Source organism: Corvus hawaiiensis, chromosome 27 (assembly GCF_020740725.1).
Source record: "Corvus hawaiiensis isolate bCorHaw1 chromosome 27, bCorHaw1.pri.cur, whole genome shotgun sequence".
NCBI classification, from domain to species: Eukaryota; Metazoa; Chordata; class Aves; order Passeriformes; family Corvidae; genus Corvus; species Corvus hawaiiensis.
The window spans coordinates 1,470,577-1,541,381 of record NC_063239.1 but is presented as its reverse complement, the minus strand read 5'-3'; the positions used below and the strand labels follow the sequence as shown (position 1 = coordinate 1,541,381).

The following is a 70,805-nucleotide window of genomic DNA, read 5'->3' as shown; positions in this document are numbered from 1 at the left end:
TAGGGACGGGAATGCAAAGGGACAGAACAAGCAGCAAAACCCTCACAGCGTCACAGCATCATGGAATCGTTAAGGTTGGAAAAGGTTTTTGGGATTGCGGAGTTCGGCCATCAACCATGTCCCCAAGGGCCACACCCCCACATCTTTTGAGCACTTCCAGGGATGGGGACCCCCACCACTTCCGTGGGCAACTCCACCGCTTCCCACAGCCTTCAGCAAAAGTCCTCACCCTCCCCTCTTTGCAGGGCTGCGATCCCAGAGATTTGGGATAAGAACTGTCCCTGTATCCAAGACTTTCTCCCAGCCTGGCAGAGCCATCAGCTCCTCCTGCAGATCCAGCAAACCCTCGGCTCCTACAGCTCCCACCATGGGACAGGAGGACCAAGCTGGAACATTTGTAAAGCCTGAAATAACGGAAAAGCTTCCAAATCAGCTACAATTTCAACTTCCCAGCCATCCAATATTTACCACAGAGCCTTCAAATGTCACTCTGAGTGGAACGAACGGGGCTGGAGAGGAAGAAGCTTTGGGATAATCAGCACAGCTCAGGCAGTGACCTATGAATCACTTTGCAGGAAGTCCATCCTCCTTCCCAAGAAAAACGTGCATTGAAGCAGCTGAACAGGAGGTTGGTTGTCCAGGCTGGATCAGAATGAACGGAATAATGAATTGGAATAGTGAATGTCCAAGGATTTCATCAGGAATTCAAGCCAGAGAGTCCCCTGTACGTGTCAACGTGAAGGGAGCTTTGACGGGAAGTTGGGAGTGAGGAAGCGAAGCAGGACCGGGGCAGCAAAATTCTGTGGATGAGTCTGAAATGGTCTGTGCAGTCAGAGATTCCAAAGGAGGGTGTTTGAACCCACTGAACACCCACCAATCCAACCCCCAGCACCCACCAATCCAGCCCCCAGCACCTAAAAATCCAACCCCCAGCACCCAAAAATCCAACCCCCAGCACCCACCAATCCAACACCCAGCACCCAAAAATCCAACCCCCAGCACCCACCAATCCAACACCCAGCACCCAAAAATCCAACATCCAACACCCACCAATCCAACACCCAACACCCACCAATCCAACACCCACCACCCACCAATCCAACACCCAGCACCCAAAAATCCAACACCCAGCACCCAAAAATCCAACATCCAACACCCACCAATCCAACACCCGACACCCGCCAATCCAACACCCACCAATCCAACACCCAACACCCACCAATCCAACACCCACAAATCCAACACCCAACACCCACCAATCCAACACTCAGCACCTAAAAATCCAACACTCAGCACCCAAAAATCCAACACTCAGCACTCACCAATCCAACACCCAACACCCACCAATCCAACACCCAGCACTCACAAATCCAACACCCAACACCCACCAATCCAGAACCCACAAATCCAACACCCACCAATCCAACACCCAGCACCCACCAATCCAACACCCACCAATCTAACACCCAGCACCCAAAAATCCAACACCCAGCACTCACCAATCCAACACCCACAAATCCAACACTCAGCACTCACCAATCCAACACCCAACACTCACCGATCCAACATCCAGCACCCACCAATCCAACACCCAGCACCCACCAATCCAACCCAGCACTGCCACTGCCACAACAACGTTTGGCCCTGTTTTTCCACCTGACTGATTCCGCACCCGCAGACTCTGTCCCCTCTCAAATTTTGTTGTCCTCCCCCTCCGTCGCCTGAGTTAACAGAATTTGAGGCTCTTTGAAAGCATTGGGTTGGGACTGGGAGGACCTGGTTGTCACCCCAGTTACACACGGATTTTTGGGCAAACCACTTCCCCCTCCTCTGCCTGGTTTTCCATTTGTGGACCGGAACTAACAATTCTTGCTCTGTCCCACTCCTTCCCTGGCCCGTTTAGGCTCCTTGGAGAAGATTCAGGCTCTTGCAAAATGTTTATGCAGGGCTTGGCAGGAGGGAGCCAAGGTTTAGCCTGGGACCTATAGAATACCCCAGCAGCAGTGCCCAGCTGGATGTCCTGCAGGCGCTGTTGGGAAATCACTGATATCCAAGTTAGAGTTCAATTTCTTTAAAAACTGGGATCAGCTCAGCCTTCAGGTTTCCTCCTGTGATTCCTGACATAATTCGTATCATCCTGACCGTGACATATTATATGTGGCCATGTGTGTGCCCTGCACATCCCTCCAGGGAATGCTCCGTGCCCTGTGCCCTTCCAGCGGTTGGCATGGGTTGGGAGGCCAGGCAGAGCTGCTGAGTCATGGCCATTCCAACGGGATAATCCTGATGCTCACACGTTGCTTTTCCTCAGTTTTCCACCACTTGTGATGCAGATTTTGATGATCTAAAAGGCCATTTCTCCCCTCGGATGTCCCTGATCCTCTGACATTTAAACAAAAGGCAATCATCCCACGGCTTCTGCTGGGAAGAGCTGGAATCTTGCCAATCACAATATTCCCCTCCTCTTTCCACTGACGCGGGAACGATGGCCTGGGTGCCTCAAAGGAAGGGATGAGCAGGGCAAACCCTCGGTGCTGAGGGTTTAAACTGAGCTTTAGCTTCAGGCAGAGGCTGGCACAGGAGTGGTGGAGTTGCTTCACCTACAGCTTGTGGCTCACAACCATTAGAGCTGTTTAAATAATTCATTAAAAATTAAAAGTCCTAATGGGAACCACTCAGCTGGACAAAATCCCCTTCCTGAACAAGGCCAGAAAAGCAGGGTCTGATTTACAACAAACTGTATTTAAACACCTGAATATGCAAGAGCTGCACTGGGAGGGTGTTAAAATAAAATAACCCCCAAACAGGAACGTTCAAACATCAGAACACTCAAACTCACCCACGGAAGGAGAAGGTGAAGAGCTCCCCAAATCACTTGAGCAAATTTCTCAGTGCCCACCTCTGTGTCTCACCTCGGAAGAGGAAAGAAATCCCAGCTCTCAAACTCTCCAGTTTCCTTCTGCTTTTGCACACTCTCACCAGCAGTGCCACCAAGAGCTTGCTGATGTCCCCAGACGTCAGTGCTGGGGCATGAGGTGGTGGAGACAGACTCCATAAATCTGATTTCTCGTGGAATGGATGGGGATTCATGGGATTCATGCACGGGTTCAGCTCAGCCTGGTGCTTGGGGACACAGATTAAGGGTGGGCTTGGCCACCCAAGTGTTGGGTTAATGGTTGGACTCAATGATCTTAAAGGTCTTTTCCAATCTAAATCATTCCATGATCCTGTAACTGCTCTCCCTCCCTGGAGGACTCTCCTCCCTTATCCCAAGGGATCCGCACTGCCAGTGATTAATTCCATTCCGAATTTTCATCTGTCCGACGGAGAACAAAGGACGTGGCGGGGCCCTCGCAGAAAGGAAGGAATACATTGTCATCATCCAACAATCAGGGATAATGGGAAAGGTCAGGAAAACACACAAAAGGCCAAGATTTCAGCTGGTGGAAGCAACAGTGCTCCACTGGTGACGCTGGGTCAGAAACTTTGACTGCGCGAGGTGCTTTTACCCATCGGAAGCCTTGGAGCACAACTTGCAGAGGAACAATTTGGGAATAGGAAAAAAAAAAAAAAGGAAAACAAATCCCAAAGTCCAGCCAAATGAAGCAGATCCGTTCCTTTCACGGCTTTCTGCGCTGCATTCCCCAGCCTCCAGCTGATGAAATTCCCTTTCAATACGTTCCTGTTTCCCTCTTCATTGCACAACTGCTTCAAAGCCTCGCAAATTCCAAGGAGCGCCAGGGCTACTGCCTAGAATTCCTTATCCCAGAGTCTGGCAGCACCAAACCGACAGTTCCAGATGGCCCAGCCGTTCCCTTCAGCTGGGTGCTGGGAGGCCTTAAGGGAGATCCTTACAATCCTATGGATTGCAAAAGGCAAATCCCTGGGGTTTCCTTGGCACCTCAAGCAGCACGTTGGATGGGACAAGGGGAAACGGCCATGGGAGCTTCAGGTTGGATACCAGGGAATATTTCTTCACTGGAAGAGTGGCCAAGCTTTGGAACAGGATCCCCAGGGAAGTGGCAGAGTCACCACCCCGGGAAGTGTTCCAAAAATGAGCAGTTGTGGCAATTCGTGATTAGTGGGAATGGTGGGAATGCTTGGATTTGACGATCTTGGAGGACTTTTACAAGCTTAATGATTTTATACTTCTATGGAGACCTCAATAATCCCTCTTGGAGATCTTTTCCACCCTTAATAATTCTTTAATTTTATGGAGACATCAATGGCCCCTCTTCTCTTCCTTCTTCTTTCCCTGTGGGATCCCTCAGGCTCAGCCATCAATGCCCTCACCCTGCTTTTCAAGGCTTGGCATCTCCATTCAGGGAAACCCAAATCTTGGGACATTTCATCTTCCAAACCCTTCCCAGTCCCTTCCTCCACCCCCTCCACTGAGAGTGGAAACACACAGAAATGTGTGAGGGCAAAGATACGAAGGAGAAAGGCCTGGAGAAGTTGGCTCTGGATGCACAGAGAATCCTTGTCTCCAGGACTGTCAGCAGGAGCACGCTCTCATTATTAATATTTGATGCTGGATATTTTTCCAGGCCAAATCGCAGCTTTCAAAGTTCTTCCCTGGGATGAATTTGTCCCCTTTTATTTCTTGCATAACCAGGCCTCCAAAAAGCTTCCCAAAGGTTGAGTGTGAGGCAGCCTGTGCCACTTACACGCATGGGATATTCCCTTTCCATGAGTCATGGAGCAGATGTGCCTCGTCATGCGATGCCTGCAGTGGCACTGGAAAGGGAAAGAAAAGTAACTCATCCCTTGGAATCAGAGAATTCCAGGGAGAATTCGCACAGCCAGGCACTGGATTGATCTGCTTATCCTTTGTGGTTAAAATCGCAGAGGCAGAAATGAAATCACCAGCGAGCCTGGTAAAGTGCAGCTGGCCCTTCCAAGTTAGAGATCATCTGGAAATCCCTGGAAAAAAAGCTAAAATGTCTCTTTTCCTAAAAACTTCTTCTGATGGGAGGTATTTCATAGGATCTTGGAATGGTTTGGGTGAGAAAGGACCTTAAAAGTCACCCAGTGCCACCCCTGCCATGGGCAGGGACACCTCCCACTGTCCCAGGCTGCTCCAAGCCTCATCCAGCCTGGCCTTGGGCACTGCCAGGGATCCAGGGGCAGCCACAGCTGCTCTGGGAATTCCAGCCCAGCCCCTCCCACCCTCACAGGGAAGGATTTCTCCCTAATATCCCATCTGAACCTCTTTGTCAGGGGGAAGCCATTCCCCCGTGTCCTGGCGCTCCAGGCCCTTGGAAATTTTCTCTATTTCAGTTCTCCTTTCCAGTCCTGGAAATCATTCTGGGAGGTGGGAAGTTGAATTCAGGTGTTTCTTTCCCAGGGTGCTGGGCCACTGTGGGAGGAGTCCCAGAAGCATCGACCCCACAATGTTTCTAAAAGGGATGAGTTTTGTCAAGCCCCAAAGCCGTTTGTTGGCAGCTGCTCCAGGGCCGCCTCGCACTCACCTTTCACACTTCCCTGAGAGCTGTCCCCACGTGTCCCTGCATCCCTCCAGCCTTCTCCAGGCTGAGCTTAGGGAGGGATGGCTGCGATTCCTGGCAGAAAGGGAAATGAGAAACAGCTCCTGGTTAGTCTGGAGCAGTTGTTCAAATCCATAACGGAAACCAGGACAGGGAACGTCTCAATTTGCAGGCACTGCGGAGTGGAGGCAGCCGGATATTCCCTGTGGTTGGATATTCCCTGTGGCTGTTGGATATTCCCTGTGGTTGGATATTCCCTGTGGTTGGATATTCCCTGTGATTGTTGGATATTCCCTGTGGTTGGATATTCCCTGTGGCTGTTGGATATTCCCTGTGGCTGGATATTCCCTGTGATTGGATATTCCCTGTGATTGTTGGATACTCCCTGTGATTGTTGGACATTCCCTGTGGTTGGATATTCCCTGTGGTTGGATATTCCCTGCAGTTGGGGGTTTCCCTGTGGTTGGATATTCCCTGTGATTGTTGGATATTCCCTGTGATTGTTGGACATTCCCTGTGGTTGGATATTCCCTGCAGTTTTTGGATATTCCCTGCAGTTGGACATTCCCTGTGGTTGGATATTCCCTGCCATTGTTGGATATTCCCTGTGGTTGAATATTCCCTGTGGTTGGATATTCCCTGCAGTTGGGGGTTTCCCTGTGGTTGGATATTCCCTGTGGTTGTTGGATATTCCCTGTGGTTGGATATTCCCTGTGGTTGGATATTCCCTGCAGTTGTTGGATATTCCCTGCAGTTGTTGGACATTCCCTGTGGTTGGATATTTCCCTGCTCAAGACAAGTGTTGGTGCTACTATTTCAAACTGAGGGGTTGAAAAGCTGATTCCATTTCCACTGAGGGGAAAAAGCCAGGAGTTATAATAAACTTAGTACAGGTCTAAACAGATCTGTACATTTTAAACTCTGTTTTTCCCCCTCTTTCCTTTCAAACGATCATTGCATGAGCTGCTGGGGTGTTTGTTTGTCCCAGAGAAGAAAGTGGGCGTTGAACTCATGAAGGAGTAAAGGAACTGTCAGAGATCATTTATGGAAGTCTCCCTTTCTTTCTCCACCCCAATATTTGTCCCTTTCCCATCACAGCAAAAGCAAATCGAGCACCTCTGCACTGGGATTTAATGGCCAAGCACAGGGCAGGATCCAGTGATGCCTTTTCCTGGTCTTAAAATCAAGAGTCAAACATGGTTAGAAGGGGAAAAGGGGTTTTACCTCAGTATTTATTTAAGGATCTGTAGGTGCACCACGCCCAGATGGAACGCGCTGAAATGCACCCCGCAATGCCCACCCCGATAGATCGGGGGTATCATTATAGGTGTTACTAATTAGCACATCTATCAACGATTCCCCAGTGAGAGGCTAGAGTGAGACCCCCTCCCCAAGGACCCCTCCTCTGGATGGTTCTATCTCAGTTCACAAAATGTGTTCTGGAGGGGACCTTGGGGTCCGGGGCTTCTGGGATGTTCGGTCTCCTAATTTAACAAATGAGTCTAGGAATGTAGGCTAAAAACCACCAAGAATACAAAAGCTGTGAAAAGGTATATAAAAGGGGTAAAAAGAAAAGGCAAAAAATCATCCTGGCATCACCAACAACGTGGTGCAAGGCAGGAAGGAGCCCCAGCTTTACTCCTGTGCCATCAGTTCTGGATGTTCTGTCCCTCCCTACCCAGCTGAAGCAGCTCCCAGCCCAATTAAAGCCAGATAAGTGCAAGATGTCGGTGACAGACTCCCAGAATCACAGATTAGGCTGGAGAAGACCTCTGAGATCATCAGTCCAGAGGTCCTATCCCACTTAACTCCAGACCCATGAAAGCTTATCTCGTTATTCCAAACAAGCAGGGTAATTAGAGCGTCCATCTCCTTATCAGCTGCAGGTGAAAATTCACCTTTAGTAGTTTTTAACTCAATAACCCCAAATCTTTGATGAGCTCCAGCGCCCGGCTGCTCTGCTGGCCTAAGCCACCATCACATCAGCAGCTCTTCTGGGGAGAATTTGTTCCAGATTCCCTTAATTAGCTTCTTCCTGCCCACTAACGAAGCTCCAATCACGCCTGCCTGGCACGGGAGAATGGCAGGCCCGTGGCTGTTCTGTGTCACCGCCGACATCCCGCTCCATCCTCCCCACAGCATCCTGATAATGCCCCGGCTCATTCCTTATTCCAGGGTGTAATTTAAGGATAAATTGAAACCCCAGACATTAAACTCCAGTGCAGATGGTGCTGCTGGGGATAATTACCAGGTGTAGCAGAGCTGCAGGACCACGGAGCTGCCTGGAGCAAGAACCTCTGATGAGTGATGTGTGAGGGAGACTCTGCTCACAAGGGCTGGGAGCTGGCAGAGAGCACAAATCCCAGAGAAATGACCCTCCCAGCCCAGGAAAACAGGGATTCTTCTCTTTCCAGAGGCAACAGCAAGGCCCTCAGAGCTCCAGGAGCGGCCCCACCGCATCCTCCAGGGGGATATCAAGGCAGGCACTGCTCGTGCCCCGAGCTCCCAAGGACGGCTGGCTCAGCACAACAACTTCACCCGATGCTGGCAGCCAGGGGCTGGAATCTGGAGGCTGCTGGGGCTCCAAGCGCAGCCACAAGAAGAGTTTCCCAATGGGAAGCCACTCCTGGGAAAGAGCTGCATTAACGAGCCTGCAGCTCGTTAACGGTGTGACTTCATCTCAGCAGCCTGGTGCCTGTCCCATGTCATGCCCACCTCAGTGACCCTGTCTGGTGACCACTGCCTTCCGTCACAGGGGCCGGATTTGTCCTGGGAGCCCTTGGAGACATTTATAAACAATCTTAAAGTGGCAGAAGTGTGTTTTGAATAGCTTGGGGTTCTGCAAATTCCGGAATATCGTGGTGGTAAATAATTCTCTCTTCATGTTTGTTTACAGAGCCGGACTTCAAAGCGACTCGCAATTGACTTCACTCAACTTTCCAGCAACCAGGAAAATGATGGATCAGCATCCTGGTCCCTGCTCAGCTTGGCTGGGGAGGGCAGCAAAATGCCCCAGGCTGGCCCAGCTCTGCCCCAGGAATTCCCTGGCAGCACAGCTCAGGTTGTTTTAACCACATGCCCAGGACCTGTGAGCAGGAGCAAAGGTCCTGCTGGCCATGGGGTGATTCAGGCTGAGTTAAGCCCACACGGTTTGGTTCTGGACCGTGTCCCTTTTAAAAATAGGAGAGAGTTACAAAACAACCATGACAGAAGCTTCTTTCCCTCCCATCCCCGCTCCCGGGATGAATAATCCTGTGGAAGAGGAGTGGGCGAAGCATTACAAGCTGACGTTTCTGCCGGCCCTGATTATAAACAACAACAGGACACAAATGTAAGAGCTCTTGGTTCATTTTTCCCATTAAAAAACCACTCGGTATTTCAAAGGAATCTGCCAGGGAAAGGCTTGTTTGAAAGTTCCACGGACGGAGCTACAAACCAGCTCCTTTACAACTCATCTCTGTAAATGGTGGGTGGTGGTGGTGGGAAGGCGACGGAGGAGGAAGGGCAGAGGTTGTTTTCTCTCTGGTTTTGCTCTCTGTGCTGCACATCCCAGGCTCTGGAGCGGTGGCTTTCGTCCTGACGCCCGGGTTCCTTCCATCAGCTGTGCCGGGAGCACTGGGAAAGGCTCCCAAGGATCCCCAGATGGATCCAGCGCTGCTGGGCCAGGGGGTATCAGGCCCTGCTATGGATCTGTGTGAATTTGCTGTTGAAGAGAGGAAAACCCTCATTAACCTCAGTAACGCTCTGGGAATGTTCAATCCAAAGGGAGGTGAAGGGATAGAAGTGGATATTTATTTGTTTTAGGCTTTTGTAAAATGCCTATGGTAAAACAAACATCTGGATTGTGGAAAGGAAGGAGCCAGACACTGACTGAAGTGGGCTGGAGACACCAACCACTCTCACATCCCACAGGAAAACGGGCCAAGGAAAATCTGATCCACAAACAACAATTACCAAAGGCCAGGGGTTAAAATGACCGAAACAGGCTGATCCCTTTGGGAAGACACACGCCTGGAGCTCCATTACACGGCAGTTTGGAATATGCCGTGGCATGTGGAGCCTCTCAAATGGACAACATCCGTATCCTGAATCCAGGGGCAGGGACATTAAAGGGGTTTGGCAGAATTCCCGTAACTCTTTGTATCCCCCATAATGTAACCTAAACATTCCCGGTCCTGCAACAGGAAAGGCTCTGCCAGCTGCTTTGATGTGACCACGAGGAAACTCCTTGGACATCAAACCTGCAATGAGGTGTTGCAGGACATGGAAGAGGATGTTCTGCAGGAACTCGGGAACTCGAGATCCGCCGGGAATCTGCTGCCGTTGATCTGTGGTAGAGATTCCGATTCCAAGTGGAGCTGTTCCAAGCTCCGTGTCTCCAGGCTGGGATGTTCATCCCAGACAACACAAGGTTTCCTTTTCCCTTCTCCTCTTGATAATGGATTCTGCATCCAGGAGGAACTGGGAGTTTAACCAACCGTATCCCAAATCCTGGCTAATCCCATTCTCTAATTACCGGGCAATGGGAAAAGTCAGAGAGAACTCGAGGTTCCAAAATCAAACCAGGCTCAGAAATCAAACAAGGATTAAGACCAAGGTTATGGAAACGGTCCAGGTCTCATTCATTCCCTGCCAACAGAGCAGCCTCCGCTTTGGGGGTGCCATCATTGCCTTTGCCACAGAGGAATCCTGAAGGATTGACCCCACACCTCACTCCTTAAAAACGGGGATGGGTGGATCAGGGAATCCTGGAATGGTTTGGGTTGGAGGGACCTCAAAGCTCATCCCTGCCATGGGCAGGGACACCTCCCACTGTCCCAGGCTGCTCCAGCCTGGCCTTGGGCACTTCCAGGGATCCAGGGGCAGCCCCAGCTGCTCTGGGAATTCCAGGCCAGCTCCTCCCCACCTCACAGGGTTACAAATGTTAAAGGCTCTGGCTGGGCCCAGGAGCAGCCTCAGAGAGAAGGAGGATCCAGAACAAGTCAGACAATCCCAGAGGAGTGTGGACAGGGATTTGGGGTCTGCAGTGCATTCATTGTTACAAAATCAGTTCACAGATTTCCCTTTACCCTGGAATCCATTGAAATACTCAGGTCTTTTAGCAAGTACCTGTGAAAACATTCTGCACCTCAGCGAGGAAAGCCAAGGCTGCAGGAAATCTAAAAGAAACAAGAGAGCGAGACAACATCTCCCAGACTTTGCCCTGAATTTTTTTAGAAATCAGCTGTGGTTTTTTAGAAATGGAGGAAAAAAGAGACAAAGAATCCATTTCAGCACTTAGCTGTGATCCTGTGAGACGTAACAGGGCTGGAATGAATCCGATAAACACAAGGCACAACTCCCTGTGCACAGGTAAGGACGTGGAGAGACATCTCCAGTTCTCCAGGACACCAAATCCTCCCTCCAGCATCCAAGGAAAGATTCAAACAAGACCTAAAATGAAATTTAATGCCTGAAACTCCTGGAGCCACTGAGGGCCTGACACCCAACACCTCCAGCCCTTCAGTGACCGAGCCCACGGTGCCACAAATGAGCAAATGATCCCAACAAGGTGCAGAGATTTTCCCCAAATCCGGAGATTTGACCCCCCTGTCATGCCCGGAGTGTGTTTTGGGGCTGCCCAGGGTCAGAGGCAGACAAATGCTTTGTTCTCTTGTGATTTGGGGTTATTTTTAGAGCCCTGGGCTCCTTTTAGTTTGAATTAAATGTCACTGGTAATTAGCTAAGAGAGAGTCAGCTGTGGGGCAGCACATGAGCGAGCACACGTTGGATGAATGGAAAGATTTCTCCTTTTTCAGGGACTGCTTTCTTTAAGGTCAACTTTTTGTGCTCCCGTTGTAGGAGAGGAGCTTTGAAACATAAATTAATGTTGTGATTTTTCTTCTCTGCTCCTCATTCCACATCCCTAAGGAAGAAACAGATGCGAAGTGGATGTAAAAACAATCACAATCACTCCACAGCAAAGCTCTTTTTTTAACCTCCAGTAAATGTTTTGAAAGCTCCAGAGCTGAACAGCTCCAAAATCCAATTTACAACTTCCCTTCCTCCCAGCCAAAGGAAGCGGGGAATTCTTTAAAAGCTCCATTTCACAGAATATTTCAGCTCGTCACAGGACAAACGACAGGAGGTGATTTTGAGTGGAAATTATCTCAGCCCGATTTTGTATTGTAATCACACGGAGAAGTGATGTGTAAAAGGTTAAAAACTGAGGAGGAGAATGTTAAAAATAGAAATATTCATCCCATGACCTGAACACATCCTTCCATAAGTCATTAAGGCTCATAAACACATTGCTGGAAGCACTGCCAGGTAAGAATTGCCTTAATATTTAAAATTAATGAGCAATTGTCAGCATTTCTTTCTAGCCCTCAGTGATTGATCTCACCAAGCTCTGGATAACAAATACACACTGGAAGCATTGAGGATCACAAAAGTATGGCATGAACTGCATTTTTAAAGTCAAAATACAAATGTTAAAGGTTTTAATAAAATGTTAAAGGTTCTAATAAAATGTTAAAGGTTTTAATGCAAATGTGAAAGGTTTTAATGCAAATGTGAAAGGTTTTAATGCAAACGTTAAAGGCTTTAAAGGCTCTGGCTGGGCCCGGGAGCAGCCTCAGAGGGAAGGAGGATGCAGAACAAGTCAGACAGTCCCAGAGAGGAGTTTGGACAGGCAGTTTGGGGTCTGCAGTGCATTTATTATTGCAAAACCAGTTCACAGATTTCCACACAGCCCTTTACGCTGGAATACTCAGAACTTTCAGCGAGTACCTGTAAAAACATTCTGCACCTCAGTGCTGGAAACTTAAACAAGAGAGAGAGGGAACATCTCCCAGACTCTGTCCCAGCTCCACATCTGCGACACTTCCTCTGCCACCAGCCACAGCCACTGCCATCAGATGAAGTTTTACAGCCGCTCCAATAAATGCTGGACAACTTTTACTGTCTCTCTTTAGGATCTGTGAGAGATCACAGCGAGCAGAGCCCACAACTGGGCCCTCCACACTCAGTGAGGGCCCTGTGGAGGTCTTTTCATTGAAGATATTCCACCAGAATTCTGTACCAGGGATGTTTTAGCCCATCCTAAAGAGTCCAGAGCTGCCCTGAGGATGGTTTATCCCCTGGGAGTGCTGCTGGGTTGAGGGGAATTGGTATCTAGGCTGTCTGGAGAGCAGAACTTGCACAGGGTGCTGAGGGAATATTGTTTGGCTCCAGCTGATGCCCTGGGATGGTGTTTTTTGGGGTTAACACGGTGTTAAATTGTTAGGCCTAAACACAGCCCAGTGGAGCAGGAGGATCTCCCATAGATCCTTTCCCTGGAGGCCAGAGCTCCAAAAGGACTCTGTTGGAGTTACAGCTGCCCAGGAGACCCCAATGGAGCAAGTGAGGGGAGAGGACAGGTCTGGGACTCCCTGGTGCCCTCGCAGAGCCCTTTTAAACAAGAACCCAAGTTTCAGCTTTTCTCTCACCCACAGGGATCAAAAATAATCTCATCCTTTGGATATTGAGAACTTTTGGAAGAGTAACAGAGAAACCGATTCCTTTCCATGGATTTCGACCTTCCGGGCCCGTGGGCCTTTGAAGGAGAGTCTGGTTTCATAATTAGAGCTGGGTTTAATTCCTTTGTGGGACTACACCTGGTGACACCTTCCTCTGAACCTCTGCACCCTGGAAGAGGGAGGATTAGCACTTCCTTGTGGAATCTCCTGTGTCCAACCCTGCAAGCCGAGCTTCCAAACCACCAAAGCTGCGCTTTCGCCAGGATTTTTAAAAGCAAGGGAATATTTATAAACCTGCATTAGGTGACTCAGATTCACAAAGATTAAAGAGAGAGATTAAAACCTTGCAAGCACAAAGCTCTTAAATAGAATCAGAGAATCAGAGAATCAGAGAATCCCAGAATGAGAAAATCCCAGAATGAGAGAATCCCAGAATGGTTTAGGTTGGAAGGGACCTTAAAAATCATCCCATCCCACCCCCTACCATGGGCAGGGACACCTTGCACCATCCCAGGTTGCTCCAAACCCTGTCCAGCCTGGCCTTGGACACTTCCAGCATCATAATAAACATTATCCCACCATTTTCGAAGGAATTGGGATGTGCTGCTGCTTTTTGCAGAGAACGACCCAAGTTTCAAACCCTCCTCAGTTTCAGGAAAGGAAACCATTCCGAAATATCCTCATTTTTCCTGAAAGAAGGTGGATTCACGCAATTTTTAACAGCAATCACCACTTGGCAATCAGAAATAACTTCAGATGATGTTAAAAAGCCCATTAATCTCATTCCTGAAACGCCTGACTGGAGCAGTTTCCTGGCAGGGCACGCAGCAAGCCTGACACACACGTTTACTGTAAAGCTGGGCCTGCTCTAGGCCTAATCTAAAACTGATGGGCAGGATTATTTTTAGTTTAACCTTGGTATTTGGCTAAAAGGAATGCAAATGTCATTGCTGAAGGAGAAAGGGGGGGAAAAAAGAGAGACAGAAATAACAACTGGGTGCGAAATGAAAGCCGAGCGCTGAGGGTGACCCCAGCAATGAGACACACACAGGTAACTGATTTTTAGGGGCTGATGTCACAGAAGGGACATTTTTGGCTGTCCCAGGGTGAAGCTTTAGCTCAGGTGATGCTCCAGCAGCCCAGACAGGAATCACCACGTTCAAACCAAACTCCATTTTCTCCATGTGGATTTGAAATCTGCTCCCACAGTGCTTTATTTGCTTTATTTGCTTTATTTGCTTTATTTGCTTTATTTCCCTCCTCGCTCCCACCCAGACCTTCCCCTGTGGTGGGAGCTCATTTCACTTCCACGAGGGAAAGCAGCAACAGCAAATTCATGCCCTGGAATGGTGTGACCAGAGAGGCTGATCCCAGTAGCAGCCGGGATATTTGGGAATTATAATTCCCTGCGTTGATTTGGGGTTTTTTTTCACTTTTCTTGCTTCTTATGGATTAATGGAACAGCTGCCCCATCCCTGGAAGTGTCCAAGGCCAGTTCCAACCACAGGGAATATCCAACAATGGCAGGGAATATCCAACTGCAGGGAATATCCAACCACAGGGAATATCCAACAACCACAGGGAATATCCAACAGCCACAGGGAATATCCAACCACCGGGAATATCCAACAATCACAGGGATTATCCAGCCACAGGGAATATCCAACAGCCACAGGGAATATCCAACCACAGGGAATATCCAACCACAGGGAATATCCAACAACCACAGGGAATATCCAACAATCACAGGGAATATCCAACCACAGGGAATATCCAACAGCCACAGGGAATATCCAACCACAGGGAATATCCAACAGCCACAGGGAATATCCAACCACAGGGAATATCCAGCCACAGGGAATATCCAACAACCACAGGGAATATCCAACCGCCACAGGGAATATCCAACCACAGGGAATATCCAACCACAGGGAATATCCAGCCACAGGGAATATCCAACAGCCACAGGGAATATCCAACCACAGGGAATATCCAACCACAGGGAATATCCAACAGCCACAGGGAATATCCAACCACAGGGAATATCCGGCTGCCTCCACTCCGCAGTGCCTGCAAATTGAGACGTTCCCTGTCCTGGTTTCCGTTATGGATTTGAACAACTGCTCCAGACTAACCAGGAGCTGTTTCTCATTTCCCTTTCTGCCAGGAATCGCAGCCATCCCTCCCTAAGCTCAGCCTGGAGAAGGCTGGAGGGATGCAGGGACACGTGGGGACAGCTCTCAGGGAAGTGTGAAAGGTGAGTGCGAGGCGGCCCTGGAGCAGCTGCCAACAAACGGCTTTGGGGCTTGACAAAACTCATCCCTTTTAGAAACATTGTGGGGTCGATGCTTCTGGGACTCCTCCCACAGTGGCCCAGCACCCTGGGAAAGAAACACCTGAATTCAACTTCCCACCTCCCAGAATGATTTCCAGGACTGGAAAGGAGAACTGAAATAGAGAAAATTTCCAAGGGCCTGGAGCGCCAGGACACGGGGGAATGGCTTCCCCCTGACAAAGAGGTTCAGATGGGATATTAGGGAGAAATCCTTCCCTGTGAGGGTGGGAGGGGCTGGGCTGGAATTCCCAGAGCAGCTGTGGCTGCCCCTGGATCCCTGGCAGTGCCCAAGGCCAGGCTGGATGGGGCTTGGAGCAGCCTGGGACAGTGGGAGGTGTCCCTGCCCATGGCAGGGGTGGAATGGGATGATCTTTAAGTTTCTTCCAATCTGAACAATTCCATGACCCCGCAATGATCCCCCCCATTGCTTTCTGCCTTCTGTGCTCATTTACCTGCCTTAACAGGATTTTAATTCCTGCTTTACACAGCCAGGTGTATCCTCGGAAATTCTCCTCCCTCCTTCCTTTTTATCCATCTGGAAGGAGCCACATCAACAACTCCAGTGTTTCATAGGGATTGAGGCAGATAAATCACATTAATGGGAATGTATTGACTCCGCTGCAGTTAAAGCTAGAGCAAAAGGCACACGGGCCACAGAAAACATGGAAAAATCAAATTTGAACTTGAACTTGGAATTCCACCTGACCAACTCTACACGGGACTCTTCCCACCTGGATTCCTCTGGTAGTCTCAGCCTAGAAAACTCTATGGAATTTGATAACCTTTAAATTATTAAAAGAAAAAGCTTTGATCTCTCATTAACATTCTGAGCTCACCACCCCCAGATTTCACCCAACACCCAAACCAAGCATTTTTTCCCTTAATTTTAAATGTCTCTCTCTCTTTTCTTTTTTCCAGGGGAACTTAATAAAAACCACGTTTTGTTGACTGAACAGAGAAGCCGAGTGTGTAAACAAAGGAGATTCTTGTGTGAAAGTCAATTTTGTCTGGCTTCTAGGAATTCCACAGGGATAAAATTAGAAAGACCTGGACCCAACCTCAGACTTGGGCTCGAGGGGAAAATCCTGCAGCCAGTGTTGGGAACAGCCAGCTTAGGATGGGAATAACAGCGAATTCCCAGATTCCTCAAGGATTCCAAGGTCTGGAGGTCACTCCCAAGGTAGATTTGCACCCAGGGATAAAATGGGAAGAACTTAAATGATTTTATAGCAATCCCAGAGCCACCAGGCAGGATGCTGCCAAGCCTGTGACCACAATTCACCCCAAGAACTCTGAACATTCCAATTAAACGAACTCCCTCCCTGTTAATTGCTCTAATTTTGATTCCTAATTGGAAGTATTTTGCTTTTCCATGGCATCAGCTGCACTGAACACGCTCTTCTCCTGCTGTTGGACCTGAGCTCTGTGCATCTCCCTCTTTTTCCATCCTTTTCCTTTGGTCTCTGCCTGTTTCCTTGACTTTTTCCCCTCCTTTTTGCTGCCTGTCTGGGATTGTATTTCCCTCTCCATTTTCCTCTCTGTCACTTCCCCCCAAACCTCCAGCAGCTGCATTTTTAAGGCTTTGGGCTTGGAAGAGCCCACATGGGCAGGAATGGAGCAGAGTTCTGTTTGGATTTGGTGATTCCACTGGAATCTACTGCTGATTTACGTGAGCTGATGATGGGATATGGGCAAGGAATTCCTCCCTGGGAGGGTGGGGAGGGGCTGGGATGGAATTCCCAGAGAAGCTGTGGCTGCCCCTGGATCCCCAGAAGTGCCCAAGGCCAGGCTGGACAGGGCTTGGAGCACCCTGGGATAGCGGAAAATGCCCCTGGGTGGAACTGGATGAATTGAAGGTCCCTTCCCACCCAAACCTGGGATTCCATGACCTGGCTGTTCATTTCCTGGTATTCATCCAGGAAATCCCTCCATTATGCTTTGAACCTTCCATTCCTTATTCCTCCCAACTCAGCTGCCTCTTCCAGGCTGGGAATAGCATGGACACAAGCCTCTGTTGTGTTTTTAACACCCCAAAACCCCTCGGAATGCTGGCTGTTAGAGCAAAGCGGGAATATCTGTGCTGGCTGGGAAGTGCTGGACAGAGACACAGAAAGGAGCTCCTGCTCCAGCTCTGCTGATAGGGGAGGGATGGGAGAGCCACCTCCAGATGTTTCCAGTGAATGGTTTTAATCTCCAGATCCAGCTCTGGATTCTCTCCTCCTTCCTCAATCCTCCTGCTCAGAAATTGCTACAAGTCCATACAAATTTTAGCAAAGGATTGGTTCTGGCTCTGGAAATGCTGAGTTTGGCCATTACTTTGACCAGAAGGAGGAGAGGGCCCTCCCCAGCCATGGATTCCTGCATCCGTAAGGCCCAAACTCTCTCTCCTCATTAATCCATCCCCTATCCACAGGCAGGAAGTTTCCTGCAAACAGGGAACCAAAGGAACAACCGCAATCAATGAAACCTCATTTGTGTGGGAGCGGAGCAGAGCCACTCCCAGCCTCAGCAGGGACTCAAGCAGACACTGGGATGTCTCTAAACTCTTAATTAGACCAGAAATTGCCCTCTTGAGCCCTGAACTCGAGTCCTTCTCCATCCCAGCTCTTTCCTAGTTCATGGAAGTGGTGCCCCCTCCCCGCTGGAGCTCCCCAGGTTACATTTTGTGCTGGACCATCCCCTCCACGAGCTACATTTGATCTCCATCCCCAGTTTGCTCTCCTGTGCATAAGGCCAGAGCTCTCCCCAGGTCATTTCATAATTTTGAATCCCAATTCCTCCCCTTCCCCTGGGAAAAATGCATTTTTTGCAATACCTATGTTGTAACTTTCTAGAGCACATGCTTCCAATTTGAGTGTGATTTTCCGAAGCTCCTAGCACGTAACCACAAAAGTTCCTCATTTCTTTCCCTTTTTATTCTCCATTTAATCCATCCTCTCTTTTGATGCTTTGGATCATCTTTCTATCTCACATCTCGGCCTCCAGTAGAAAAGCTTTTCGTTGTAGCCGTGTACTCAAACCCCACAGAGAAGTCCAACAATTAATCCGGGGGATTTAGGCAGAGCTCTTTCCTCTCCTTGCTGACTTCCCGTTTTCCACCTCCTCCCACTCCCAAATTCTAAAGCAGAGGAGAAGCTTCTGAAGAGCTTTACCAGTTTTAAATCCAAAAGGGAGAAAATCAACCAGAATTTAGCTGCTGTCACCAATTTTCTGAGTGACTTTGGCTGCGTTTTCTTCCCAGTCTCCCAACAGATGATGGGGGGGACCAGAAGCTTCTCTGCCTCCCCCTCATCACTGAAACATCTGAGATTCCCAGGAGCAAAGACCCTTTCAGCACATGGATGGATCCCCCACTTTGGAAGCACAAACCCCATTTCCAGCCAATTCCCTTCCCTGTGTAGCTACAACTCAAATCTCTTCTTCAGCTGTGACCAATTTAGGGCCAATTCTTGAGCTCTTGGGGCATTTTGCCATCAACCAAAAGTTGGCTTTCGTGTCCTTTATCATCCCCAGTTCTTCCATGGGGATGTTCCATAAAAAATTGGACATTGCACTGTCCAGTATCCAAGCCTGGGTTTCACTGGGAGAGCATCAAACCTGAAGCAAGGAGGGCTGAGCCTGGCTTTGTGCTCTAGAACTGCAATAAAGGAGTTATTTTAGGCCTGGACACACCTTGTTATTCCTTAAACTGGGAAAAAAGCCCAGCATGGCTCTCCAGCCGATGTCTTCTGGGATCCTGGCTCTGTAGAGTCAGGATAAAAATTAATCTTGGTCTTCTTGGTGCCTCCAGGAGACAGGACGTTCCCAGTCCCTCACACAGCAGTGCAAGTGTTTGCTTTTGCTTTGGGGGGAGGGAATGAAATCAGAAAAGAAGGGCAAACAAAGCCCAGAACAATGAAGCAAATGAATTACAGCACACTCTAGCTGGCTTCAAATAACAAACATGACCCCGCTCGTAGGAACACGATTCCCTCTCCAGTTTGTGTGTCCCTGTAAATCATAACAAGATGGAGACTCTTGGGCCTGGGATTTGCTATAAAACCTGTGCTCAGCTGCTCCCAGAGTTTGGGATGGGATTCCAGCACCGGCTGTCGTTCCCAGCTGAGGGATTTGAGCTTTTTTTGGGCCAGAAGGTGCCATTTCCCTGAAACTTTTTGGTCCAAAGCATTGTTTGGACAAACCAACCCGGCCAAAAGGTTCCCAAATGTCATCTCCTCTTACTCAAGCTCTTTCTTGTAAGGCTGCTCACTTTAGCTGCTCTCAGAGCAGAGGCTCAGCGTTAGGAGCTGTGACTCAGGCAGATGATTAATGACAAGAGAAGGACAGCACAGCACGGGTTTCACTCCACAGGGCAGTGCCAGGGGCCCGGGGGTGCAACCAGACCTCGCTGGAAAGTGTGGATTCCCCCTTCAGCAGCGCAGGAGTGGGTCTGGCACTGGTGGGGATGGCTGGAAGTACCTGCAGACCAACCCTGCCTGGTGTCACCCCAGAACAGCTCCCAGCAGGGAGGGGCTGCCTGAAAGCAAAATAAACGGGTTATATTTAGGAAAAAAGCACAACCAAACCATGCAGGGGGTTTAACAACCCTTTTTCTCCCTCCCAGGCACAGGGGAGGACTTCGGGGCTCACAAAAGCTTTAGCAAAGAGGGTTTACTCCAGGATCAAGTTACAAACAGGAGCAGCACAGGGGACCTGAGCACATTGTGGGGTCTGGCCTTCATGGAGATCCCCAAAGCACCCACATTTTCCGAAAAATTGTCTTAATGTCTTTTGGGAATGTTAAAAGAATAAATCAGTGGAGGAGTGCTGGTGCCAGAGTGGAATATAACGAGTGGAGATGGAGCTCCAAGGCAAAGCCACCACTTATGTGACCTCCCCTGGCTGGATCTGTAGGATTGTGGCATCTGGGGGAAGTTCCTTGCAGCCTGGAACCTTTTTAGTCACAGCAAAGGAGCCTCATCTACAGCAAATCACCCTTGGCCTCCACTGAATTGGTAAAACCTGGTTAATGCAGGGCTTTTCCTGGGCCAGCAGCAAGGCCTGGCTTTTACACAGCTCCCTTTGCTCCCTGGGGCTCCAGGTCCTGCCCGTGGCTCTGCTGGGGCTGTTGCTCCTGTCCCTGCTGCTTTGAGGGGAGGCCAAGGCTCACCAGAAACTCCTCGGTGTGGAGCTGGGCCAGGGAGGGTCAGGTTGGATTTTAGGGAAAGGTTCTTCCCCCAGAGGGTGTTGGGCACTGCTCCCCAGGGAATGGGCACAGCCCCGAGGCTGCTCCAGGAGCGTTGGGACAGCGCTGCCAGGGATGCCCAGGGTGGGATTTTGGGGTGTCTGTGCAGGATCAGTGATCCCAGTGGGTCCCTTCCAGCTCAGCACATTCCATGGTCCTGCCATGCCACGCATTCCATGAAATCCCGGCCCTCTGCTCCCAGAGTCCATCCTGCCCCCCACCCCAGAACCTGAGGGCAGAGCAGGAGGATCCATCTGGCCCCGTGCAGCGGGATTGAATCCTTGGCCACGCAGGGTTTGCTGGATTAGAGCACAGACGCAGGCAGGCCGTGCTTCAGAGCCCCATGACCTTTAAGGATGAGAAAAAATAAGAGGAAAAACGTGAACCCTGACAAATTCATAACTCCAGCACAGGCGAAAGGAATGTATTCCTTGCACATATGAAAAAACATTGCCCAGGACACGTCTATTTTCTTTTCCATCCCGTGGCTGTTCTGAATTATGTACAGAATATTCCCTCGTTGTTTGTTCTGGTGCATTTTTGTGTGTGGGGGTACTTTGGCCGTCCCAAATGAGTTCATTATCACTGATCAAATGGCTGAAACACCCTTTTTGTTTTGTCTCCCCAGCATCCCGTGGATGTGCTGTGTTCCTGGAGGAGCTGGGATGCGTTTTGCTGTTCTCCAGCATCATCCGTGAGAGGCACAAAAATCCCATTTTCCATCCAGCTTCAGGAAATATGGATTTGGAATTGAATCCCAGTGGCATTACTCAGGGAGATGGGAGGTTATAAATATTCCCTTAGGAAGGGAAGGATGAGATTTGCCAACTTCCAGCTCCAGCCACCTCTTTCATGGTGACAACAAACAGGAACGGGTCATTCCTCATGGTTATCCTGGCTGGGGGCTGATGGATGGATTGTCCCTTGGTGTTATCACTTTGGGATGCAGATAGAAGGGATCAGCTTTTGAGCTGGGAAAGGTCCCTCCATCCCAAAGCAAAAGCAAATGTGTGCCCAAGCTCTTGTCCAAGCGTGATCCCAAAGCAATGTCAGATGTCAGCAAGCAGCTCAAAAACTCACGGAATTCAGCAAATACCAACAAAAATAAATAACGATGGATTTCTTTTAATATGGAAAAGTTGTTCCCGGTGTTTCCAGTGAAGCTGAAAAAATCCCATCCTTTTGTGAAATATTCATAAAAAATGACAATAACAGAGTTTATTTTTAGCCTGTTGAAAGCTTTCCTTGCTTGGTACTTTCTTCATCCAGCAACAGCCACAAACCAAACTGAAGCTTTGTTTAGAGGGAAAAAATAAAAACAAGGCACAGGAGGAGATTCCCAGATCCCAGGCTGCTTTCCCTGCCTCTGGCACAGGCCTCCTGCCCCCACCCGGGACAGCGGGAGCTGTCCCTGCCCATGGCAGGGGTGGCACTGGATGGATTTAAGCTCCCTTCCAACCCAAACCATTCTGGGATTCCATGATGTGATTGTATAAAATATCCCTGGATGATCTTTTTTCCCTGGATTCTTTCAGGTAATCCCCTGGATAAGTCTGAATTCCCTGTATATGAAGCTCCATTGATGTATTTAAATGTTGCCATCGTTTTTTCCTCCTTTTCACCTCTGAACACTCGATGAAGACACTGAACACAAAGGTGAGCTTCCTCTTTCTTGAGAACAAAGTATTTGGCTCCCCCCTGTGGGCTCTGGAGTTGTGGGTTCCCCAAACATTGATTAAACAAGGCAGGAACAGCAGTGAATCCTGAATCCACCCTCCCGGGCAGAATCCGGGGCTCACTGAGCCCACAGAGATTTTTCTGAGCTCCAGGATTCCCAGGAATGCCACAGGAACGTGCTCATGGCATTGTGAGGACGAGGGGGATGTGCAGGAATGGGCCAAAGCACAGAAGTTTCACAGAATGACAGCAGTAGATTCCCTTCCCTTCCCTTCCCTTCCCTTCCCTTCCCTTCCCTTCCCTTCCCTTCCCTTCCCTTCCCTTCCCTTCCCTTCCCTTCCCTTCCCTTCCCTTCCCTTCCCTTCCCTTCCCTTCCCTTCCCTTCCCTTCCCTTCCCTTCCCTTCCCTTCCCTCTTCCCTTCCCTCTTCCCTTCCCTTTCCCCTTCCCCTTCCCCTTCCCCTTCCCCTTCCCTTTAAAAACCAGCAGCCGGAATTAATCCCGTTTTTCATACAGAACAACGGAGACATCCAATAATAATCAGGTTATAAGAGTGCAAATGCCTGAGCAGGGATCTCCTGCAGGTTCTCTTTGCTGAGATCACGTTCCCCTCGTCGAAGCCAGACCGGGGGAGGAGAGAACAGAGAAAACACAAAATGAAACCGTTCCTGCTCCAGGTGTGGCAGAGGCAGCGCCAGCTCTGGCTGGGAACTGAAGCTGTTTTGGGATCTCACCCCTTATTTATGGCATTTAGAACTCCCTGCCCTCGCCTGGCAGGTGCGGAAGGAGCAGAGGAACATCCCCGAGTGCAGCTCACCTGAGCGGGCTCTGGATGGCAGCAACAGACAGCGAGCAGCTCCGGGGGGGAATTCCCATCCCTGCCGAGAGCCGGGACAGGTACCCGGCACGGGGACAGTGCCAGGACAGGTACCAGGCACAGGGACAGTGCCAGGACAGGTACCCGGCATGGGGAGAGTGCCAGGACAGGTACCCGGCACGGGGACAGTGCCAGGACAGGTACCAGGCACAGGGACAGTGCCAAGACAGCGACCCGGCACGGGGACAGTGCCAGGACAGGTACCCGGCACAGGGACAGTGCCAGGACAGGTACCCGGCACGGGGACAGTGCCAGGACAGGTACCAGGCACAGGGACAGTGCCAGGACCGGTACCCGGCATGGGGAGAGTGCCAGGACAGGTACCAGGCACAGGGACAGTGCCAGGACCGGTACCCGGCATGGGGAGAGTGCCAGGACAGGTACCAGGCACAGGGACAGTGCCAGGACAGGTACCCAGCACATGGACAGTGCCAGGACAGGTACCAGGCACAGGGACAGTGCCAGGACAGGTACCAGGCACAGGGACAGTGCCAGGACGGGTACCCGGCACGGGGACAGTGCCAGGACAGCGACCCGGCACGGGGACACCGAGGGGACACAGCTGTGCCCTGCCCCTGCCCATCCCCTGAGCCGCGTTTCTGACATTAAAGGGGCTGTGGAGAGTGGAGGCCTCACCTCATTATCTTTCCTGGTCTTCCAGAGCTGCTGGAACACACCACCCCTCATTAATTAATCCATACCTTCATTAATTAATCCATACCCTCATTAATTAATCCATACCCTCATTAATTAATCCACACTACATCACAATCAGACCTTACAGTGAGGGCAGCCTGCACCCCTTCAGATCTCCTTCCACAGGCAAGAACACACAAAAAAGGCATTTTCAAGCCGCCTCTAAAAGCACAAGCTCCAATTCTCACCTTCCAACCACATCCCCTCTCCCAGCCCACCAAATAAAACTGAGCACTAACGTGGAAAAAGTGGAATTATTTAGGTTGGAAAAGAACCTCCAAGGGGTTTGTTCTATAATCACACACTAACTTCTCAAAGGGGATTTTCTCTGTTCCTTGAGGCAGCTGATCCGAATATGACTGAGGAATAATTTAATTTTAAGTAAGATTTCCACAGGTTTTCCAAACTTAGCCCAGCAGCTGTTCCAGGGAAGGCTTCTGGGACATGGGATTATCAGTAACCAGCAGTTCCTTTCTAGCCCTAATCACCAGGTAATAAAAATTGAGTAAGACCTGAAATGACAGTGATGTTTCCAATGAGGATACAAGACACTCTTACACCGGGATGAGGGCTGGATCCTGATCTTTGACCTTCACTCTCTTTTATCTGATTTATGGGGCCCTGGCACAGCTTTCCCAGAGGAGCTGTGGCTGCCCCTGGATCCCTGTCAGTGCCCAAGGCCAGGCTGGAGCAGCCTGGGACAGTGGGAGGTGTCCCTGCCCAAGGCAGGGCTGGCACTGGATGGGATTTAAGATCCCTTCCAACCTCAGCCATTCCAGGATTCTCTGACAGGACCAACCCCTCCCAGCAGCACTTTTGTCCCAAAGCAGCCAAAATCTCGTCCTGGGTCAGCAGAGCTGTGGGGAGCCCCAGGCCCCTGCTCGAAGCCTCTTTCCCGGGAGCAGGGCCAGGAACATCCCAAACTGAGAGCACACACTTGATACGAGCACCCTGATTTAGGTTCCGTATTAGGGAGAAATTCTTTACTCGGAGGGCAGTGAGGCCCTGGCACAGGGTGCCCAGAGAGGTCGTGGATTCCTCATCCCTGGAAGTGCCCAAGGCCAGGTTGGAGCAGCCTGGGACAGTGGGAGGTGTCCCTGCCCACGGCAGGGGTGGGATGAGATGGGATTTAAGGTCCTTTTCCAACCCACACCATTCCAGGAATCCAAGATTTCATGCTTTAAGGTAAACCCCACTCTCCACAAAACCATTTAAGTTTGGAAATTTAACTTTCTCTCCTTAAGTTTTACGATTTTATGACATGATCAAAACTTTTCCTTCGGCCACTGAATCCATCCTGAAATATCCCAAAGAGGAGGCGCCTTTCCAGAGGACTTTAAATCCCTGTGGGAAACACGACACCGGCAGCACCTGGGAAGCTGGGAAGTGCCATCAGCTGTCCCTGCTCGGGTCCCAAAAGTGCCACAGCCGGGGACAGGAAGGACCCGCGAGCTTGGGCGGCTCCGTGGTTTTTTCTGACGGAACTGATTCACTCCTCTCCAAACCTGAGGGCACAGATCTCCCTCCGAGTGACTCATCCCGAGCAGGTGCCGTCACCTTCTGGTTTGCAGGATTTTTACAGCTCGTTCTCAAAGCCTTACGAAAAGCTTTGAAATCATCTCTCTTTTATCTCCTTTCCTCCCACGTCCTTCCTCTCTCCCGACCGTTCTATTTTTAGCAGCCACGGAGCATTTCTCGGTGTTCCTGTTTTGTTCTCTCAGCCTTGCGATGGGTTTGGTGTCAAAAATGTTTAAGAGTGAGATGTGCATGAAATCTGCTTTTCTGGAAGCACCAGGAAGAATATAAGAATATGCATCAGGGGTTGAAAACCTGGCATCCATTGAGAATTATGGATACAACAGAGCACAGTTACTTTTATTCTCTCATCCTTGAAATACCTGGCACTCCTAGAGTTTGGTGTCAGAAAATCTGCAGTATTTAAGAGTGAGATGTGCATGAAATCTGCTTTTCTGACAGGAAAAATATGAATCAAGGGTTAAAAACCTGGTGTCCTTTGAAGATTACGGATACAGCTGAGCACAGTTACACTGGCAAACAACAGCAGTGGGATCTCCTGCATCAGTAACAGCACGGATGAGCTGTCAGCAGCAGAATTTCGTACTGCAGGGTGGGAGGATGACAAAAAGGAGAATTCAATGTCCTGCACCTCTTTCCTTCCCGCCCCAGGAAAACGGGCAGCGCTGTCAGACACCCCAAATGAGGAAACCAGAGACAATCGCCCAAGATGCAGGGAGGGTAAAGTAAACAAGACTCTTCTTGCCGTAATAACTGCTGACTTCAAAGGGTATTAAAGGACCTATTCAAGCCCAATTCCTTGTCACCGTTCAAGAGGAACACGGAGATGCCACGGGCACACAGGTGTCCCTTGTTCTCCTCTCACCGTGGATAATCCTGCCCAGGGACAGGGGCTGGAGGTGGGATTGGCGCTGTGGGTGTGGGAATGTGAGCAGATAAATACAGCTGAGAGCAGATGAACCCTTCTCCTCACATGAAGTCTTCAGGGAATGTTTCAGCCACGGATTCCTCCGCATTTCTTTGGACTCAGCGCCTTCGATGACGCAAATCTGGAGTCAGTGGCTTGTAACCAGCGAGGGGAATTAGTCAGCAATGTGAAACCTGGCACGGCTCAGCCCCGCAGCCCGGGCAGTAATAAATCCTTATCTTAAGGACTTTTTAAAAATGTTTGGAGCTGTGGAGAGCAGGGGCCTGGCTTTGTTCACTCTCTGGGATCAGCTTCTTCCCCTCTGCTTTTCCTCTCTTTTACCTTGTCCTGGGACAGGTCGAGCAAAGCCTGTGTGAAAGGGAAGTTGGAGTCTGGAGCGCTGATCAAAATATTTGCAAGGGTAAATTTCAGTTCTGCAAAACTTCTCTGCATTGCTCCAGCAGTACTGAAAGCCCCAAATCACATCAATTTCTACATTTTTAATGACGTGAAGTGCTGAGAAGCCTGAAATGTCACTGTCACTGGGGCATGAGAGGATGATGCGGCCTCTAAATCACTCCTAATTCCCCTAATTCCTCCCCAAACTCAGTAAAACTTGGCTTGTACTCCTTGGCTTTTAGGCTCTGTATTCCCAGGGAACTTGGAGAGTGATCCCTGCTGATCCTCACTCCCAAATCCCCCCCTGGGACCTGCCCCTGGAATTCAGCACCAATCCCAGCATTATCCCCACCACAGCCCATCCCTAGAGCTCTGTCCTTGCTTGGCTCTTCCGTTTCCCACCTTGTAAAACAGATTTATTAATATTTATGCAGCTTTTAACATGGCTTGGCCAGCCTCCTGCAATTAATCATTTACTAACCTGCTAATTGAGGCAGCTCACTGTGAGCATTCTGGTGGCACAGGGAAAAATTCAATCTCTTTAAAACGGCCTTAAATGCTTTTTAAAGCTGCAGTTGGGTGACAAAGCCTCACATTTGGAGTCTCCCAGGTAAAACAGGGAGTTTGATCCTCAACTGGTTGTTCTTGGAAGAAAAACAGGGACTGGTGAGGGAAAAGTTCAGAAATGCTCTCAAAAAGGATTAAATACACATTCCTCATCAGAAGAAAAATGCTATTTATTCTATTTTTGCCCTAGAAATGAGAGCTTTGGGGTTGAAAACGATGAATGCCTTCTCTGTGTGCACCTGCTCCTGTCCCTGTGCACCTCCAAGCACAGGTGTGTGTCCCCCTGAGTGTCCCCAAAGCTCCCCAGCACCTCAGCTCTGTGCCAGGGTGGCACCAATGCTCAGACAGGGAAAAAACTGTTGTAATTCAGATATTTCCTCTCACAGAGTGGTGGAAAAAGCTCTGTTGATGTGAGAAGCAGAGCAGAGTGTGAGTGAGGAAGGGAGGGAAGGTGCCTTTGTGTGTCCCTGCCGTGGGTGGGAGCAAGGAGTGGAAAGGAAACGTTCAGGAAATGCATCCCAGCCCCCCAAAAAAAGGATTTTTAGGGACCTGCTGCTGCCATCTGGGCAGGTGCCCATGGGCAGTGGTTGTGAGGACGAGGCAGGAGCACAGGAGACCAAACTGGAACAAAAAGTTCTTTAAGGCTTCATCCCCTACAATGATTCCACCCATCCCCTGGAGTGTTGGAAGGATAAAATCCCGAGGTTTTGTTTTAAAAAGGGCACAGTAGTGGGGGTTAAAGATTTTAACAAAAGGAATGACCGAGACTGACCTCCATGACCCCCCTATTTCCTGACAGAACTTTTCCAGGGAATCATGAATCCAAAGGAACTCTAATGAGTGCAAATAGCAACGAGGTGGCAGAGAACTCACGGCCCAAATTTTTGGCCAGTGCCGCTGTCGTGGCAATTTGCTCCCAGCTCTGATCTTCTGAGCTGCGCTGAATGAATTTCAGATAATTCCAATGACACCTCCCGAGGCTCAGGTTTGCTCTGGTTCAGACAGGGGCACACGTGGCACCTGGGGACACATTGCAGGCTGCGATCCATGCCCGGGATCATTTCTCATCAAATTTCATCCAGACAGGGCAATTTGCTGCATAAATTGCAGGACAAACAGAGCTGGTTGGAGAAGTCATTATCTTGGCAGCTGTCTGAGTGACCTGGCTCCCGATTTTCCCTCCCATCGGAGGCTGGCTGCCATTCCAAGGGGTTTTTGTCAGGGAAAGCTGACAGTGGAAGAGAGATTTCAAGGATAACTGCAGCTCTGGTGAGCTCCATGTCCTGCCTGTCCACGGCCCAGACGGGTACTGGTGTAACTGGTGTAACTGGTGCCTGCTGGTGCAGGGCTTGCTCATGGGCAGGGATGTCCTGGCAGGTCACTGAGGGCTGCAGCATTCCCTGGAATGCCAGATCCAGCAGCACAGGGTGGGAAGTGGGGGGAAATGATCGGTATTTCCTGGATCAAAATGATCAAAGATCAAACCTGCCCCAGTCTGAGGTGATGTTTAGGCCAGGCTGGAGCACCCTGGGACAGTGGGAGGTGTCCCTGCCCATGGCAGGGATGGCACTGGATGGGATTTAAGGTCCCTTCCAGCCCAACCCATTCCAGGATTCCGTGACATTTCTGCCCTAATCAGCGTAAAAAGGACAGGGAGCAGCCGATGTCACTGCAGGGATGTTCCTGCTTTGTTTATGGGATAAACTGCCACGGGTTTCCTCTCCAGACGTCACCTCGAGCACGGAGTTTTCTCACACCCCTCACACAAAAGCTTTTGTTGGAATTTTCCAGCTCTCAGCGGAGATGCTGAGCACAGACAGCGCTTGGCATTGTTCACTCGAGCTCCCATTCTTCCAAGGAGAGGTTTTTCCTTTCTTCAGAATAAAGGTGGGGTGCCAGGGCAGGAGATTACTCAGAACACGACCGTGACACCAACAAAAAGCTCATTATGTGAGGTTCAAGGGAGATCTTTAGCCCTGGGCTCTTCCCCCTCTCTGTCCCTGCGTGGTCAGGGAATAACGACAGAGAAATCAACTCTTAATTCAGGTTAATTCAGCATTTCCTGGAAGCAGGAATGTCCTGAGAGCTCTGGATTGATCCAGGCTACTCTCTGCAACCAGATTTTGGGCTGGGGTGGGGTCAGGCTCTTCTAGGAGATGATGGGACAAGGAGAAACAGGCTCCAGCTGTGGCAGGGGAGCTCAGGTTGGATATCAGGAAAAATCTCTTCACTGAGGAGGGGTTAAGCCTGGCCCAGCTCTGATTTTCTGAGCTGCGCTGAATAAATTTCCGATATTTCCAATGACACCTCCTGAGGCTCAGGTTTGCTCTGGTTCAAACAGGGCACACGTGGCACCTGGGCACACATTGCCCAGGATGGTGCTGGAGTCACCACTGCTGGAGGTGTTGGCAAAACAAGCAGCTGTGGAGCTTTGGAGCAGGGATTTGGGCAGAGGTTGGATGGGATGGGATGATCCTGGAAGGCTTTTCCAGCCTTGGTGACCCTGTGACTCCAAACTCCTCCCCCAGCAGCGACTGAAACACCTCCAAAGAGGAGAAACCAGAGATTTCGGAGAACTCTGTGTTTCCGAAGGACACATCCGGCTCTCGCAGAAAGGAGTGGGAGCTGCGGATTAAAAATCCCATCAATTTTCCCAGCGATGGATATAAATTACCCAGGGAAGATCCATCTTTTCCACCATCCCTTGGCTTTTCCTACTTCAGTTCCATCCTGGCCCCTCCTCCGGGGCTGACCCAGATCCAGCCTCTTTTCCAACACATCCAAAATCCATTTCCTGGTGCCTGGGTCCACTCTTAGCTCAGCCAGAGCAGTTCCCCTGAAGGATCCCATCCAATTTCCAAGGAATTGCCATAACAAATCCCTACCCTTGACTGCAAATTCTCCTGAATGCTGACAGCCACCATGGTTAGACACACAGAGGAACTTTTCCTGGCACTGTTTCATCCCACGCAGGACAATTTCATAATCAGGATATTTAAAAAGTGGGGGTTTTTTTTGCTTTTAAAATGCCATAAAAATGAAAATAAAAAAATTTAAAAATCGAATGCAACATAAATATAAAATAAAGTGCAAAATAAATCAAAGACGATACTGAGGAACAAAGTCCTAGGAGTTGTTTCTGTATTAGAGAGTAAGAACCCACTGCACGGCAAGAAAACAGAATTTTCTCTGATATTTTTCCATTTTTATTCACGTCCTTATTGGACTCACCTTGGGATCTTTCACGAAATTGGGTGCCTTTAACATGAATAAACAACAGAAAATTTTTATTCTTTTTTTTTTCATGTTTTATAGTTGACAAGAGTCCTTAAGAGTTACAGGGTTCATTTTGTAGGATAATTGGGCAACTGCATCTCCAAACTTCTTATTCCTTAATGTTCCCTTCCCATTAATTCTCTTTTACTACTTCATGGCACCAGTAAATGTGGAAATACTGCAAAATCAGCCTTTCTTGGGGCATTCTGGCACCTTTTAGCCCAGAACTGCCCAAGACCAAGATACTCGGAAGAAAACAAAATTATTTTGTTAAAAATATTTGCCTGAAGTTTTAGGGAATTTAAAAAACCAAAAAATCTGGCTTCAGATTTGTAATTTTAAAAGCTTCCAAGGTTACCGTGCCCTTCTCACATTTTTATGATTGAAAACAAGAGGAAAAAAACCACTTTATTTTTACTGGGAATCGGATCCAAGCTGGGAAATCTCGCCCTGATTTATTTTAAGAAAGGAGCTCGGAAATGATTAACCCAGAATGGCCACAGGCACAAAGGCAGAGATTGCCTGGGGTATTTGCTCAGGAGTTTAATCCTCTCCAGGCCCTTCTCCTCCTCTCTTATCAACACAGCCACACCAGGAAGGCTCCAAGCGTTGGCTCTGAATTCCAATGAAGACTCAGGTGAGGAGCCCCAGGTTCAAGTTCACAGCAGAATTTCAGGGGGTTTTTTTTGGGGTTGTTTTGATGTTTCTTTGGTTTGGTTTGATATTTCTTCGGTTTGTTTTTGATATTTCTTTCTGTCCTTCCGTACAAGTCAGAGGCCATCAAATCATAGAATTGTTGAGGTTGGGAAAGACCTTTATGATCATCAAGTCCAGCACCACAGCCCCCAGTGCCACATCCACACATTTTTGGACCTTTTCCAGGGATGGGGACTCCACCACTGCTCTGGGGAGGGCTTTCCAACCTTTTCCATGAAGCAATTTTCCCTAACATCCAATCTAAACTTCCCCTGGGGCAACTTGAGGCTGTTTCCTCTCATCCTGTCACTTGTTCCCTTGAAAAGAGCCTGATCCCACCCTGGCTCCACCCTTCTTCTGGAATGTTCTCCATAATCCTACCCCCGAGGGTGGCAGTGCCAACAGGACCAGCTCATAGGCTGGATGTGCAAAATGTGCTCTGTGGATGTGAGAAATTCATCGCTGGCAGCAGGAAACCCTTAAAAGGCTCAGATTAGGGACAGAGGTGCCAAGGGTTGGTGGCACCAAGGGAACAGGTGTCCAAAAAGTGTCCAAAAAGTGTCCAAAACCCAAGCAAATTCCACAGGAATGGCGGGATTTGGTTGAAGGTTGGATTTGATGGTCTTGCAGGTCTTTTCCAACCTTTTTGACACGATTCAAAGTTCCAAACCCAGGAGAGCCTCTGCCATTCCTCCTTTAGAGCGGTGCAAGTTCAAAGCCACCCCTGCTTTGGATGGGAAGCAGCGGGAGCAGAATTCCTGAGGTTTCCTCTCTCCTTTTCATTAATGCTTTTATGGCTGTGTTTGGGCGGCATTAGCAAACACCCCAAGATCTCAGCTTTGCCAAGGTAAGTGATTGCTGACAGCAATCACGAGCGGGGATTTGGGGGATTTGGGGATCTTTCCTGCTGCTGTCGGTGCTGTCAGAACCTCAAACAAACGAGCTGAGGGAGAGTGGTGGCTTTACAAAGCCACAGCCAAGAGCTGGAATAAAACAAAGAAAGACCACGACAGCACGAGCCACTGACTTTGGAATTCCTGCCCTGGAGCACGTGGAGTATCTCCTGCAGTGCTGGTGAGATGTGCGAAGCTGGAGTGAAATTCCTGCTGTGTGCTGCCTTCCCTATGAAATCCTTCATTAACTCTGCCCTGTAAAAATAGTTTTCATTGTTTTCTCCAGTTAAACCAGCAAAAGAACAGGAAAAATGGATTTGCAGCTCGAAAGCAGCCAGCTCTTAAACGTGGTATTCTGTAAAACGAACCAAATTCCATTAAATGCTTTTGGAAGTTTGTTCGGCTTCATTTAATTTTCAGAATTTTGCCTTCTGCAGGTAATAATTGGGAAGGAGATTTTCTTTGGAATGTCCCTGTGCCCACTTGGGCTGGCTCTCAGCACAGGCACTCTTTGAGCAGGCTGGTTAAAAACTGCTCCCGTACCTGCAGCATTTTAAAGCAGTCTTTGCTTTGCCTCCAATTAAAATACCCCAACAGGCCAAAAGTCACAAGGAAAGCAGGAAAAGCTGGTAAATATACTTTGGCTGAACGACATCCATTAAATCCTGGCTGTGGTCCAGCTTAGAAAGCAAAATAAAGGCAAGTTGGGGCAGTTTGGATTGGCTGACAGGGCAGGCTGGTGGAATAAGCTCCCGCTCCTCTCTGGAGATGCAGCTGTGGAGAGGCACCACAGGATTTTGCCATCTGCCAGTCCCCAGCCCCCAGAGTGTCACCCAGGGCTGGCTCCTGTCACCTGCAGCCCTCCCACACCTCCTGTCATGGCACTTCCAGAGCCACAACCCAGCCACGACAGGGATGGGGCAGCTTTTCCTCCCAGCACGTGGTTCCTTCATCCCCCTTGGCTGCTTTGGGCTGTTCCATGGGGAGAGTCCGGCTGCAGGAGGATCCACCAGCAGCAAGAGGCACAGCCTGCAGCAGGATGGAACCAGAAGGCTCCCAGTGCCTGGGAATGGCAGCCTGGTCCCCATCATATGACTGGACGGGGCAGGAACATTCCTTAGACAGATGAAACTCGAGAGCTCTGCTGTTTGTCTCACAGTCTCACTTCTTTTCTGGCTGATTTGGATCTGGAAATATTCCATCCTCTGGCCAGGGGCTTATCTGATGGAAGACAACAGTGCGTGCAGTGAGCAAACAGGGCTGAGCTTGGCCTTTGTTCCTCCCTGCAGTGCCCGGGGCCTGTCCTGCTCCCAGGGCAGGGGCAGGCGGCCCAGGAACGTGATCCACACGAAACCAGTTCTGATCACAAGGTGAGGGATCACTTTTTGTGGGTGTTTGGAATCCAGGAGCTGTCCCTGTAGAGCTGACCCCTCCATGGCCAACTCACTGGGCTCTACTCTTATTACTCAGCTGTTCCAGTCGAGGGCTACGGACTATTTGCACGTCTCCTCCTTCCTTCCTTTTCCTTTTCCTTTTCCTTTTCCTTTTCCTTTTCCTTTTCCTTTTCCTTTTCCTTTTCCTTTTCCTTTTCCTTTTCCTTTTCCTTTTCCTTTTCCTTTTCCTTTTCCTTTCCCTTTTCCTTTCCCTTTTCCTTTCCCTTTTCTTTTTCCTTTTCCTTTCTTTTTCTTTCCCCTTCTTTCTCTTTCCCCTTTCCCCTTTCCCCTTTTCCCCTTTTCCCCTTTCCCCTTTCCCCTTTTACCCTTTTCCCCTTTATAACCAGCATTCTCTGAGGTGCCCAGAAGGAGGCTTTAGGCTGCTTCACTGCAGAGAACACTCAGAGCCTGAAAACAATTCTTTATGCCACTACAAATTTCCTGTGAGGCTTTGAGGCCTTAGTCCTGACCTCTCCAAAGTCCTGGCCCGGTAAAGCAGGATTAAATACCTGCTTTAACTCACCTCCTGTCTTTGGACAGTGCAGCCTCTTTGGGAAAAGGAATGTTCAGATCAGGACTCAGGTCTGCCAACTCCCAGCCTTCAAAGCCATCAACCAGGCCTAGAAAATAACAGGGACCAGGAGATTAAAATAAATAAATAAAGAATCCATTTGGGTTTTTTCTCTTTCCTTTCTCGGTTTTACAATTCTTATGGTTTTCTTCAACATTTATTTTGCTTTCATTAGAGTTGCTCTCATCAAAAAATCAAAACAGCAGCTCAGTAAAACCAGCAAATCCAGTTGGGAAACATCTTCCCCAAGTCTGTGTCCCCTCTCTAGGGGTGAAGCTCATCCTGAGCCCAGTTCCACAGAACCCAAAGCTCTGGTGCAGAGAACCACCCCCTTGGTACATCTAATTCCCTCATCCCTGAGACGGGAATGTTCCAGCAGGCTGAAATATTCATACTGACCTGATTGTCCAAGTGGTTTCAGTGTTTATTTTAAGGGTATAAAGCTTTACATTAGAGGTGGGTACTGTTAGGCTGGGGTCTGGCTTTTATTAATAAGAGGGAGGTGCAAGAGGGGCTTAACTGCATTTGCACCTGCTCAGGGTCCTCTGATCTTAAAATCCCAGAATGTTTGGGTTGGAAGGGACCTTATAATCATCTTTTTCCACCTCCTACCATGGGCAGGAACACCTTCCACTGTCCCACATTGCTCCAAGCCCTGTCCAACCCAGCCTTGGACACTTCCAGGGATGGGTCAGCCCCAGATTCTCTGGGCAGGTGTCAAGATCTTCCAGGACGGTGTCAAGAAATCCCTGGGGCCACTTGGTGCTGTCCCACCCCACCATGGACACCTGTCCCTGGGCCTGTAGGGTTGCTTTCCTCAAGCACCCTCTCTCTGCTGGTCCCAGGCAGAGCCTGGCTGGTGGCTCGCTGTCCACACTGGGGGATTTTTGTCACTAATTCCAATGCCAGGAAAAGCCTTGTGCTGCAGAGGGAGCTGAGGTTGGACAGTTGCTCCTTTGTTCCTGTTCTCGCCTCGAGCGCGGGCCGGGATGACTCAACGAAGTGATCTCTGTTTGCTCTCGGTGTGTGGGAAGATCGGAGTCCATCAGGCTGGAGACTGAGACAGATTATCCAGGTACGAGAGCTCTGCTTCCCCTTTCTTGTTTGCCAGGACAAAAACCACCGCGTGCCCTCAGCTGCTCTCCCTGAATTCCCGTGAGGGAACGGAGAGGAGCTCAGGGGCCTGACTGAGGCAGAGCCACAGACAGGGAAAAAGTAGGGCAGGACCTTCCATGGGCAATGTGGGGGTGAAAGAGGGAGAGGATGGGCAGAATCGTGGAATAATCCGGGTTGGAGTGACCTTAAAGCTCATCCGGTGCCGTGGGCAGTGGCACTTCCACTATCCCGGGGTGCTCCAAGCCCCGTCCAGCCTGGCCAGATTCACCTCATGGAGGCTGAGGGTTGGATCCACTCAGGTGAGGCCCCACCTGCAGAGCTGCCCCAGCCCCAGGGTCCCAGCACAGGAGGGACGTGGAGGTGTTGGAGAGAGGCCAGAGGAGGCTCCAGGATGATCTGAGGGATGGAGCAGCTCTGCTGGGAGGAAAGGCTGCGAGAGCTGGGATTGTCCAGCCTGGAGAGGAGAAGCTTTGGGGTGACCTCACTGTGGCCTTCCACGATCAACTGTAGGGGCCTACGAGGAGAGGAGAGACTTTTGACAAGGCCCTGGAGGGACAGGAGAAGGGGTAATGGCTTCAAGATGATAGAAAGTAGGTTTAGATGGGATATTGGGAAGGAATTCTTCCCTGTGAGGGTGGGGGGGCACTGGGATGGAATTCCCAGAGCAGCTGTGGCTGCCCCTGGATGTGTCCAAGGCCAGGTTGGAGCAGCCTGGGGCAGCGGGAGGTGTCCCTGCCCATGGCAGCAGGTTTGGAACTGGATGATCTTTAAAGTCTCTTCCAGTCCAGGCCATTCCGTGACTCTGGGCCTACCCACAGCCCTCCGAACTCTGAGAACTGAGCCCTCGTGCGTGGCCAGCAGAGCCCTGGTGGATTCCAGCCAGCGGAGAATTGTGCTCAACCCCACGTAGGAGCAGGCAGAATTCCCTGTCCCTTGGGAAGAGGCAGCCAGCCCTCACGTAGGACCAGGATAAACAATACCAGGAGCAACACCTGCAAAAAAAAAAGGCTCCTTAATTCACAATGATCTGCTTTGTCACTCGTGCTGTGGAGAACATTAAACAGCTCGGACGTGTGCACACAATTACACAACAGGGGCCACGGCCAGAAATGGGGCTGCAGGTGTGTTCTGAGGAGAATTAACCTTCCAAAAATCACTTTAATCGACTTAAGAACTTAAAAGTAGTGCATGGCTCTTGAGAAATCCATGGCAAGGTCCTGTGCCTTCAATTAACTCCCTGCAGCCTGCAGTGGGCCAGAGCTGCACGGCCCCCATCACCCTGCGGCAGGATAATTAAGCAAAACGCAGCTAATGAAGGGGGAAGCTGAAGTAACTGATTTTTGGCTCTCCATTTCAAAGAAAAGGGAAGGAAGGAAGGAAGGAAGAAAGCCACACAGTTGTAACACCATATATGTCTGTGATCTTCTCAAAAAGGCAAAAAGTGCTGCCGAGATGTAAAATATTTCTGATGAGGTTTCATTAGTCAGGCTCAGATGACAGACTGTGACCTGATTAAATACACAGCAAAAATAACTCAGCTGGTGCTTACTAAGGTAGTTTCAATCACAATTTCAGTGAGAAAAAGATTATATTTACTTTATATTAAAGCCTGGTTAGTACAAACAGAGCCAGTGCTGGACTTAAGCAGGTAATGAACAGCTGGAAGGGAAGGAACTTTTCCAAACATTCAGGTCTAAAGCAACCATTGGATCATTTCCTTCAACAAAACCCCAGAAAGTAAAATATTGAGAGCAGGTAGTTGAGAAAAAGGAGGATAATTCACTTTGGGAATGTGTGAGACAACAGAGGCAAGCGCAAGGAAAAACTTTATGTGAAGAGGAGGTTCTAAAGAGGAACGGAGTTTATCCAAGAGCTGATCCAAGGTCCTGGAAGGCCACAGAAAGTGTTCTGTTGGCTCCAATGGGTTTTGGATCACTCTGGAAGGGGAGAGGAAGGGATGGGGCTGGCAGGGAGAGGCAGGTTGTGGGGACACTGGAATGCAGCTGGGAATAGATGGAGGAAGCCAAGGGGAGCAAAGGGCTGGAACACACAGGTGAAGGTGTGTGTTTTATCTGTGTTCCTGGGAAAAAGAACCTGCAGGAGGGCTGGGGATGGAGCCTGGGAGAAGGAAACAGAGGCAGGAGGAAGGCAGGTGACTGAGCAGTGAAGCAATAGAGCCGTGGTTGGCTGTGCAATCCCACATCCCTTCCCTTGCTCCCAGAGGAACAGGATGTGGTGCTGGGGCAGAGCTGCTGAGCTGTGCTGGGGTGGGATGGGGGCAGCAGGAGGGAGCAGAACCAGGAACAGAACCCGGCACAATCCTGGCCCTCAGCGGCTTTATCTCTGCCTCAGTGGTTCAGGGGTGGATGGGCATGGGTCTGTTGGAGGAGACTTTGTTTACTCCTGAAAGTCCCTGCTTGGTGCTTTAGGACGTGCCAAACCTGGTTCAGCAGGACTTTTAGGATCCGGCAGAAGCAGAGAAGTGATTCGAGCCCGGATTTTTCCTGAACTCCGCCAAGTGCTTCCCATACAACTCTCCTTTTACTGTCAATCCGGGCAGGACTTGCGCAGATCCTCAGTGTAGGGGTGAAATTCACCCTTTGCTGCTTCTTTCTTTTAATTGATCAGAGAGAACCTGGGTTAAAACCACCAATATTCAGTTACTGAGAGCTGAAACAAACTTGCCATCCAATTTTCATTCCCCCCATGAACATGACAACTGCTCACTTGGACTTTGCCCAATTTTTTAGGGGCTTCAAAAAATCCCAAGCCAGCTGAGACCTCAGGAACAGCTCTGCGAGCACCTCCAGGCGAAGAAGCCACGATCAGATCATTCCAAAATCGCTGAAGCCAGGGTAGGAACATCAAATGCTTCTCCAGGCACCAAAGGAAATTACATCCCATTCCCTTTCAAGTGTCCCCAAGACCTTCATCACTGCACATTCCCTTCTTCCTGCCAGCCCTTTGTTGGGATGGAACTCTCCCTTCCATCCTGCTGGAAAGCACAGCTTATTAAGAGCATTAACTCTGGAGTTCAGGGGTCACACATCGTTTTCAAGTGCGTCATGCAGAGAGAATGAGCTGAGATCAGTGCTTGGACAGCAGCCACTTGTTTTTTAAACCAGTTGTTCACAGTTATGTCTCTTAATTATTTATTTTTTTGGCGAGGCAAAGATGCAGCCCAAGAATGCCCAGCTTATTTTTGTTCATAGAACACTTAAAATATGAATTGTCCACCTTTTATATCTCTACAGAATTTGAAAGGCACCAACCTAAACTTGATGACACAGCTCCTGTCTGATTTTGAGCAACTCAGATGAGCACCTGAGCAAGGGTATGTCCAAATCCTTCACGAATTCTTTCCCTGGAGACCTCTTTCCTAACCTGGGATGGTGACATGTGTTGAAATATTTGACTGAAGTGTCCCAAACACGCAGCTGCCAAATATTGTTCTCAATTAACACCATCCTACACTTAATAAAAGCTCAAACCCATCTGTTTGCAGCTCCCAATCTGTCCCAGCATGTCTGGAGATCCAGCAGAAATCTAAGGGGAAAGTTTGGCTTAAAAATGTCCAAAAAATCAGAACTTTTCAACAGAGAAACAGTTGCTTACTCACGCTTACATGAGAGGGGTAAAGGCAGTAAAATTCTCCTGTGGATATAATTCCCCTGTGGATTTATCCAGATATATTTACTCATTTATAAATTAACATCAACAAGGAATATCTATATTACTGTGTCCTGTCTATTGCTGATCCTGCTGTATATAAATATCAATTCATATCCCGATGATCCATTCCAGTTCTCTGTACTCTGTAACTCCCATTTAAACCCATGAAAAGTTCAAGTCCTCTCAAGCAGTTCTGTATTGACACTTGTGGCCTGAGAAGGTTTATTACTCCTCTATTACAGCTGACTGAGTCAACGGGGTGCTTTTCTGGCAGAGATTTTCGGAATATGATTGCACAGACCTCACCTGGATCGTTCCCTGCTCTGCCTCCTTTATTTAATCACCTGAGCCCGAAGCAAACATTACTAACAGGGGTGATGGGGCAGCAAGGGCTCAGCTCAGTGTTTTTTCTGTCAGTGATTCACTGGTCCAGGTTCAGGGGTAAATACCCAGAATTAAAGCACAACTTCACCCTGCGGACCTGTTTTACCCTAAACTTCCTGGGAACGCTCCTTCCTTGACATTCCACCAGTTTTCTTTCAGCTTTTGTCAGCCAGACCATAAATAGATGGCCTTAGGGTCATCCCAACCGTTCTGTAATTCGATGACAGCTCCAATCTCCATATTTATTGATTTATTGACCTAATTCGTTTTCTTTTCCCCGTTTTCAGGGAAGCGAATCCAAAGCAGCGATTGATCCTTTTCCCAAGGTTCAGGGCACGAAGCAAGCAGCAGGAACTTCGCTTGCTGTAACACTCTGTGACTTGGTGTTGTGCAACACCTTTAGCAAACACTTCCTCCTGCAGGAGCAGGAATAAAGCTGAACCCGTCCCTGCCTCTCACCCACAGCCCAGAGGAGCTCCCGGGCAGGGCCACGCTGGGAACGCCACATTCCCAGCCCAGCACAACCCCGAGGATGAAAATCCTCCTCATTTCTGCTCTTCTGCTGCATTTCCTCCAACAAGGTATGGCACTTTTTGTTTTAGTCCTTTATCAGCTTTGCTATGGATAAGTCTGGATGAATTTTTAATTATTAACTGGTAGATAATAGGGAGGAACGGTGAGTTAAAGCCGTTGGAAAATGGAGTTAGGGATATTTGGGATTTTGCTCTTTGCGTTCAAAGCAATTGTCTACAATTCTTTAGATAGAGCAGCATTTACTTGTTTGACAAGTGGCCATAAATTGCCTAAAGACCCACAACTGGTTGGTTTTGTGAACCACTAAAGCAATTCTTACCCTGCAAGTGAGAGGCCAATTTAGCCAATAACAGCAATTTATCAGCATTTTGGCCATAAAGTAGCAGATTTCTGTAGGAATTCAATTAAAACATTACCTGATTTAAAATATTGAACAGGCTTTATTTAGCTGCATGATGCTTCAGGTTATATCCAGGTGATTTCACCAGAGCAGACCCCGCTTCTTTTTCCTCACACACACAATTTCTTTCAATTCCTGTCAACAGGGAACGGAGTTTTTCAGGGCTTGGCCTGCACAAGCATGCACAGGATTTATAGCCAGAATTAAACATTTAATTAGCATTCAGGCACAGATCTATAATTTGGTTTTTCGCACAGAATATCTGAAAATGTACACACTTTAAAGGTGTTATCTTCTTTTTCTTGACAAAACCACAACTTCATTGTCAATAAAATCCTCCCTAATGATTTTCTGCTTGGAAAAGCACACAGTTATTTGTTCCTTATTACAAGTTGTTGTACGGGGCCCAAGGAATTTCTTTCCTCCTCCAAGCTCAAGACAAAACCTGAAGGCAGCAAAGACAATGCGCTGATTAAAAAACTCCCTCAAAGAAAGGATTCATTCCAAACAAAACCAACCAGTTTTCCTCGAAATTCTGTCTGGATCAGGCTGCAGGGAAGGGATGAGTTCAGTCCTGAGTCTCCCTTTAAACCTCGCCTTAACTTGAACTCTCTGGGCTGGAGTTGCACAAAGGGTGTGGAGAGATAAAATTGGGGATCTTTGTTCCAAGAGGCCTGAAATATTCCTGGGATTGTTGCATAAGGACACACTTGAGGCCTGTGGAGGGAAATCTGAAAAGCAGCAGATTTTTTTTTGAAAATAAGCATAATTAGTTGCTTAAAAAAAATATAAAACCCCGTTGTGAATGGCAGTAGTAAAGTTACACTCGGTAGTTGCTCCCAGCACGTGCTCGGTGTAGCAGCTCAGCTGACACGGGATCCCTCTGCACCATTAAATCAACATCTTTATCAAGATACAACCAGGTTTGTTCTGCAATTACATTTGGAAAGGGTTGAATCAAATAAATCAGTGATAAAAGAATGGATCTGTTTGTTTTACTTCGACAATTTGCATGAGGATGTGCTCTGCTGTTCCAGAGAGAGAAAATTACAGTAATTGGAGGCCTCACTCCTGGAAAAACCTGGCCCTGGGGCAGGAATTATCATGGGAGGTGCTCTGTGCCTTTGTTTTTGCAGGGTTTTGTTGGCTTTCTGGGCAGCTTAGGGGGTTTTTTTGTTGTTGTTCTTGGTTTATTTTTCAAATACAGGCCCTCAAGAATTCACCAATTCAAATGAAATTCCCTTTTGTAGGAGATTAAAGAGCTCAGGGTTTGCCTTGGTGGAAACCAACACATCCCTTGTACAACCCTGTTTTCCCAAAAACCTGGCTTCCAGCTGCCAGGATGAACTCCAGGGTGCTGCCCACCCCAAATTAACTTTGCTCTGGATTTGCTGAGGTTCAGAGCAGAAAAGAAAAATTCTTTTTATCAGCTCTGCATTTCCTCACCCAGCTCTTTGCAGCCACTGCAGACCTTATGAGACCACTCAAAGGGTTCTGGCAGTTAAGGAACCTCTTGGACTCCTTCCACCTTCAAGGTTTTCCTAATTTCCTGCCTATCTCCCATTATTTTACCTGGCCATGCCCAAACACCTCTCCCATCCTTCTGCTGTATCTCCCTCAACCCAATTCAAGAGGTAAAAGTTGTAATTATTTCTTGCCACCCTCTCTTAAAGTTCTGCCACAATTATGTATGTGCCAAGGCTTTGCAGAGCAGGAATCCTGCTGCAGACCTCTGCATTGTGTAAATTTATTTGCAGATCCAGAGGCAGTCTGGGCCTGTCTGTCACGTGATAAAGTTTGGAGATTGCTCATTCCACAAACCCAAATCATTTAATTCATGCCACTGGAAAATGCAGAGGGAAAGGCTGCACTGGCATGGCTGGGCTGGCCTGTTGGGACTTGAACTGCTCAGAGCTGGGAGGAGAAACCCCAAGGGAATTGCAGGAAATTTTTTAATGGAAGTAGCCAGGGAGGGCAAGTCCTCCCAAATCCAGAATGGGAAAACCGCTGGTGTTGGGTCACGCCGTGGAGGGAAAGCAGGGCAGCACGAGGTGTTGCAAGAGCCCAAAGGAATCACCTGGCCAGCCACAAAATTGGGTGTTTAATAAATTAAAATTGTGTTTTCATCAATCCCCGTCTGTTTCTCCCCAGGGAGCAGCAGCGGGAAGTTCCCTGGAGCTGAGCAATATGAAATCGTTTACCCGCGGAAATTGCACTCGGTGCACAGGAGAGCTGTGGGAGCAAGCTCAGAGGTAGGAAAGGAGATCATTTCTTGGCTGATTCTGGGAGATGGGGAAGGTTCTCTGGAGTTAAAACACCCTTGGGTTTCAAGGCTAAGAGAACTTGGACACACATTTGCTCTTCCAAAAGGAAAAGCCTGGAGAAGTGATCCCGTGTTCGTGAAGAGGAGCTGAGGTGTGCTCAGCATGCAGAGAATCCCTCAGGCCATCCAAGGCTCTTCTGAGCTTTGTATCTCTGCAAAGATGCAGGGTTTGATACTGCTCAGGTTTTTAATAACCTGTGGACACTTTCATTTGGATTAAATTAAACCAATAATTAAAACCAACCATGGTTGACGCACTTCCAGAGGGTGTTATGGAAGTGTCTGAACGTAAACATCCCCCTCAGCACTTCCCCAGCATGCAGGATTTGTGCTTATGGAGGTAGAAATGAATTTGCAAGGTCAAATTTGCTCCTCTAATTAAAACCCCTCAAACAGAGTGACCTCCTGCTTATTCTGCTCCTGCCAGAATCCTTGTTTTTGGTGGGAAGAGGAGGAAAAGAACACGGCTGGCATTCCAATAACACCACTGCTGAGGCCAGGAGCTGCAGCAGAGCATATTCTGACACTTCAATCTGTTTACAGAGCAAATACGAAGACACCGTGAAGTACGGGATCAAAGCCAACGGAGAGGAAGTGGTGCTGCAGCTACGAAAAAATCGGTGGGTTCAGCTCAGCTCTTCCCTTCTTGCTCGCTGTGAGCCACGGCAGGGTGTTCAGGATGCCAAAAAACAGGGATTAGAGCCCTGTAAAATAGAAGTGTTCTGGTAAATGCAACATCTCAATGGCAAGGAAAGAAGAGGGGAGAGGAAGAATCCTGTCAGTGTTTTGGGAACGTGGAATAAGTGCTGGGGATGAGACGTTGCCATGATGGAGGCACTTCCCATCCTGCTACCTCTGCTCCCCCATTTCTTTCCTAAATTGTTCAATCCAATGCATATTTAAGGTTTTTCTGTTGCCTCACAAGTTTTCTGTGACCATGAAGAGGCTGTGGGTTTCAGAATTGTAGCCTGGAGTGACAGGACAAGGGGGGTGGTTTTAAACTGAGAGAGAGAGGGTTTAAATTAGAGATTAGGAAGAAATTCCTCCCGGTGAGGCTGGGGAGGGGCTGGGATGGAATTTCCAGAGAAGCTGTGGCTGCCCCTGGATCTCTGGAAGTGCCCAAGGCCAGGCTGGATGGGGCTTGGAGCACCCTGGGACAGTGGAAAGTGTCCCTGCCTGTGAAACTGGATGATCCTTCAGGTCCCTTCCCACCCAAACCATTCCAAGATTTTAGGACAGACTCGATGATCCTAGAAGTGTTTTCAAACCTTAATAAATTTGTGGTTCTATGTTTATATATCTCTATATTATAGATAGATAATAGATGGATTGATTGATTCACTGATAGATTGATACATTGATATAGATATTTACCTTAGCACTACTTCTTTTGAACCTGGAGTAACCAAACATAACCTGGCATTGACAAAACCTTCCTGGAAATGGGAAGTCTGGCTCCAGCAGAACATTTACCACACGCTCCGACAGTCAGGGTGAAAGGGTGCTGCTCCACAGGCTGTGCAAATACAGTAGTGCCATAATCAATTCATGTTAAATATAGACTGTAATTAACTGCTTTCCCCTGTTTTAATCTAATCTAAATATTTGGACTGGGGGGAGGGAAATGGTGTTGCACTAAATCCTATTCTTTGAAGAGAAATGGGATGCTGGCAGTGGGTGGGAGCTGCCCAAACAGGAGTCACTGCAGAGGTGCTGCTTTTAGGAAGGTGTAAAAACGGGCCCCAAAAAATCAATGTATAATTATACATTTGCATCCAGATCTGCCAGGAGATGAGTTTATCCCAGTAAAATCAGCAGACTTTAATTGCTTTCTTCTTTTAGAAAAGTCTGTTTGTTTGAGTAAGGATTATGAGCAAGCAGAATTCCCCTCCCTGCAGCTTTTGCTTCCTGAGTTTCTCCGATACTAAGAATAACCTGAGTAGTTGTTTGAATTCCCCACATACTCGGTGCACTGTGTCATCACCTCATTTCTACATGGCAACAATTTCCTTGGAATAATGACTGCACTTGGCTCCTTGCAGGGATCTCCTGGCTGGGGATTATTCTGAAACTCTTTATTCTGCTGACGGCCGACAGATCACAACAACTCCTGGGATCAAGGTAACGCAGGAAGGGTTTTTCCCTTTTACATCCAGTCTTGAGGTCCACATGAGACTCACGGATCCATGAAATAACGGGAGATATGAGACAGAAAGGCACGGTTTGAATTCCAGGTTCTAAGCCAGTTAGGGTGGCTCTGAAGGGATGGGGAAGTTGGGATTTGGCCCTTGTGCCTGTTGGGAATCAGCTCCATGGTTTGGCTTCCAGGAAGGCCCCACCTCAGTGGCAGCTGAACGACTTCAGGGTCAAATTCCAGCCTTTTGTTGGAGTCAGGGCCATCCCAAAGCTTTCAACCTTGCTGCTTTGCCCTCCAGACTTTGCTCCTCCTGCTCAGCCCCGTGACTTGATTTCCGCCCTGATCCCAAGGAGATCCCGAGCCCGATAAGGCCCCATTTCCTCCCGGCTCACATTTCCAGCCACGCTCGCAGCACCTGAGCCCAGCTGCCTCCTCTGAGCCCTGGCAGATCAGTTCTGCACCTCCAGGCAAACGGGACTCACTGCAGAAGGGATTTTTTAATTAACTGGGCACTGATCTTCCCCAAAGCTCCCACCTGAAGTTCTCCTCCAAGCTCATGAGATGTGTTTTAACAACACAGTCTGGAATTCAAAGCCTAATTTTCTTTGTTAGGAGCAATTAGGAGGATTCTGACTGAAATAAATGTGCAGAAATAACTCTGGGTTGGTTATTTTTGGGGTTTTTTTCTGATTGCTCCAATTATTTTCACTCCCTGAACGGAGTGTGAAAAACCTGGATAAAGACAAACTCAGACAGACCCATCTGTGCTGAACAGGGAATTCCTGCACTCCGGATATTGCATTAGGATCAGGAGTTTTTCCTCTTGTATCCCCAAAGGATGGAGAGAAATCCTCCACTTTCCCCCCGTAACTTTCCCTTTGTGGATGTCTTTTTCCCTGTAACAAAGTTGACACTTTGTGGTGGAAGGAAGAGAAATAAATGATAAAGTGGAACCAAAAATTCATGAGAAAACAAAAGGCACAAGGCACGAGGGTTTGGATCCAGGATCTTAAGAACTCCAGTTAGGAAAACGCTGGGGGTAAAATTTTCCACAACCCCTCAGTGACTTTGAAGTCTCTCTGAACACAGAAACAGAAACCTTAAATCCTTAAGCCAATTAAGCCCCCAAACTCTTTCCCCTACCCGTGTTTAATATAATACCTCTATTTTAATCCCATTGAAATGAATGCATTTAATTGTTGGCTAATTAAAGAGCCTTTCCTCGAAATCTGGGCACAAGGAAACCATTTGGTGTGGACTTTAACCGAGCAGAGCACAGCAGTGTGTGCTTAATTTGGAGCAGGGAGTGGGAATATTCCTTTTTTTCTGTGCTATGCATTGACCAGAGCCCAGAATTGTTGGATTTGCCATGATTTGGGTAACTCCATGTTGAAGAATAAAAAAAAAATGGGTCGACAGCAAACATGGAAACGATCACCAACTTTTAAAATTCATTTTACAAATCTCCTAATGGGAGACCTCCTCATGTAGTGCAGTTTGTTGTCATTTGGAGATAGTTTAATTTGTTTTCTGAAATCCTCAGCCCAACCTGACCCTGGATTTTTTTTCCAACCAGGATCACTGTTACTATGGAGGCCACGTGGAGGGTGATGCTGAATCTGTGGCCAGCATCAGCACCTGCAAAGGGCTGAGGTGAGGAGGGGTTTGGGTTCCAAGGGCAGAATGGGATTTTGGGATAAATGTTTTGGGATAAATGCTCCAACAGGAGAGAATCAGGAAAGAAAGAAGTCATGTGATCTTTTGTTCAGGCCTTGGCAACTTTTTTCCCAAAGAAAAACAGAGGGGGAAGGAAGAAAAATAGTTATTCTTAGTTCCTTACAGTATTTCAGCTTTTCACCTCAAATCAGGATGAAAACATCTTCGAATTCCCCACTGGAACGAAATCCACTTCTCAACCACTTCTGTCAGCACAACCCCCCCAAAATTTAAATCAAATTAATTCCTAACCCAGCTTCTCTTTGACTGAGAGCACCCAAATCTTCCAATTGACTCAGCAATAATTAATTAATTGATTTCTGCTTCTGAAGTGTTGCACACTGCCTCAGGCTGCTGGAACATTCCAAGGGTCTACATGCTTGGGATAAATGCTTCTTTGATCCAAAACCTCACTTTCCAACCCTTTTTTTAGTGGCTATTTTGAGACCCATGGCCAGAAGTTCTTCATCGAGCCCCTGGGAGCCTCGGACAGGGAGGAACACGTGGTTTATAAATATGAGGCCCTGAAACAAGAGCCCATCAAAACCTGTGGGCTGCTCAACAACTCCTGGGAGCAGGACTCCAGTGACCCCATCAATGACATCTTCAAATCCAGCAACAGCCCAGAGGTAAGGACGTGGCTATCCCATCAAAAAAAGGGAATAGGAGAAGTCTAAATAGCACAAATCCCAATTTTTTGGTGGCACCTCCACAAAGGATTGATTAAACACAGGGAAGTGGGGTCAGATCTTAAAAACCAGAGCAAAATCTTCCAGAGCTGAGATTTCAGAGTCACCAGCTGAGTTCAACCCTCCTGCCTTTACTGACAGGTGCCCATTGCACCTTTAACACCTAAATACTCATTAATATCTATTTTACCTTTCATATCTGAGTAAAAATTTTAATACCCAGCCTACTTCTCGTCATTTAAACCCAAACCAGTCCCATTCTGAATGACCTGGCCAAAGAAATCCCCTCAATAATTAATATAATTAAGAAACAGTTTTGAAATGGTAGAGGTTGGGATTGGAAAAGCTCTTAAAAGTCATTTAAAATCAATAATTCCTTTAGATGAAAGCTTACCTGAAAGCCAAGAAGTTCCTGGAGCTCTACATCGTTGCAGACAATGCTCTGGTGAGTTTTGGAATTATTTTGTGTTTGATCAGCTCCAGAGGAGCTTCCCAGGGTATCCCAACTGGTATTCCTGGGCTCCTACAAGAGCTACAAGGTTCCACTGAGCCTGGCTGGGAAAAGGGATTCCTAAAGGGGATTTATTTTGGAATTTGCACCTGGAGATGACCTGGATTTAGGAAAGACCTTGCAGTGCTTGTGCTGTTGGAATATCCTGAGCTGGAAGGGAATATCCTGAATTCAAAGAGAATATCCTGAATTCAAAGGGAATATCCTGAATTGGAAGGGAATATCCTGATTTGGAAGGGAATATCCTGAATTCAAAGGAAATATCCTGAATTTGAAGGGAATATCCTGAATTCGAAGGGAATATCCCGAGCTGGAAGGGAATATCCTGAATTCAAAGAGAATATCCTGAATTCAAAGGGAATATCCTGAATTGGAAGGGAATATCCTGATTTGGAAGGGAATATCCTGATTTGGAAGGGAATATCCTGAATTCAAAGGAAATATCCTGAATTTGAAGGGACCCACAAGGATCATTGAGTCCAACTCCTTCTCTGCACCCTACACAGAAATTCCCATTTTGGAAGGGGCTGATATTGAAACCCAACATCTGATAAAATCCTACATCAAACAGATAGTTTTTATATAAAATACGATTTTTTACACGTGGTGTGGTTTGCAAAACAATCTTCTGTGGGACATTTATTTCCTGATAAATCCCCTTTTCCTGATGTGCTGTATTTGCCTTTTCAGTACAAGAAATATGATGAAGATGTTAAAAATCTAAGACAAAGGATATTTGGAATAGTCAACTACATCAACACGGTGAGAGCAAACAAGTGACACTGAAATCCAAGTGATTTATAATTTTTTTCTATTGAAAACCATTGAAATCTAAGTGATTTGTAATTATTTCTATTGAAAACCATCGAAATCCCAGTGATTTATAATTATTGCTATTGAAAACCATCGAAATCCCAGTGATTTATAATTTTTCCTATTGAAAACCATCGAAATCCAAGTGATTTATAATTATTTCTATTGAAAATCATAGAAATCTGAGTGATTTATAAAGTTTTTTTCTATTGAAAACCATTGAAATCCAAGTGATTTATAAATTCTTTCTATTTTAAACATCATAAACTTTCATTATTACGCATCGGAATGAATGAAAACTCAACTTCATTGTAATTTGGAAAGCAAATTTACCACATCTGTCCATATCCTCCTGTTCTTTGCCTTCAGAGATGAGATTTTTAATAAGAATTATTTCTACTCCAGCTTTCATTATTTCTACTCCTACTTTAATTATTTCTACTCCTACTTTCATTATTTCTACCAAAACTTTTAAGATATTTTCTAATCACTTGTCAAGTGAATGGTGGATTCAAAAAGAATAAATTGATTCTTGATTTCTTTGGCAAATTTCTTCCAAAATTTCCGGAATTTTCAAGTATTTTAACCCCATTTTAAAGTTCCTTTCAACGTGGTGGGAAATCAGATCTCATGGTTTATTTGGTGAGGGTTTTTTGGAATTCAGAGCTTGGAAAAGCTTTGTTAGGTCTGGAGTTTGGCTACTGGAAGTGGAAAAAGTGACCCAAGCACCAGGACCAGGCTTTGTTTCCTTAGCATCGATTTTTAACAACATGCATTCATTTTTAATGGATTAATTTTTAATTAATCCTCTGCTGCAGGTTTATAAAGCCATCAACACCCATGTGGCTCTGGTTGGCCTGGAGGTGTGGACAGATGGGGACAAGTGTCCCCTGAGCAGGAGCGCAGGGTTCACCCTGGACGCCTTCTCCAAGTGGCGCCTGGCGGATCTGCTCAAGAGGAAATGGAACGACAACGCTCAGCTCATCACGTGGGTGCCCTTCCCTCTGCCACTCCCTTCCCAGCACGTTTTTATTCCTGAAAAACAGCTCACCAAATGCATTCCAGGCCATTTTAATTCCTAAAAATTGGTCAGAAACACATTCAAGGCCCTTTTTATTCCTTAAAACTCGCTCACCAAACACATCCAAGGCTCTTTTTAATCCTTAAAAATTGGTCAAAAACACGTCCAAGGCACTTTTTATTCCTTAAAAATCACTCAGCAAACACATGCAAGGTTCTTTTTATTCCTTAAAAATTGGTCACACAATCAAGGCCCCTTTTATTCCTTAAAAATCGCTCACCAAACACATCCAAGGTTCTTTTTATTCCTTAAAAATCACTCACCAAACACATCCAAGCCACTTTTTATTCCTTAAAAATCGCTCACCAAACACGTCCAAGGCCCTTTTTAATCCTTAAAAATCACTCACCAAACACATCCAAGGCTCTTTTTATTCCTTAAAAATTGGTCAAAAACACATCCAAGCCACTTTTTATTCCTTAAAAATCACTCACCAAACACGTCCAAGGCTCTTTTTATTCCTTAAAAATTGGTCACACAATCAAGGCCCCTTTTATTCCTTAAAAATCGCTCACCAAACACATCCAAGGTTCTTTTTATTCCTTAAAAATCACTCACCAAACACATCCAAGGCTCTTTTTATTCCTTAAAAATCGCTCACCAAACACATCCAAGTCTCTTTTTATTCCTTAAAAATTGGTCAAAAACACATCCAAGGCCCTTTTTATTCCTTAAAATTCGCTCATCAAACACATCCAAGGCTCTTTTTATTCCTTAAAAATTGGTCAAAGAATCAAGACCCTTTTTATTCCTTAAAACTTGCTCACCAAACACATCCAAGCCACTTTTTATTCCTTAAAAATCACTCACCAAACACATCCAAGGCCGTTTTTATTCCTTAAAAATTGGTCACACAATCAAGGCCCTTTTTATTCCTTAAAACTCGCTCACCAAACATATCCAAGGCTCTTTTTATTCCTTAAAAATCGCTCACCAAACACATCCAAGGCTCTTTCTATTCCTTAAAAATTGGTCACAGAATCAAGCCCCTTTTTATTCCTTAAAAATCGCTCACCAAACCCATCCAAGGCACTTTTTATTCCTTAAAATTTGTCACCAGTCAGTGGCACTATCCTGGCCTGGATTTCCCCTATTCCAACACCGGCTTGTACCAATTCCAGGAAAAAAATATAAATGCAAGTTCATTTTTTTTTGCTTTTATTTTCTTTTTTGTCATGGAGCACAAATAAATTCCTGCCGGGACACGGCATCAGATTTTTCCAGCTGAATCCCTGCAAAAATGGGGAATGGGAATTTCTGCCTTATCTAAGACTCTTCTTCTGGTTTTGCTCACAGAAGTTGAGTGCCCTGGGGGACTGCAGCGAAATCTGACCACTGAAAGAGTCATAATGTGAAGTTTAGCAGGGAAATGATGAATTAAATTTCCCCAAAAATGTGGGAAATGCCAAATTAAACCAGCACTGACCCCACTTTTCTGTCCTGTGTCCAGAGGTCCTGACTCATCCCAGCTCTTTGCTGTGTTTGGAGCTCCTCATTCAGCTCTTTACACACCAACAGATGCTTTCCACCTTATGAACCACCACAGAATTTAAATATTAAAATGAAAAGTGCATTCAACTGGGTTTTTGTTTATCTGATTTATATTAAAATAAATATTGTATTGGATCTGAGATGCCATCCAGAGCTGGGGATGAAACCTCCAGCCTGGTTAGGAAAAGATCCCTGAGCTCAGATCCCATCCTGGGCACGCCCTTGATCTCACTGTGCTTTTGTGCTTCCTTCCAGAGGCCTGGACTTCGAGGGGACCACGATTGGATTGGCCTTCCTCAAATCCATATGCAGTGATTTATACTCTGCAGGTATTATTCAGGTCTGATTCCTTTTTATTTCATTTTTGAAAGGCTTTTCTATGGTTTTTTTACCCAGCCAGAGAAGAACCTTTATGAAAACCGTTGGGGTTAGGGCACTTTCGGTTCTCTGCTTCATTATTAGACTGTAAAAATTCACAATCAGAGCCCTGGAAGTGTCCAAGGCCAGGTTGGGTGAGGCTTGGAGCAACCTGGGATAGGGAAAGGTGTCCCTGCCACGGAATTGGATGGGATTTAAGGTCCCCTCCAACCCAAACCATTCTGGGATCCTGGGATTTTATTTTAATTGAAGTGAAGGGGGTAAAGAAAGCAAACACGTGACATACACACCTCCATGGTGTAAATTTTACATGATTTCATAAAAATTTAATACATATTTGATAAACATTTTTATTAAATAACGACGTAGAATCCAGACAGATGCACAGATGGGCTGAGCACCACACAAACCCTTGTGCACGGCGAGGATAATTCCACTTGAGGAAAAACTGTCCCGTTTCTCGTTTTCTCTGTTGTTCCTGCTCGTTGTAAAGCACACATGGAAATAACAGCTGCTCTTGGCTCCCCAGGACCACAACAGGAACGAGATTGCAGTGGCAGCCACGATGGCCCACGAGATGGGGCACAACCTGGGCATGAGCCACGACACTGAGGCCTGCTCGTGCAGCGACGACATCTGCATCATGACAGACACTGTCAGGTGGGACCTGGGGCTTCAAATGCTCTCAGCTTTCAAACAAGAGCAGTATTTTTGTGCAGTGAGATGATTCCATTCAAATTATTTTAAAAAAATGGATGAATGCCCAGGCCATTGTCAGATATTCCCAGACAGAAACTCCCCCAAAAAACCCAACCCAAACCTACTTTAATCCTTATATATTTAGAAAAATGTTTACACCCAAGAGTTGTGGGGACAATCACCTGCTCCGATTCTCTCCCAAAGGGGGTTTCTCCTCCTTGCCTGTGCCAATCCTAACAGAAATCCTCTTGTTTCCCCAACACAGCTCAGTGATTCCCAAGGAATTCAGCTCCTGCAGCCTCCAGAGCTTTGAGAAGTTCATGCTGGCTGACATGCCCAAGTGCCTGACCAACATCCCAGAGCTGAGCAGCATCGTGGCCCCCGCGTCCTGCGGGAACGGATTCGTGGAAAAGGGAGAGGAATGCGACTGTGGCACTCCTGAGGTACCTGGGAATGAGATGATCCTTGGGAAAGGCAAAGGGGTTGATCCAGGCTGGACAGCAGCTGCTTTCTGTTGGTCCCTGAGGTGGACACAGATCCACAGCCAAAGCTGGGGTGGCTGGGTGTGTGCAGAGTGCTGGGAAAAACGAAGTTCTGGTTTGTCAGGAGGCGGGGACAGAGGAACTGAGAGTGGGACAAAGCCATCCCCATGTCTCAGCCAAAGCCCCAAGTTCCCTGCACAACTTCTACCTCCAAACCCAGGGCTTGTAGGGAAGGTGCTTCCCAACAAAGCCAAGGGCAGGTCCCAGCCAGGGGCAGTGGTTTGGTGTCCCTGCCCCAGCTCTGACTGCTGCCTCTGTCCCAGGAGTGCACGAACGAGTGCTGTGACCCCGAGAGCTGCAAGCTGACCTCGGGGGCTGCCTGTGCACATGGGGACTGCTGTGAGAACTGCCAGGTGAGACCCTTCCCCAAAAACTGCCAGTGAGACCCTTCCCTCCCCTGTGAGAGCTGCCAGGTGAGACCCTTCCCCAAAAACTGCCAGTGAGACCCTTCCCTCCCCTGTGAGAGCTGCCAGGTGAGACCCTTCCCCAAAAACTGCCAGTGAGACCCTTCCCTCCCCTGTGAGAGCTGCCAAGTGAGACCCTTCCCCAAAAACTGCCAGTGAGACCCTTCCCTCCCCTATGAGAGCTGCCAGGTGAAACCCTCCTCTCTCCAGCTCCTCAGCCCTGCTGGGATAAAGGAGAACTGATCCCCCGTGCTTGTATTTAACAGCACTAACAAAGGCACTGTCATGGACTCATGGAATGTCCTGAGTGGGAAGAGACGCACTGGGATCACCGATCCAGCCCCTGGCCCTGCACAGACACCCCAAAATCCCACCCTGGGTGTCCCTGGCAGCGCTGTCCCAACGCTCCTGGAGCTCTGGCAGCCTCGGGGCCGTGCCCATTCCCTGGGGAGCCCGGTCAGTGCCCAGCACCCTCTGGGGGAAGAACCTTTCCCTGGTATCCAAGCTGACCCTGCCCTGCCCCAGCTCCAGCCCTTCTCTGGGTCCTGTCAATGCCCACCAGTCCATCCCAAACCACACCACCACCATCAATTCCCTCACTCTCCCACCATCCTGGAGAAATGAGCCCTTTCATTGGCCATTTTCCCCTGGGAATAAAAGCTGTGGCACAAGAGGCAAAAAACCTGTGAACTGGCACATCCAACACGGAGTGAGATAAGGATCTTGCTCCTCACACAGCCTGTGGAGTGAGGAGGAGCTTGTCCTGCCCTATTTTCACCCTTCAGCTGGGTGCTTCTGAGCAGTGCTGGGTGCTGAGTGGGGCGTTTCTCCCTCCCTCAGTACAAGAAGTCCGGCTCGGTGTGCCGGCCGGTGAAACACGACTGTGACCTGGCTGAGATGTGCACAGGGCACTCCTCCAGCTGCCCCGAGGATCGATTCCGGGTCAACGGGCACCCCTGCAACTATGGAGAGGGCTACTGCTACATGGGCACCTGTCCCACCCGGGAGAGCCAGTGCAAAGCTGCCTTCGGACCACGTGAGTGCCCTGTGGAGCTGGAAAAATCAGCTCGTCTCGGTCACAGGAGAGAGGGAGAGAAGGGAATTCTGCATCTCCAAACCCTCAGATCTGTTGTACCTCAGGAATGGCTCACCCATGAAGATAAACCCTAGTTCTAGCATAATTAATGATGATTGTTACATTTCCCACTGTCAGTGGTTGTAACTCGTGAGCTGCAGCTCAGGGGTGCTCTGAGCTTCCAGAAAAATGGGAAGTGGGGAGCGCATTCCTCTTTTGCAGAATGGGTCTGAAGTAGCTGGAATGGAGTTGGGGAAGTGGTTTGGGCTAAATAGGAAGAGGAAATGTCTGTCCTGCAAATTAACAGCCAAATTTGGCACATCTGGGTGCTTCTGAAAGCAGCATTTCTTAGAGCTGGGGAATGGTTTGAGCTGAACGGGAACTTAAATCCCACCCAGTGCCACCCCCTGCCAGGGCAGGGACACCTCCCACTGTCCCAGGTTGCTCCAGCCTGGCCTTGGGCACTGCCAGGGATCCAGGGGCAGCCACAGCTCCTCTGGGAATTCCATCCCAGCCCCTCCCCGCCCTGACAGGGAACAATTCCTTCCCAATAACCCATCCATCCCTGCCCTCTGGCAGTGGGAAGCCATTCCCTGGGTCCTGTCCCTCCATCCCTTGTCCCCAGTCCCTCTCCAGCTCTCCTGGAGCCCCTTTAGGCCCTGCAAGGGGCTCCAAGGTTTCCCCAGAGCCTTCCCTTCTCCAGGCTGAAGTGCCAGAAGGTCATTTACGCCCATGGGCACTTCTTTGGGAAGGGCCATTTCCTAAGCAAGGCAAGGAGATGGAACATTCCCAGTTGTCCCAAGCAGAGATCCCAAACTGATCCCGCTGCCTTTTCCTCCTGCAGAGGCGACGGATGGCGCAGCCTCCTGCTACCACATGAACGAGAAGGGAGCCTATTATGGGTACTGCAGGAAGCAGAAAGGGACTCACGTCCCGTGCAAGAGAAAGTAAGCACTGGGCTATGGAACTTGCTGGGATTTGGGAAGAGAGGCCATTCCCACTCAAATTAGGAGACAGAAGCCAGGGCCGCCCTATTTTAGTGGCACAGCCCTGAGTCCCTTCTTGTTCTGTCTGAAAATTGTGGGAAATAACTTCTAAGAAAAGCGGATTTAAATCATGAGGTGAGAGAGAGCAAAGGTGTGCACAGAGATCTGTGCAAGGCTGCTGGGGAGGATGAGTGTGTGTGAGTGTGCAGGGAAATCCAGGGATTTTTGGGATAGGGAATTTGAACCTCACAAGTGAAGGAATACCAGTTAAATGCTCGTTTCTGTGAATGAATTTGTGTTCCCTAAGAAACTCAGCGGGATTTAAGAACTTGTCACCTGCTCTAACCAAGCTGCCCTCACCCCAGCCAGCGTCCCCTTCCGCAGCCGTTTCCTTGGAATTCAGGCTGCAGGAAACACCAGCTCAGAGGGGTTTGCTGGGCCATGCCCTTGGGTAACAGCTCCTGTTCTCCTTCCAGAGACAAAATGTGTGGAAAACTCTTCTGTTCTGGAGGGAGGGAGATGCCTAAGGAGGGGAGCCTGGTGACCTTTGATTCCTGCAAAGCCAGTTTTCCCAGGAATGGAGAAGCAGACCCGGGGATGATCCTGGATGGAACCAAGTGTGGGAATGGGATGGTGAGTAGAGAATGACTTTTTTCTTTATTCCTCCCCCTCTTTCAGTCTGGTTTATAGAATTCTCTCTTGTACATTGGAAGACTGAGTGGGCCCCAAACTTCTGCTGATCTCTTTTCCCAACTTTTATCCCAAACCAGCAGCAAAGCCAGCAGGAATTGCCACCGTTCCCATTTCCTCGGGCTTGGCTGCTGCCTTATTCCCTCTCACTGTCACAAAGATGTGTGGCAGCAGGAACACAGCTCTGTGTGAAGGGTTAGGGGCTCGTTAATGTGTTATTACAGTTAATTATTTCCACAATAGATGTGCCAGGCATCTCTGGGTGCTGTTTCCAACCCCTTCCCTGTGTATTCCTACCTGGAAGGGCGGGATGAGGGATTGGAGTGGGAAGCAGGGATGTCTGCACATCTCTGTCACTCCCCTTGCTATAAAACACCCAAACTGGAAATTAAGCCCCCATCTCCCTCTCCTAAAAGGGTTTAAGGGCTTTCCAGTGCTGGTTCTGTGTCTCGTGCTGCTCTCCATCCCCTCACAGGATAAAATGCAAGCTCTGCCTGTCCTGGAAGCTCCAAATCCCTGTGGTTTCCTCTCATTCCAGGTATGCAGCCATGGAGAGTGTGTCTATGCTGAGGAGGTCTTCAGGTCCACCAACTGCTCTGCCAAGTGCTCTGGCCACGCTGTGAGACACCAGCTTTCAATGTTATCCACTTTAAAACCCCAAGGAAACGATGCAGATCAGCCTCAGACCCTCTTGCTGACAGGGTTTAAGTCATTGATATGAATCTGTCAAATTTGGGGAGTCAGAAACTTCTTAAATTTTGATAAAAACAAATCTACCCTGATGTAGCATCGATATTTTTGCCCAGGAGATGGACACAGCCCCTGTGCCTGGCCCTACCCCTGAGCCACGGTATCAAAGCTAATTTTTTTAGGCCATTTTGGTTTGGGGAAGAGAATTCTGCTCATCTTTGGCCATTCAGAGACCTACACATAAATAGATTAACTCTGGAGTGAAACTTTCACTGCAGAAACAAAATGTACATGACAACAGGATAGTCTTTAACCCAAAACTGCTCCTTTTTGTGCTAAATTTTAGCCCAAATGAACTGAGAGCTTCAAAAAACTTCTCAGGATCCTCACCCAGAAACTTTCTGACCCCCCAAATTCCCGACTGAGGTGTCCCTGCTTTGTCCTCCCCAGGTGTGTGACCACAAGCTGCAGTGCCAGTGTGAGGAGGGGTGGGCACCCCCGACCTGTGACAGCTCCTCAACCCTCACCAGTAAGTGCCACAGTCCCACACCTTGGAATTTGTCCTTTCCTGGCTGCAATGAGCAGGGGAGCTCCAGGGGAGCAGCCCAGCACCAGAGTGGTTCATGCAGTTGTTAATTAGAATCGTTAAGCTCATCAAGCCCAGCCACCAACCAGCACCACCAAATCCTGCCCTCAGCTGCCACAGCCAGGCTTTTTGAACAATTCCAGGGATGGGACTCCAGCCCGTTCCAGAACTGGACAATCCTTTCCATGAAGAAATTTGTCTTAATATCCAACTGAAATCCCTGCTGCTTTGCCAGGATTGCATCTCCAGGGAGCTGATTGCTGAGCACCTCCCAGTCCTCTAGGGATGAGTAGGGAAGGTGTTTTTCCTTCTAAGCTGACAAGTGATTCCCCCTGGAGGTGAGAGCGACAGGCTCCTCCTTTTTATTCTTGGAATAACAAGCTCCCTGTCCCTTCAAAGTGGAGCCAGGATCCCGAGAGTTTGCTCTGACGAGCTGGACAAGTTCATTTATCATCTGCATGGTCTTTAATGATCCACCTCCGAGGGAAAATAATTTGTGTCCAGATTTCCACGTGTTTGGGAGAAAAGAAAAAGGCTTTATTTCATTCATAATATGAAATATATTTGTCCTCTCTTCACCCTCACCAGAGCACCCTCAGCTCTGAACCTCTGGCTTGGTTGAGGCTTTGGAGTAGTTTTGTTGAATATTGTGAAAGAAACTTTATTTGAGGGCAATTTGAAGGTCTGCACCCCACTTTGGGTAACAGCCTTTGAGACAAGAGAGCAAGGACACGGGAATGAGGGTGGATGGAAAGGGCAGGGTTGGTTTAGGGTTGGTTTAGGGTTGGTTTAGGATTTGTTTACCCCGAGGACAGCTGACTTCAAATATGGCAAAACCAGCAGGAATTCATCTTTCCCCATCACCATTTGTGGCAGGGGAAGCCATAAAGTGAGAACGAATAGAGTTTAAAAAATTCCTTCTCCAGCGATGATGGGAAACTTGTAAACAACGGCGGCTCTTGTTGGGTCCCTGCCCCCTCAGTGGTTCTGGGGTGCTTTAGGGGCTGTTCCTGTCCCTGCCCCAGTGATTCCCTGATGTTTTAAGGGCTGTTTCTGTCCCTGCCCCAGTGATTCCCGAGTGCTTTAAGGGCTGTTCCTGCCCCTGCCCCAATGATTCCCCAGTGCTTTAGGGGCTGTTCCTGCCCCAATGATTCCCCGATGCTTTAAGGGCTGTTCCTGCCCCAACGATTCCCCGATGCTTTAAGGGCTGTTTCTGTCCCTGCCCCAATGATTCCCCGATGCTTTAAGGGCTGTTCCTGTCCCTGCCCCAATGATTCCCCAGTGCTTTAGGGGCTGTTCCTGTCCCTGCCCCAATGATTCCCCGATGCTTTAAGGGCTGTTCCTGCCCCAATGATTCCCCAGTGCTTTAAGGGCTGTTCCTGCCCCAATGATTCCCTGATGCTTTAAGGGCTGTTTCTGTCCCTACCCCAATGATTCCCCGATGCTCTAAGGGCTGTTTCTGTCCCTGCCAGGCATCGCCGTCGCTGCCGGGGTGCTGGCTGTCCTGGCTGTCACTGCGGTTGCCGCTGTGCTGCTCACCCGCTTCCGAGGCTTCCACAAGAGGTAAATCCTTCCCACATCCACCCAAACCCCACAAACCACAGCCAGGAAATACCTGCAGAGGTGTAAGGTGGAGTTTGCAATGGGGGTGGGGGGAATTAGACTCTGGAAAGGAAGGAAGATGGTCCGTGAGATTTGTGGAGGTGTTTCAGAAATCCCGTGGTGGGGAGGAGATGGAAGAGTTGAAATTGAGCCCTTGATAAATCCTTAATAATCCCAAATAAATAAAGGGAAGAGAGAAATCAAGGACATGGCTACAAAACACCAGCAGGAGTAAGGCAGGGCTTCAGCTGTGAGGTTTTTTTCTTGAAATCAAGTAAAATTTACCATGATATGAAATCTTCGACAGGCACCAGACGAGGAGGGGACCCGGAGCCACCAACCAGGTCTTTGTGGATCAGGAGCAGAGCTGCAGAGAGCAGCCCGTGCTGGTGCCACCTGCCCAGAAGGTGAGAGCAGGGACAGCTGGGGACTGTCCCCGAGGGCCCAACCATCAGCCAAAGTGGCTGCACTTCCACGAGATTCCCAAAATGCCGAGGGGACAGCGCTGGGAATCCCAGCTGGAGATTCCCGAAATGCTGAGGGGAAGGACAGTGCTGGGAATCCCAGCTGGAGATTCCCAGAATGCTGAGGGGAAGGAGAGGCTGGGAATCCCAGCTGGAGATTCCCAGAATGCTGAGGGGAGGGAGAGGCTGGGAATCCCAGCTGGAGATTCCCAAAATGCTGAGGGGAGGGACAGGCTGGGAATCCCAGCTGGAGATTCCCAAAATGCTGAGGGGAAGGACAGGCTGGGAATCCCAGCTGGAGATTCCCAAAATGCTGAGGGGAAGGACAGGCTGGGAAACCCAGCTCAAGATTCCCAAAATGCTGAGGGGAAGGACAGGCTGAGAATCCCAGCTCGAGATTCCCAAAATGCTGAGGGGAAGGACAGGCTGAGAATCCCAGCACGAGATTCCCAAAATTCTGAGGAGAGGGACAGGCTGGGAATCCCAGCTCGAGATTCCCAAAATGCTGAGGGGAGGGACAGGCCGGGAATCCCAGCTCGAGATTCCCAAAATGCTGAGGGGAGGGACAGGCCGGGAATCCCAGCTCGGGGAGGGCGCTGAGTTCCTGAGTGCCCCGAGGCAGGGAAGGGACACCCGGAGATAACGCAGGAGATGAGATAAGGGCTCCACCCGATTTGTGACGGTTCCTGTTTGCAGGTAATTGATAAGAAAGTTCTTCCCGTGCCTCCACCTCAGGAGAACAAGCCCCAGCGCCAGACTGTGAGTATTCTTGGGAATGTCCCCGCTTTCCTGCTGGATTTGGGGAACATCACAAACTCCCGGAGACCCTTGGGGACAACGTGATCCCAGAGGGACATCCCTGAGCTCCAGCGCGGGCTCTGCCTGTTCTCCCAGGCTGCAGGAGCATCCCTGCTCCTCGCCAGCCCTCCTGGAGCACTTTTATATCCAACTGCAGCGGCACATTCCCGAGGAACACGTGGAATACACACAGTGCACACAGAGGGTTAAAGGGTTCCATGTTCTCATCTTTTCCAGCCTGTCCTGAGGCCCAAAGGTCCCCCACCTCCCGTTCCTGCCACCAAACCCGGCTCTTTCCACCCAGAGGAGAAGTTTGTGAGTACATCCCTCACATCCCTCATCTCAATGACCAACCCTTATCAGATATCAATTAATATTTGCAGTTTTGGACTATAATTTAATGGAAAATTTTGAAATCCCAGCCCTTCAAAGCACAGATCTTTAGGGCAGGGTCACCTTCTTGGCTGTGCAATCCTAAACTGCACAAACATTCCTCAGCCGTGCCAGGGAGTCCTCCAAGGCATCAGAAACACAACTCAGCAGCTGGAGTTGAAACCAGCAGGGATTTCAGGAGTAAACAGAGTGCAAACAATGAGTAACCTCGCTACTACAGGTGTCTGAGTGAGTCCCTGTATGGCAGAGATGTGGTGGGTCTTAAATCCAGAGGAATGGTTCTGTTTGTCATTGATAAACCCAACCCATCCTCATTAAAACACCTGCCTCAAATACTCACCATGCCTGCATTTGCTACGAGGGTGTAAAATCCAACTTCACGCTGGTGACACAACTGTGGGCGCTGCCTGCACAGTCACTGGGTCAGCACTAAATAAAATGTAAAATGTAAAATGTAAAATATGAAACATAAGATATAAAATGTGAAATATAAGATATAAAATGTAAAATGTAAAATATAAGATATAAGATATAAAATGTAAAATGTAAAATATAAGATATAAAATATAAAATGTAAAATGTAAAATATACAAGATATGATATAAAATATAAAATATAAAATATAAAATATGTAATATAAAATTTAAAATGTAAAATATAAAATACAAAATACAAAATATAAAATATAAAATATAAAATGTAAAATATAAGATGTAAAATATAAAATGTTAAATATAAAATGTAAAATGTAAAATACAAAATATGTTACGTAAAATATAAAATGTAAAATGTAGAATATAAGATATGAAATATAAAAAGTGGAATATAAAATATAAAAGATAAGATGTAACATATAAAATGTACATTGTACAGTGTAAAATATAAAATATAATCACCCCACGTATCGATTGTAAGCCACACTTAAATCTCAGCTGTGTTCAGAGATGCACCTTGAGCTTCCCACACATCCCACGTGCGCTTGGATATCGATATTGAAATGCTGGGAGCAGCTCGGTGCCCTCCCAAACAGATCTGTGCTCTTGTGTTTGTGTTCTGCTGCCTCCTCGCACGGGCACAGATGATTCCACTCCTCCTCCAGCATTCCCAGTGGGAAATCGCTGCAGGAAATGCAGAGATGAGGGGCCTGGGGGGTCCTGCAGCTGCTCCTGATGCCTTTTCCTGGTCTTAAAATCAAGAGTCAGCCACGGTTAGAAGGGGAAAAGGGATTTTACCTTGGGATTTATTGTAAGGATCCTTAGGTGCACACGGCCAGGTCATGTGCATCGAGATGCACCCCGCCGAGTGTGCCCCCAAAGATCAGGTAGAACATTATAGGTTTTTACTAATTAGCAGATCTATCAAAGATTCCCCAATGAGAGGCTCAAGTGAGCCCCCCTCCCCAAGGAACCTTCCCCTGGATGGTTCTATCTTGGTTTACAGAATGTGTTCTGGAGAGGACCTTGGGCTCTGGGGCACACTGATCCCTGGCTACGAAGCTTCTAAAATGTTGAGTCTCTCAGCTTGACAAACAAGTCCAAGAGTGCAGGCAAAAAGCACTGGGAATACAGAAGCTGTAAAAAGGTCTAACAGGGGTATAAAAGAAAAGGCAAAAAATCTTCGTGGCATCACTCAGACAACCCTGGTGACACTGAAACCCCATCTTGTTCCAGGCTCCAGAGAGAAGAGCTCCTCCCGTCCCCGCTGCCAAGGGCAAACCTCCCCCTCCGCCGCAGGTAACCTGGAACCACTGGGACAGCCATTCTCTGGGCATGGAATTCCTTGGCACTGCTGGGATCTAACTCCTCCTTTTCCATGCAGGCTTTGAAGCCCCCAATGAACCCCAGAGTCTGAGGCTTCCCAAGCAGAGCTGGGTGAAACTCCTGAAGTTTCCAGGGATCATTTATCCCTCGATTCCTCCACTTTTGGCAAAGGCATCTGAGACTGTCTCCCTCTTCCCCTTAAGAACTGACTGAGGGCTGCTTGGGAAGAAAACGTTGGGATTTCCAGCAGGGAGGAGCTCTGGTGGTGACACGGAGCTGCTGTGCAAGAGAAGCAGAGCAGAACCACCACTTGCACTGAGGTGTAAACTCAGAGTAAGTTACAAAAGCTGCTGAACACACCCTGACTGCTGGGCCACCGCTGCGGGATGAGGCTGCTCCTCCTCTGCTCCTCTGGGACCTGAGCTGAGGGGAGCAGGGAAAGTGTGGCTGCTGCAGGTTTGGGAATTGTAAACGTTTCTTTGGCTCCATTTCTGGATCTTTTCCAGCCCTCTCTACCCTCAGCAACACAAAGATTTCTCCTTCATGTGCAAGTCCTGGGGAAAAACAAACCCTTCCTGCCCTGGGAGAGAAGTTGCGTCCTCAGGGTCTGAGCTGGACGTGGAATAAGTAACAAGACACATTAGGAATGGTTCTGGGAAGATCCTTTGGACTGGATTCTCTCCACAATCCTTAAATTCCCTGTTGAAGATGCCATTCCCTGCAAAACATGGATGTGATGGGATTTCAGTCCTCAGTTTGAGGAGTGAGGTTGTGTTGGGTGAGGATGGATGTTACTGGAAGAGCAGAGCTTCCTTCCTCTTTGGATAATTGCTGCTTTATTTGAGCCAGGAACAGACTGGAATCTCCACCTGCGTTTGACTGGGGTGTAAAAATCCAGAAGTTGTTTTTTATGAGCTGTAATTAATGTATTTACAGAGATTTCTGTATTAAAGTTCTGTCTGAACAGGAAGGAATGGTTGTGTTTTTTAAAACCCATCACTGGCCCACGAAACAGGAGAAGCAGGGTGCAGTGGGACCATTTCTGACATTGCCAGAGCCCTGAAACTCCCAATTTGCAGCAAGAAAAGATCATTTCCAGGTGCTGTCAGACCTGCTAAGTCAGCCAGGAGAGCCAAATTCCATTTATAATGAGGGGGGACAGGATATTCCATCACAGCTTTTCTGCCACCTTCACATCTGTCTCTTCCCAATTTCCCACCTTTGGGAGCACTCCAGAATTTTCCAAGGATAGTGAGATTTGAAGCAAATCCAGAGAATTGCTGTTTCTGAGTTACCTTCTGAGATTCAGCTCCAAACCTGGGAGCCTGGGCTGCCTTTTCGTGCAGAAAACCAGGTCCTGACCTGTCCACACCTGAACTCCTCCAGCCCCAAGCAGGAGCTGAACCCTGGGCTGAGACCAAACTCCTCCTTCCGAGTGAGCAGGAGTGAAAACCTCAGGAAAATATTGTATTTTCTCTATAATTTCTCCATAATTTTATATCTAATAGATAAAATACATATTATAATATAGAAATAACAGATATAATACAAGATATAGCAATATAATTATAAGGTATATTAATTATATTTAATATAATTAATATATAATTAGATATTATTTGGCTTTTACTATAATTAATAAAATTATAATGTTAATATAATTAATATTATAATTACTTATTACTTACAATAGATAACAAAATAATAGATATAATAATATAAAATATATATTATAATTTATATCTCATTTATTCCCACCCAGAGCAGGTTACGATTCCCAGCCCCTCCTGCCGCGGGACACCCGAGGTTACTCCGTGTGTAGCTACAACCTCTCGTTGTGTTGCACAAGTGTGACATCTGCTGCTCAAAAGCCTCCACTGCAGGAGGAAAAGATCCCAACATTACCTGGAATCTGCCGGGCACGAGCCCTGGGCCAGACCTTGCCCTGCTCCCAGCCCCGCAAAAAGCAACGTGTCGCTGGGATTTTTGGGATGAGGGAATGTCCCGCTCCTCCCTCTCTCTCGCTCCACGGGAAAGCAAAAATGTCTTTTTTTTCCTGTTTCTTTTTCAGTCTCGGAATTTACAGAATCTCAGGATCATGGAATGGTTTGGGTTGGAAGGGACCTGAAGGATCATCCAATTCCAACCCCAACACCTTCCCCTATCCCAGGGTGCTCCAAGCCCCGTCCAACCTGGCCTTGGGCACTTCCAGGGGTGGGGAATCCACAACCTCTCTGGGATGACCTTGCTCCAATTTCCCACCCTCTTTCCTCCCACTTTTCCCTCCATCTGCACCTGAGGATGGTGCCACCAACACCTTTTCTCTTTGCACCCCCAACCCAATCTTCTCCGTGAAGGTTTTCAGGGAGTTCTGGAAATTCCGAGCATCCCAACGGACCGAATTCCCCCGGAATTCCTCTCCCACCCTCGGAATTGTCCGCTTTGCTGTGCAAACTCCGCGCTGGCCGTTAGAGGGCAATGGGATATGGGGAAGGAGCGAATCCTGCTCGCTGTGGGATCAATTCTGCACCGCCAGCACCTCCTGACCTTGGCTGTGCGTGCAGGGGACGGGGACGGGGACACGGGAACAGCGGGAACGTCGGATCTCCAGACACAGAGGCACCAGACCAGGAACAACAGCCCGATCCCAACCCTCCAAACGTGACTCCACACCCAGGCTGCGCTCAGAGCTCCTCACAGCAAGAGCCAGTTCTAATTGAGTCTGGTTTTACCCACCAGGAACCAAAGCGTTGTCGGGGCAGCCTTTAGCCAGGTGATAATGTCACTGGGAACTTGGAATTAAGGATTTCACCTCCCTGTGCCAGCAGATCTTCCGTGGCCTTGCAGCAATGCATAAATCATCACCCTCTGCACAAAGGAGGGGATAAAAGGCTGCAGGATGAGCCCACTGGTGGGAAAATTCACAGGGAAAATTCACAGTGAAGGTTTCCCAGCTGATGGTCCCTGAACTCAGCCCTTACTGGTTGTCTGCCACCAAACTGGGCTTAATGGTCCAGTGCTGCCAAAAAATGGTTCTTACCACGCCAGCCTTGGCCAGTGGCTGATAACATCAGTAATAATCCTATCAGTAATAATCCTATCAGTAATCAGAGAATCATGGAATATCCTGGGTTGGAAGGGACACACAGGATCATGGATCCAACCCCTGGCCCTGCACAGACACTCCAAGAATCCCACCCTGTGCTGAAATGCAAACCTCAGCCACTTCAATTTCCTTAATAATGGCTGAGGAGTGCCATTAATCATCAGTTTAATGATAATTTTCCAAGCGTGGCGTTGCTGGATGCTTCTAATCCTCCTCTGGGGCTGAGCAAACAGGAGGCCCCAGCCTTGTCCTGGTCCCTGCATCCCTCCAAAGCCACCTCCGGGAGAGTGGCAGAGATTAACAGGCTGCTCCTGACACGAGATCCATAAATAATTCCACAAAAAGCATGGCCCTGGCCTTCAGAAGGTCTCAGGGCAAAACAGGAGAGGCTGAAATATTGATGGATGTGTCTGCAGGAGCCATTAGGGAAGGGAAAGTGGTTTCCATGGGACTGGGCTGAACCACAGCACCGCGAGGAGGGAGGGCCCTGGGTCACATCCTGACAAAACAGATCTGAGCATTCAGCCCCAGGTAACAGGAGAAGTGATAAAACCACACAATTCCCACAGGAATTTGGAAACGGAGGCAAGAAAATTCTCCTCCAGCAGGGAAAAAGTGCTGGGAAAGCCTGGAGGAGTTTTCCAGCAGGAACACGTGAGGACAGAGCTCAGGTGTGTTTGCTCGGGGCTGCAGCCCCACAGAACACCCCTTCCAGCTGTTCTTACACGGACACGGGGACGAGCAGCTCCTGAGCCGGGATCTATTTCTGCCTGGCCTGGAGTGCCCTGCAGTAATGTGTTTTCCATGTTCTGCTTTGCAGCCAGCACGGAGAGACACATCCCAGGATCCCAGCGGTGGGAAAGGCACGGTAAAGAGCTGCCGAGAATTCCTGAACGTGCTCCTAAATGAGGTCACCCCAAAAGTCCCTCCTGCCCAGCCCCAGAACGTGATGGGGCTTCAGAGCATGAGGTGATTGAACAGAGAATCAAAGAACCCCGTGGTGGAGTCTCCCAGTCAAGTATTGGGATGGGACATGGTTCCCTTCAGGACATGATTCCCTCCTCTCAAGACATGATTCCCTCCCCTCAGGACATGATTCCCTCCCCTCAGGACACCTCCCCTCCCCAGACACACCCGGGAAGAGCAGGAAAACCCCCCTGCCCAGGGGGGGCATGGAGCCCCATCCCAAGGCCACAGTCCGTTTTCCATGGTGGGATGGTGCCACGGGAGGGACTGATTCCCACATTCCAGTGCTCCCACCCCTCGGCAGCTGTGAGCAAGGCCTGGATTTGCACAGGAATTCAGCATTTCCCACCCCCCAGCACTTTCAGCTCACTCACCTGGGAGCTCCATCCCGGCCTCAGCTCCCTGGGATCCAGCTTGGAGTGTTCCCAATAAGGACTCGGGCTCCTCTCTCCCCCCTGACTCATGTCCCAAATCTGAGCCCTCACGGGGCTGCTCTGGCTGCAGAGGGGATGCTCACCCCTTTTTTGGGCTGATTTATTCGATCCTATTGCTGGGGTACCTCTCTGGGTCCGTGCTCCCTTCTCTGGGCAGTGACAGAGTCTCTGGGGTGGGATGTGGGTTATGGGCGTGGTGGGATTCGGCCAAACCTGGATTTGATGATCCTGGAGGTGTTTTCCAGCCTCAGTAATTCAGTGATTCCATGGAATGGGCCTGTGGTGGTGATTTTGAGGCTATAACAGCAAGAAGGAATTGCAGGAACAGCACCAAAGCACATTTATTAACCCCTCTGATGTCCACAGCTCTCACCCAGTAACTGGTGCTTTACTGGGATTGATCTTTGACACCCTCTGAAGTGATCCCTGCCGAGGAAAACCCAGAACCTGCACAGCTCCAAGGACTCTACAGAGCCCAGCCCCAAAAAAGGGGGGAAAGAGAATTATAAAATCATTGAGGCTGGAAAAGGCCTCCAAGCCCATCGAGCCCAAGCATCCCAGCAGTGCCAGCCCAGCCATGTCCCACATCCACAGGGCTTTGAATCCCCCCGGGAGTGGCAACTCCACTGCTGGGGCTGGACAAACCTTTCCACGATGAATTTCCCCCCAAAAACTGCCACGAGTGGCACAACCAGAGGCCGATGTCCCTGGTGCTGCTGCTCGTGAGAAGAGGAGCCTCGGTGGGACCCTGGGCCCCGCCCGCGATTGCTGCACTCGCTGTGAATTTTTCATGCTGGAATCAGCTGTGTGCTGCAGGATGGAAAAGAATCCTGAAATATTCATCAGCCACTGCAGAGCACAGGCAGCAGAAGAGCTGCAAATGAGGACAGGGAACCTCAGACAGCCCCGTGGAGTTCCTCCCTCTCTTTTGGCCAAAATACAGGTGGGTTACAATGAAAGAAAACCACTGGATTCCAGGTTTTGGGGTGTCCAGCGGTTGGATGCACCAGGAGCCTGGGTGAGCTGCACCCTCCTCCAGGAGCTTCTGAGGCACAATTTGTCCTGGATTAACACCCCTGTGCCAAAAGTCGTTTATTCCTAAATTTCATCCCTGTGGGTCCGGGCAGCACAAAGCCCACGGGGAATGGGAAGGGAGGGGGATTTAATGGTGAATTTATCAATAAATCTCAGCATCCATCCAGACACCACAAAGCAGCAGCCAGACTTCCGTCTCCCACTGATAAAACCTGACCCCGAAGCCTTTAAATTTAACCTGAGTGGGGGCAGAAATGAGCAGAGCTCCAATTCTCACCAACACCACGGGTTTGGTTTCCCTGGAATGATCACATTTCCCACCTATTCCTTATTCATGTCCCCATTTCCTTGCCTTAAAAGCCGCCCTGACTCGGGTTTGGAGTCGTTTCCTTAATCACTGCCACCATTACAAACGCTGCAATCGGAAGAGTGGGGCCTCCTCATCACTTATTTAAAACGTGCCTGGGAGCACAGACGTTGGTGAAAGACATTCCAAATTATGCCCAAGCAGAAAAGAGGGGGGAGGGGAAAAAAAAAAAAAAAGGCAACAATTCCACAAATCCATCTCCTGCCCATCTGCAGAGCCCTCCACAGCATGGAGGAGGAGCAGAGAAGCTTCAATATTGGTTTAAAAAATTCATGGGCCTCTCTCCACCCGAAATAAACCCGGTGGGAAGAGCTGCTCTGGTGAGGGAAGGTGGGAATTTCTGGCGGCTGCTGAGTTTGTGCCTCGTGTCTCGTCAGGGGAGGCAGGATGGGATTTTTGGGTGTCTCTTCAGTTGCATTTTTCCCTCGTGTGGGTTTTGACAGGTTGAGCAAACTCTTCCTCCACATCACACCTCGGGAGAGGGCGGCTCAGCAAAGAGCCGCGGGTTTGGACCACCCTGACTCCCGAAATGAGGTGGGAGGTGCTGCCTGTCCTGCCACGGGGAATTTGGGAAGGAGCAATCCCGGCTGGCAGAGCCAGCACTGCTCATTTTCCTGGGAGCTGTGGCTGCCACTGAGGGCACTTCCCACGCCTCCAGCCGGGCTCTGCTCTGCACATCCACCCACCCCTGGAGCAGCTCCCTCTGAGGCTGGCATGGCCCGTATTCCTGTCAGGAAGGGCTGGATCCCCGCTGGAGCCGGGCTGGGAGAGCTGGGAATGCTCACCTGGAGAAGGGAAATTCCAGGGAGAGCTCAGAGCCCCTTGCAGGGCCTAAAGGGGCTCCAGGAGAGCTGCAGAGGGACTGGGGACAAGGGATGGAGGGACAGGACACAGGGAATGGCTTCCCAGTGCCACGGTGAGATGGGATACTGGGGAGGAATTCTGCCGTCTCTGCTCAGGGAATAAATCCATGGAATAACAGATTTCTGATGGAAATCATAAGTATTGCTGCGTTCTGGAGAGCGCTGTGCACGCCCAGGGCTTGTAAAGAATTTGAAAGATTCAAAGGTGCTTTATGTGTTGACAGGGATTCAACTCCCGTTCGTGCAGGGATGGAAGGAAAGCTGTGGGGTTTTGTGGAATCCTTTGGTGCAGGGAGAGCAGGAGGTGCCTGTGTCACACACGGCTGTGACTGCCACAAACACGGCGATGGCCCAGCCCAGGAAAGCTTCCTGAGGACAGGAAACATCCCTGCCCAGCACCCCCTGTTCCCCAGAACCAGGTAAGGAACACTGGGGAAAACACCAGGATTTTGTTACACGCTAAACCTTCGGCCAGCAGCAGGAATATCCACAGCGTCCCTGGCCATGCCCACGCCCAGCCCCCTCCCTGCCGGAGTCCGTGGCAATAATTCCATGGATTTATGTGCCCTTTGTCCCCCAACCCCGGCCTGTTTTCTATTTTTTACTGGAACACTGAAATTCCATTTTCTGCCCGAGCTTGTGTGGAGCTGCCTGATGGACAATAAATCCAATGCCACTTAACGGGATGGGCAGGACACCAAACCCCAAAGCTTTTATTTTCATTAAGCATCGTTAGCAGTGGCAGGTCTTTTATCAAATCTGCCTCTGATACTCACTTTATTAAAAAGTCCATCAGCCCCAGACTGCTTAATGCAATCTGCAAGGACAGACGGGGAATTTGTATCAAACCCCTGAGCAGGTGGGGACAGAACCTCCTGAAAAATAAATATATTCCAACCCTTCTTGAGAAAGGAACTTGAAAGGACACGAAGAGGAATTAAATAATTCAAAGTGTGTGGGGATTATTTTGTGAACAGCAAGAAATGTCCTATTTTAGCTGAAAAACAAAATACTAAAGTCTTACAAACGCTAAATCAAAGGAGTTTAGATGAATCAGAATTTTTATGACGGTGTTTAATCATTTAGGTGTTTTGGAATAGCTGACCACGACGAGGAGGGCTCGATTTGGGGAAGCCCCACCCACCAACAGGCACATCCCAGGGCCCCAGGGATCTCTCAGGGAGTTATAGACAGATGGAAATTAAAAGGGTTTCTTTACCTTAAACTCGACTCGTATTTCGAGGGTTTAAACTGAGGACAGCAAAAGCCCGGTTCCAAGAGGTGCTGCTGACACTCGGGCTGGGCTGGGGGGGGTTCAGGCTCACTGGGAACTCCCCCGAACCTCCCAGCTCCTTTTCCCCATCCCTTTGTGCCTCCAGGAGCCAAACCCCGCCTCCTTTCACCTCCACCCGCCCCAGGATGGGCACAGGCAGGAGGGGTCAGGGCTCTGACCCTGCACCCCCAGCCCCAGGGTGGGCACGGGCAGGAGAGGTCAGGGCTCTGACCCTGCACCCCCAGCTCCTCAGGACATCTCTGCTCGGAGATGATGACACAAACCCAAAGCTTTATTGGGGTTTTTTGGGTGCAGCTTTGAATTCTGCACCTTCAGCTCCACCTGCAGAGCTCTGGGAGCTTTGGGGCCGTGTCTGAGCAGCGCCTGAGGGAACCTCGGATGGGAGAGGAGAGGCAGCAGCAGCCTGGGGACAGCAGGGGACAGCAGGGGACAGCAGGGGACATCAGGGGACAGCCTGGAAGTTGGGATCGTGTGTGAATTTGGGACTGTGCGTGAATTTGGGACTGTGTGTGAATTTGGGACCGTGTGTGAATTTGGGATCATGTGTGAATTTGGGACTGTGTATGAATTTGGGACTGTGTGTGAATTTGGGACTGTGCGTGAATTTGGGATCATGTGTGAATTTGGGATCGTGTGAATTTGGGACTGTGTGTGAATTTGGGACTGTGTGTGAATCTGGGCAGGTGCTCACTGCTCGTGGGGTTTGATTCAGGTTATTCCCAATAACCTCTGACAA

The 70,805-nt window shown here is 48.7% G+C and overlaps 1 protein-coding gene across 3 annotated transcripts; it reads left to right on the top strand.

Annotated features, from left to right (window-relative positions):
* The first annotated feature begins 39,683 nt into the window (after positions 1-39,683).
* ADAM28 (ADAM metallopeptidase domain 28) lies at positions 39,684-62,974 on the top strand. 3 transcript variants are annotated; one of them, XM_048287502.1, is made up of 24 exons: positions 39,687-39,823; positions 42,328-42,428; positions 43,043-43,119; positions 44,542-44,620; positions 46,213-46,289; positions 46,786-46,981; positions 47,424-47,486; positions 48,243-48,314; positions 49,184-49,353; positions 51,193-51,277; positions 51,845-51,975; positions 52,280-52,457; positions 52,820-52,909; positions 53,801-53,996; positions 54,880-54,982; positions 55,498-55,654; positions 56,250-56,330; positions 56,852-56,930; positions 58,460-58,550; positions 58,897-58,996; positions 59,750-59,812; positions 60,089-60,166; positions 61,915-61,977; positions 62,063-62,974. In XM_048287502.1, exons 1-24 carry the CDS (start codon positions 39,775-39,777, stop codon positions 62,093-62,095), a joined length of 2,412 nt encoding a protein of 803 aa, XP_048143459.1. In that variant the 5' UTR covers positions 39,687-39,774; the 3' UTR covers positions 62,096-62,974. The 3 variants fall into 3 exon arrangements, with proteins under 3 accessions (XP_048143462.1, XP_048143461.1, XP_048143459.1); XM_048287505.1 differs by lacking the exon at positions 60,089-60,166 and having other exon boundaries at positions 39,684-39,823; XM_048287504.1 differs by lacking the exon at positions 59,750-59,812 and having other exon boundaries at positions 39,685-39,823.
* Positions 62,975-70,805: the final 7,831 nt, after the last annotated feature.

Bases quoted from the DNA above. Each gene is read 5' to 3' on its own strand.
- ADAM28 (XM_048287502.1), top strand. From the start codon at position 39,775: ATGAAAATCCTCCTCATTTCTGCTCTTCTGCTGCATTTCCTCCAACAA. The intron at 60,167-61,914 runs GTGAGTACATCC...ATCTTGTTCCAG, and splicing joins TCCACCCAGAGGAGAAGTTT to GCTCCAGAGAGAAGAGCTCC. The intron at 61,978-62,062 runs GTAACCTGGAAC...TTTTCCATGCAG, and splicing joins AACCTCCCCCTCCGCCGCAG to GCTTTGAAGCCCCCAATGAA.